This window comes from Vigna unguiculata, chromosome 9 (assembly GCF_004118075.2).
Source record: "Vigna unguiculata cultivar IT97K-499-35 chromosome 9, ASM411807v1, whole genome shotgun sequence".
NCBI classification, from domain to species: domain Eukaryota; kingdom Viridiplantae; phylum Streptophyta; class Magnoliopsida; order Fabales; family Fabaceae; genus Vigna; species Vigna unguiculata.
The window spans coordinates 8,370,530-8,422,304 of record NC_040287.1 but is presented as its reverse complement, the minus strand read 5'-3'; the positions used below and the strand labels follow the sequence as shown (position 1 = coordinate 8,422,304).

The 51,775-nt window shown below is 31.4% G+C and overlaps 5 protein-coding genes across 8 annotated transcripts; 2 read left to right on the top strand and 3 right to left on the bottom strand.

The window, feature by feature from the left end:
* Positions 1–2,279: 2,279 nt before the first annotated feature.
* On the bottom strand, positions 2,280–4,311 carry LOC114196335 (protein EMBRYO DEFECTIVE 514-like). The gene is made up of 2 exons (XM_028086946.1): positions 3,828–4,311; positions 2,280–2,930 (listed from the first exon to the last, which is right to left on the bottom strand). The coding sequence occupies exons 1-2, from the start codon at positions 4,209–4,211 to the stop codon at positions 2,571–2,573; spliced, it is 744 nt and encodes a 247-aa protein (XP_027942747.1). The 5' UTR covers positions 4,212–4,311; the 3' UTR covers positions 2,280–2,570.
* Positions 4,312–20,371: 16,060 nt separating this feature from the next.
* Positions 20,372–29,285, top strand: LOC114164165. 3 transcript variants are annotated; one of them, XM_028048714.1, is made up of 8 exons: positions 20,372–20,462; positions 20,572–20,843; positions 21,335–21,406; positions 22,256–22,323; positions 22,699–22,855; positions 28,253–28,330; positions 28,407–28,486; positions 28,900–29,285. In XM_028048714.1, the coding sequence occupies exons 2-8, from the start codon at positions 20,577–20,579 to the stop codon at positions 28,988–28,990; spliced, it is 813 nt and encodes a 270-aa protein (XP_027904515.1). In that variant the 5' UTR covers positions 20,372–20,462; positions 20,572–20,576; the 3' UTR covers positions 28,991–29,285. The 3 variants fall into 3 exon arrangements, with proteins under 3 accessions (XP_027904515.1, XP_027904516.1, XP_027904517.1); XM_028048715.1 differs by having other exon boundaries at positions 28,407–28,496; XM_028048716.1 differs by lacking the exon at positions 28,407–28,486.
* A 6,234-nt stretch (positions 29,286–35,519) lies between these two features.
* Positions 35,520–35,804, top strand: LOC114163407 (CLAVATA3/ESR (CLE)-related protein 45). Its single transcript, XM_028047725.1, has one exon. It carries the CDS (start codon positions 35,520–35,522, stop codon positions 35,802–35,804), a length of 285 nt encoding a protein of 94 aa, XP_027903526.1.
* A 512-nt stretch (positions 35,805–36,316) lies between these two features.
* LOC114163323 (probable arabinosyltransferase ARAD1) lies at positions 36,317–40,445 on the bottom strand. 2 transcript variants are annotated; one of them, XM_028047566.1, is made up of 3 exons: positions 40,240–40,445; positions 38,713–40,130; positions 36,317–37,122 (listed from the first exon to the last, which is right to left on the bottom strand). In XM_028047566.1, the coding sequence occupies exons 2-3, from the start codon at positions 39,679–39,681 to the stop codon at positions 36,601–36,603; spliced, it is 1,491 nt and encodes a 496-aa protein (XP_027903367.1). In that variant the 5' UTR covers positions 39,682–40,130; positions 40,240–40,445; the 3' UTR covers positions 36,317–36,600. The 2 variants fall into 2 exon arrangements, with proteins under 2 accessions (XP_027903367.1, XP_027903368.1); XM_028047567.1 differs by having other exon boundaries at positions 38,713–40,089; positions 40,240–40,443.
* An 8,285-nt stretch (positions 40,446–48,730) lies between these two features.
* Positions 48,731–50,035, bottom strand: LOC114162260 (gibberellin-regulated protein 6-like). Its single transcript, XM_028046087.1, has 4 exons — positions 49,839–50,035; positions 49,664–49,699; positions 49,432–49,483; positions 48,731–49,283 (listed from the first exon to the last, which is right to left on the bottom strand). The coding sequence occupies exons 1-4, from the start codon at positions 49,905–49,907 to the stop codon at positions 49,102–49,104; spliced, it is 339 nt and encodes a 112-aa protein (XP_027901888.1). The 5' UTR covers positions 49,908–50,035; the 3' UTR covers positions 48,731–49,101.
* Between the last annotated feature and the right edge of the window lie 1,740 nt (positions 50,036–51,775).

Here is a 51,775-nt window from a genome sequence, read left to right as displayed (position 1 = left end):
TGATCAGACTTAATTAAATTTAATTAACTTAATTACATTAAGTAGCATTTAATGTTATTAAAACAGTGAGTAAATTATCTTTAAATTTACTTTTCATATTTTTGATAAAATTGTTAAAATAACTATTGAAACTATCAAAGAGATAAGACAGTTATTTCGTTCTCATAAAATAAGGTAGCTATAAACTATATTATTAATCCTTCAGTTCTTATAATAGTTAAGTTTATGATATTTTTTTAAAATAATAAAAGTAACAAGAGAACAAATTACAAAGATATTCCTTAGAAATTTTACCAAATTACAGTTGTGTTTGAAATATTGTGTTATTTAGACAATGTGTTTTTATCTAATTATAATTTAGTTTTTACTAATAGTGACTACTTTACATATATAGTTTGCTATATGATGTTTTTGGTGAATTTAAGTAAATGTTGAAGTTTAAACAAAATTTTAATATTTATCATGCTAGACCAATATTGAATTCTACTTTTTTACTATCTAATATAGTTGGCTGTTATTTATTTGTAGTTGTAGGTTGATGTACACATAAACCATATCACTTAAAAAACATAGTTTTTATATTGGTTTTTTAGAACATTCGTGATGTAGTATGTCCTTTAATAAACATTTGATTGAGTTATAGGACAAATATTACATCGATTTTAGTTATAATCGATATAATATTACTTGATTTTACATTGCTAAACGGATGTTAAAGATATCTTACTACATTAATATCATCTACATTGATTCTAACAACAATATAAATAATTATAAATAATGTAAACTTTGTTTTTAGTAATAAGACTTTTTTTTTTCTGTTAATAATCGTTAAAAATATGACTGATGAAACTCCTTTATAAATCATTCTAAAAATTCTTTCATAGGTGATTTGTTTATATTCCTGATTCTTATCATATCGTATTTATATGAACTCTAGAGCAACCAAGGTAAACAAAGTGTTCATTTTTATAGCCCAAAACTCATAGCACTACAAGAAGAGAATAATTAACTTCTAAATTTTAGTTTGAATGGGATGTAATTAATGTCGGTTTAGTCAACTTTACAATGACATAAGAGATTAAAAATTATTTTTAATAACTTAAAAACCGTAAATGTATTATAATTAATTTTTATTATGTATAATATTTGTGTCGATTTGGTGGATGTTAAACATAAGAAAATATCATAAAATAAAAAATTTGTGATTCTTCAGCAAGAGGAAAATTTACAAGAATTTTGATTCTCCTTTGATTCCATACATGTTGCCATTTCAACTTTCAAATCAAGTATTAAAGAGGCAGCTAATTCCAATTTAGATTTAAGAAGCCTCGCAAAAATTTATCATTAAATCTTTGGAGCTCCTCTTGCAGTTGATTATGTTCCAGACCTAAATTTGTGAGTCTCTTCATCAACAACTTCTAATCTTTATTGTTTTTCTTCAGAGTTTTCATGAGAACTTTGGGACCTTGTTTGTTGCAATGAGCTTAGCAGTCAAATATTTCACTGCCTTTAAAATTTTCTTGGATGCTCCAACAATTTCTTATGCATTGTTGATTGTCATATCTCTTTCACTCGCCATAGGAACATACTCCTTACATAATCACTACATTTTTTTAACCAATTGTAACTCATGCGTACTCAGCATCAAAATCAAGTGAGATATAATTGTAAAAATGCAGGACCTGTTCTTATATTCATAAGCCATCAACATCATCAAGAATAATTTGATCATCGATTAGTATGTTTTTAATTTAGTAGTTTTCCGCTTGTTTCTTACACAAGGAATTTCATATAAACTCAAAACCATAAAGAAAATGTAAGGTATAACTACAATTCAAAGAGTATATATACCTCCCACACCACTTATCGAATACAATAATAACATGCCAAACTAGCAAACTGAACGATTAATATTCTAACCCCGTAAATTAATACTCCATTTTCAGCACCAAACCCCGTAAATGCTAAATAAGAAACAAAATCAAATCTCAAAATAATCTACTATCAAAAAGAGATCTTAGACAGCACAGGGTTTCGTTAGTTAGTTAATTCAGAACAAAAAGACATTTTAAGTAAAAACTAAAGATATTCCTAACATTTATTTGAGACGATTAAACAAAATAAGAATGAATTTTTTAAATTTATGGAAATTTTGTTATCATTGAACATGACTAAATATAAAACTTCTTAAAAATGATCTGAACCAGATTATTTAACAATTTCTTATAAAACATCCTTATTAAAAATGGTACCTACTGATTCAACACACGTTCAAGTTAAAACCCGTCTCCATATGAAAAATATACTTTTTTTCTTGTAAGTCAAACCAAACTAAACATTCAGTTCTATTTTGGTTCTGTACATAACCAAGATAAGTCCTGCCTGATATGGCTCAATAACATCAAAATCTGAATAACAAGAAACACGAAATTACGCGGACCAAGCATACAAAAAAAAACCACATTTTGGTTAAAAACCATCATATTCAATATCTCCACTCTCCTCCTCACCCATGACCACCAGGCCCACCTCTTCCGCCAGGCCCACGTTTTCCGCCATCTCCACCTTTACCGCCGCCCACCTCTTCCGCCAAACCCACCCTTTCCACCACGCCCACCTCTGCCCCCTTTTCCACCACGCCCACCTCTGCCACCCTTTCCTCCTCCACCACCATAACCACGATCACCACCAAATTCCTTATTCGCGCCAGATTTTAAATACTTCTCATCTGGTAAGGGAAGAATGTGATCGACACACTTCCTGAAGCTAAAATCATCAGCAGAGTCATCTTCCCTGATGAGGAAAAAGCACCTACTTTTGTAGGTAGGATGCTTGCGAACTTGGAAAGAGCGAACCCCTCCACCGATCTTTTTGTCAGGCTCTGCATGGCCGTTCTTAAGCAACTCCAACAACATTACATGTTCATACTGCGATACAACACAAATCAATACGGATTCAGAGTAAGAAAATTCTGATTGCACTTATTGCAACACCAAGACAGAAACAGGCTACAGAAAAATGAAAAGATACTAAGGTAGAACTGTGTCAAATCTCATTTAAACATTTGAAGGCATTTTGCAATTAACAGTGAGTTTTATTACACGATTCAATACTTCAATCGGAGCAAGCCAATATGCAGCAAAAGAGTGTCATAAAATACTTTGGTGGCACTGAAAAGTGATTAAGAACCACATTAAAACAGCTAATCTTAATGCAGTTTTGAAAGCCTTTGCAACAAAACTATATATTATTGATAGCAATGTGTATTGCACTTAAGATGGCCTGCACATGTTCTGCACCCAACAAGAAGGCACCACCAAAGTTATAAACTTAAATGAATTCACGATCATAGAAAAGAAAACGTCAATCAATACACATTAGATAAGGGATTATTGAAATCATAACAAAAATCAAATATCAATAATCTCCAGACAGGGGATTCATGAAACCATAATCATAAAAACCCAAATATCAATATTTTCCGTGCAAAACAAGGGGTTTATGAAATCATAATCAAACCAAAGTATCAATAATTCCCAAATGAGATGACAGGTTTGTGAAATTATAATCACAAAAAATGAAATGTCAATCATTCGCACACACAATGAGATCAAGGGGTTATGAAATCACAATCATAGAAAATCAAAAATCAACAATCGACATAAGTTAGTATAAACTAGGTAGGTTACAAAAGGGGAATCAGAAATTCAATTAGTTGCATTCTTAGCACTCAAGGGACACAAAAAGTACCTAATAGACATAGAAAAATTTCAAAAAAAAGAGAAGAAAAGAAAAAAAGGAGAGGCATTGGTTATTAAAAATACCTTATTAACATTGACATATTGAGGCCAGGTATGAAGTATGTTGTAGAAGTAATGGAACATCTCCGAGGAAGAACCGAAGCTCTTATATCCCAACTTCACGGAAACACTTGCTGCATTCTCTTCTTTTCCTTCTGCTTCGGCCATTTTATCTTCCTCTGTTTCCTTCCCTTTTCCTTCTTGATCGCTGCTATTCTCCAGTCGTTGTTCCTCTACGGACTTCTCCTCATCCACCTTCTGCTTCTTCGAATCTTCACCCGCCAGGGGCTCCTCGTCCTCCCTGGTACGCTTCTGGTTAGTCTCACCGCCGTTGTCACCTGCGTTCTCGACATCCATGTCTACGGCGGCGTTGGGATCGGCCACTTCGGGTGCAGCCCCTTCTGCCATGAGAGAGGTTTTTGGGTGAATTCTAAAACCCTAGAAGATGGTTACTGAGAATAGAGTATGACTCTGTATTTATAGGGGATTGAGTTTGGAGGTTAACAAGGTGTGTGTGAGTGGAAAGGGTACATGACCCGATAGTGCTAGTAGTGCTTCTTTCTAATCCTCCCACTTTAGACTAATTTTCAAAACTAATTTAAAAAAAGTTATGTTTCTTGTATTTAGACTGAATTTGAATTTGATTTTTAATTGAATAAACAATCGTTTTAATCTCAAAAATAAGAAGTATTATTATAATAATCTATAATTTCAATAAACATGATATTTGGAGAGTAATATAGAATAGGAATTTGTACGAAAGAGAAAAAAACAAACTTAATTATAACGTGGAGCAATGTTGAAAACTTAATTATAATGTGGAGCAATGTTGTGTAGTTTATCTCCCCAATCTTTTCTATTTATTGTTGGATACAATATAATAAATATTGAAATTTGAAAATATAATTACTGGAAATATAAAATGTACAAGGAATTATAGATTATCTTTTATTTTAACAAGTGAGACACTTATCACAGTTTTACGGGTAAAATTATAAAATAAATGTATATACCAATTAATTGCAATAATTATAAGAAAATGTGAAAAAAAAAACAGTTAAAAATATCATTTTTATTAATTACTATGGATTTTTAAAATTATAATGAACTGCCACTTTGTCGGCAATTATTTAAAATCTAATCTATTTTATAATTACGTATATAGAAGAGATACTTTGTCTTTCATAATTCTTTTAAAGAAATTAAAATTAATAATAGTAACTACATAAAAGTTATTAAGTAATTTGTAGAACATAGATCTCATACAGAGTAATTTGTAGTATATTGAGTAGGACCGGGCAGAATTAATTGAACCGCTCCGTACTACTTTAAACTAAATTTACTGAACTATTTGAAAAAAAAAAACTAAACTAAACTATTGAATAATTCAATTTTAAGAAGCTAAACCACTAATAGTGCAGTTTAGTTCACTTCTCGAAACTGCTTTGAATGAATATTATTTTGAGTGTGCTCCAAAACTCTTCAAAGACCGGTTCCTCTACAAATTGATTGCCTCTCACAAACTCATTGGTCTAGAACTCTCTTTTTCTCATCTTCTCTTGCAGGTGCTTCATTTCCCTATATATTATATATTTTTTCATCACAAAATAACTTATATATAATAAAAATCAACATAATTTTATATTCAATTTCAAGTTTTAATTTAATCTTTTTAGTTATACAATTTTTTATTTCATTCTTGCGCTTAAACTTCGTTCATTTTAAATATATTAACTATTCCTCTGTATTGGTGTATTGGAATCCAAAGTTCAGCGGAAAATTTCTAATTAAATGAAATATTATATTATAATCTTTTCTAAATCCAGGTTGATGATTGAAGGAAAAGACAAGGACACTTTAATAGTGAAAATCAATTTTATGTATAATTAGGATACAATTTTTCTACGTAGATCCATCATGTATAGCAATGGATTTAGAAACTGAAAATTTAAATGTGAATTTTTACCAAAAGATGACAAACCCACTCAACATATGGTATATAGGGCTGGACATAGTTAATTAAATTGTACTGAACTTTAGATTATTTGTACTAAGTGAAACTAAAATAATTGAACCATATGTAATAAAATCTGAACTGAACTATTATATTGTTCAGTTTTAAAAAATTGAACCCCTAAAAATTAAGTTCAGTTAACTGTTTAGAAACTGCTATCTAATAATAGAAACTCTGCCCAATTCACAATTGACCATTGTCTCGCTATTCACCACGTTCTCTGTTCTCCGTTGCTGCTCTTTGTTCCATTGACGACGTAAGATTCAATTTCACTTTGCTATCTAATAATTAAATTTTGAATTTTTCTCAAACAACAGCTCATTCAGGGGAGCTCATAGCTAAACATGTTGAGGCTTGTTTGAATAACTGGGAGTTGAAGCGCGTCCTTAGTGTCACTATGGATAATGCTACAACAAATGATGATATTTTTATAGTTGATATTTTTAAATTGATTTTAAGTTTTCAAAAATGATGAAATATTTTTTTTGTAGATATAACTTGTCAAGAAGAAGTGGGCCCTTCAAGTGCAATTAATTTAGATGATTGAAGATGTATTAAGATATATGAATATTTTGATGTTGTTTAGGGGAGAACCTATGTTTTAAGATGTATTAATATTTTGATTTTGGTGTATTGAAGTATGATGCATATTTCAAGTATTATTTCCTAAACAGTTTCAAATTATAAACTTTAGATTATTATTGCATAGTACAATCATATGTAATTAGTGCAATTCGATCAAAATAGTATAATTCAGTTCAAAAATAGTGCAATTCAGTTCAAAATCAATGCAATCCGGTTTAAAAATAGTACAATTTAGTTCAAAAATATTGAAGTTTATTCAAAATCAGTGCAATTCGGTTCAAAAACGGTTCAAAAATAGTGTAGTTAAGTTAAAAATTAGTGCAGTCCAGTTCAAAAATAGTGTAGTTCAGTTCTGACGTAGTGTAGTTCATAAAATAGTTCAGTTCATATTATAGTGCAGTGCAGTTCAATGCAGTGCAGTTTAGTCCAATTTATTTTTAAGAAAAACAATTTAGTTCAGTTCGTCTGAACTGTTTTACAGTTCAGTGCAGTTCATGCGAACTATTTTTTAGTTCAGTGTAGTTTTTGGTAGTGCAGTGCAATTTGGTTTATTTTCCCAGCCCTAATATTGAGTTCTTTTAGTACTTGAATATTTCATTTTCATTCTTTCTTGTGAGAACCCCTTTTGTTTTCCCTTTCTATGTACTTTCTCTCTTTGCTAGCACTCACACAGAAGCAACACTCCACTCACCTTGCACCTCTCTTCCTCACCATTTTCTCCTCCTTCTCTCTAACAAACAAAGGGCTTTGGGCTCCAATTCAGTTTCTGAATTCTGCTTTCTTCCTTCTGTAACAAAAATCTAACCTGAGGCTAGCATAGAATCTCCTCCCCAAGCTGTTCAATCCATCCCTACGCGTAAGTTGATTCCAATTTCTCAGTTTACCTTCAAATTTTCTGAATTTTGGGTCCTTCAATCTTTTGGGTTGAATTAGGAATCATACTCACGTATAGAAATTTCCTTTCCAGCTCCTTAAGTGCTGAAATCAAACCATCTTCCAGTTGAGAGTTGAATTTGCTTGTGATTATTGAGAAGGTAAGGGAAGCTAACCCCTTTTACTCAAATTGCATAGAAAATCCGTTGATGGGTCTGAATTGTATGTTTAATTGTTGAATTGATGTTTGAATTGTATGAATTGGTGAGTGATTGAATTGTGTATGAGGAAAATTGGGCTACTGCATGTGGGAACAGGTTCGTGACCTGGTATTTTCGCCTAGGCGAGTGACTCTCACCTGAGCGAAAACACTAGGAAACACATCTCTGTTCCTGCGTGAAGTCTCGCCTAGGCGAGCTAGGGTCGCTTGAGCGAGAGACGATCTCGTCTAAGCGAACTAGTCTAGCATGAGTGAGAGTTCGCCTAGGTTTCTTATTTTGCCACTGTTAGGGTCTCGCCTAGGCGAGACTGGCTCGCCTGAGCGAGATGGCCTCTCGCTTGGGCTAGATTTTCTAGCTTGAGCAAGAGCCACTGTAGTAGGGGTGCTTTAGTTTCTGTTTTCATTAGTGAGAATGCATGTTTTAATGTAGCTTTGTGCAAATCAGACCTTGTATGGTTGAAATGTCATTATCGATGTACTGCATGACGAAATTGGATGAATATAAATTATGAGGAGTTGTGGTTGAAATAGAATTTCAAGGGAAATTCAAGTGAATTTGTAGTGTGTGTAAGGACATGAGGAATCCATATTGGTTGGTATCCTGAAACTCCAATAATCATTCACGCTCAGATAGAGTAGAATGGATTATGTCGTGAGGAGTAGCAGGAGGTCCTAGTCATTGGACTTGATCCAGTCCTAGACGTGAAGGGGACTTACCTTGGGAACGGTCGGGTGAATACTCCATGTGTCCAGACTCTGCAGAGTCTGGGAACCGTTACAGGCGCAAGCCACCAAGAGCTCCAATGTCGCTTACACAATCCGTATATCGAGTCTAGAAATTTATAATTGAATTATGTGCTATGAATGATATTTCTAATTATGAAGTGTATCAGTGTCTCTCATTTCAATTAGCTTACCCTTCTTGTTTGTGTTTGCTTGCTCTTGTATATTATCCTTTGCAATGATCACCTATGGTTGGTGTGAGCAGAGCAAAAACCAGATGAAGATACCCCCCTTTTGAGCAGGAGTTGACGCTTTACTGAGAGTTTCCGCTGTAGTTTTTAGGTTTGATGCTGTAAAGTTTTGGAGTTGTGCAGTTTAGCATTTTCTTGTACCTACTCTTATCATGAGTGTTTTCATGTGGCTTTTGGATGACTGTACTAACTTTATATTCATACATATAAATTATATGTCAGTTATATCCTACTACCTACCTGTTTTGCTTGATCATAATATAATGTTTGATTTAGTAGTGTGAAAACTATTAAATGGGATGTTATACTTTCTAATGTTAAAATATAATTAAGGAAAAAAATATAAATATAAATTATGTAAATAAATGAAAAAAATATTTTTTAAATATATAAAAATAAGATAAATAATTTATTTAGTTTGATAATAAGAAAAAAATTATAATCTTAAATTTTGTTTGAATTTTATTATAGATTGAGACAGTGAGCACGTATTCAATCTTTTATTAAAAAAATCAAAATTTAAATTAACATGAAATTCATCTTGAAAGATTTTAAATTTAAAAAATAAGAAACAAATATTAAAAAATTTCACTAAATGATTCTAAATTTACAGTATAAGGAGCAAAGAATTACAGAGCTCCCTCAGAATTTTCCATTTAAAAAAAAATAAAGAGTAAAAGCTTCTCCTAAATATTTTCAATTTATAAAAAAATGTAAAAAATAAAAATTATCATTTTTCTTTTTATAAATACATGTGATAATTATTACAAATTAAATATATCATGATTTTATTTTATTTACCTAAAACTAGTTTTGGTATTTTCTTCTTTTTTATCTCCAATCCCATATAACCATCAAAAATTATTGTAACATCCTTACAATCTCATTAAACAAAGGTAGATATGTTTAACATGTTATATAACTTCTGAAATACATATAATTCGTGTCTCTCATTTAAGATCATTACAACTAAATGCACTAGCAGTCTAGTGTTTGTAAGAAGATGGAGTTTTACTTAGATACATTCATCTATAAAAGTCTAGAAACACTCCTAATTAAACTAATACGGATTAATCTTCAAGACCCAAACCCAACTCTAGAGCTACTAGTCTTATATGTTCATTTCACTATTCATATATTAATATATTAATATATTATCATTGTAGAAAAAGAACAAAAGCAACATACCAACAAAAAACACAAAGGTGAGCTAATGCATTTTAAAAGAAAAATAGAGAAAGAAATAAATCATAGTGTGAAAGGTCCGAGAAGGATTTGTTAGATATGTATAATCCATGAGAAGTAAATATGCGTACAAAAACGTGTACAAATACGCACAAAAGGTGTTTGGTAAAAAACACCTCAAAGAGAATTTGTCTTCTGATTCATTAGAAACATGTCCAATATATAGAGTATAAAATCTCATGATATAAGGGGAGAAGGAAAACCTAATATATATCATCGTAAAACAGGATATTTAATAATAATAAAAGAGAATAAAAATATATGATATCTCTATTAATAAAATAAAAACTATAAGATATATGATATTTTTATCACCTCTTTCAAAGTGGGCATGAACATTGTAAAGGTCCAACTTGGAAGTAATAACCCAAAAAGTATAAGGATGCAATAACTTAGTAAACATATCAGCAAGTTGACTTGTAGAAGAAACATGGAGAAGGTGGATAAGGTCATCAACAAGCTTTTGTCGGATAATGTGACAATCAAGTTCTATATGTTTAGTTCTCTCATGAAGAGTGGAATTCTCGGCAATGTGAATAGCATAATTATTGTCACAAAAGGCAATGTATGGAATGGGAACAGAAAAATGCAAATCTTTAAGAAGATATTGAATCAATTATAGTTCACATGTCAGGGATGCCAAGGTACGACACTCGACCTCAAAAGAAGATAGTGAAATAGTTGTTTGTTTATTAGACTTTCAAACAATCAAGGAGGTGCCTAAGAAAACATAATATCCAAACACAAAGAGAGCTTATGGTAGTGACATGTTACTGAATCAAAATCAAAAAATGCATAACTTATACAAAAGGCCATATCTAGAAGCATGATCCGTAAAGCCTACTACATATGTGGTTCACGCAAAGAAGAAACAAACTGGCAGTGTTGTTGGATAACAAAACTAATATTAGGGCCTGGTATTAGTCAAGTAAAGTTATCATTCAATCATATGCCGAAAGAAAGAAGGATCTGGTAGAAAAGCTTCTTCATCTACAAGAAGTTTGATAGAAGGATCAGATGGCGTTGGTGCAGGTTTACATCCAAGCATCTCTACCTCTGAAATGAGATCCAAATAGTATTTCCTTTGGTTCAAAACTAATCCATCAAGAAAATGAGTAACTTCAAGGCCTTATTTGAGAGGGTCAAGATCTTTAATATGAAATATAGAATGAGGATGAGCTTTTAAAACATTGATTTCAATAATGCTATTACCAGTGAGAACCACATCATTGACATAAACCAATAAAACAATAATAACATAAACAAATTTCTTCACAAAGAGAGAGTGGTCAACAAAGTTGTGTGTGTAACCAAGAAGAAGTAACTTTGAAGTTATTTTTTTCCAATTATGACTAGCTTGTTTTAAATCGATAAAGACTTGTTAAGCTTACAAACAAGATTTGGTTAGGGAAGAGAAAAACCAAGTGGAGGCATCATATAGATATATTCATGTAAGTCTCCATAGAGGAAAGCATTGTCAACATCCAACTAATGAATAAAACAGTATCTAGCAGTGGCCAAGGTTAAAAGGATGCGTACACTAGTAAGTTTTGTTAACTCAACCCATAAAATCAACTTGTAAGGTGAAGTTTGCACCCACTTATATACTATAAAATTGTTTTATCTCTAGTCGATGTGAGACTTCCAACACCCCTCCCGTACATGGGGGACTAGACATTAATGGATGGTCCAATAGCGGGTCAATAGCAGGTGGAACTATATGCCCAAGAAACAAATCTTGCTACGATATGCTTTAACTATGGCTCTGATACCATGTTAGAAGTGGACTTTAAGCCTAACTCAACCCCACAAAATCGGCTTGTAAGGTGAGGTTTGCACCCACTTATATACTATGAAATTGCCTTATCTATAGTCGGTGTGAGACTTATAACAAGTTTGACAACAAGGGAGAAGGTTTCAAAATAATTAAGCCCCTCGATTTGAGTAAAACCCTTAGCCATAACCATGCTTTAAACCTATCAACTATGCCATCTGGTTTATGTTTGAGTTTGTAAACCCGACGGTAACCAATTGGCTTAATGCCAAAAGGAAGAGGAACTAAAGTCCAAGTCTGGTTTCTGTCAAGAGCATGTAATTCAACATCCATAGCATGTTTCCAACAGTCATGTTGAGCAACTTCTTTGAGGGAGAAAGGTTCAACTTGGGCAGAAATATTATGACAAAAGGCAGTATGGTCAAAAGAACAATTATCATAAGAAACAAATAAATGCATTGGATAAGGGTGAAAAAAGTAAAGCATGAAGTGGAAGCGGCACCATAATAATATTATTTTAAGTACCGAGGCTTGTTTTTCACTCTATGAGAAGTTATAAGATTAGGATCAGTAACTTCAACATTATTGGAAACAAGACTAGTAGCATGTTCGTAGTAAGGTTAGTGACATGTGAAATAGGTACAACTGAAAAATCATACATACTAATATCATAGTAATGAGAATCATCAATTGAAGCAAGAAAGTTATCAGATGGCAAAGAGGGTGAGTAAGGAAAAATATTTTCATTAAAGTTAACAATCCTAGTCACAAAAATAGACTTAGAGTGAAGATCATACAAAACACATCCTTTTGTTCCTGATTTATAACCAAGGAAAACATATTTTAAGCTTTAGGAATCCAATTTAGTTCTTCCAGTAGTGTCAGAACTGGCGTAAGGCTTAAGGCTTAGGAAAGAGGAACTACAACAAGAATCCGTTCTCAATTATAAAATTTGCAAAAGAGGCTTAGGGCTTAGGGCTTAGGGTTTAGGAAAGAGGAACTACTATAAAAATCTCTTCTCAATCATGGATCGTTTTGGGCTAGAAAACAAAGAAATATATGAAGAAGGGGATTATGTAGTATTGATTGTGTATAAAATGTTACAAGAGGTGTGTTATATATACACACAAAGCTACCCTTAGAAGTCACACGTAAATGGGCCTAAAACATGGGCCTATGCTAACAATATGTATATCACGTAAAACACAAGTATTTCGTGTAACAAAATATATCAATTTTGGGAGTCTCTTTTTCATTTGTTAAGTAATGTTTTGCTCTATGTTGAGGGGGTATTCATTTCTTTCATTTGTTAAGATTATTCGTAAAAAGCATATATGTCAACAACAAATATCTTTTATGAAAGGAGTTAAAACTCTTATGCTTCAGCAACTCCCTAATGCTTATTTTTTCAACTTTGGGAAAAGACATATGACCTGTATGGTTTAGTGCTTTACAAAATTTCAAGCACAGACACTAACCAAGGACAAATAAGTACTACTAGTTATTAAGATGTTGCTTAAAGAGGAGAAAAACACTAATGTATTGAATGCATTAATACATCCTTTATGTTCAAGTTAATCACAAACAAAGGAAGATATCTCATATGAGTTAAATATGCTCAATGTGCAACAACTCTTTAACAAGAAATACACAACAATCGAGCTACGATTTGCAAAGTGTTGAAACACTACTTTTTTTTGTGTCATAGAAAGCTTTGTAACAACATTGTTCTTTTCATTTATCAAACTAGTACACTCTTTAAACCTTGTATACATCATAAGATGCTACCTTTTATAGTGAACAAACCCTGTGATATTTTATATCACATTTTTAGACAAATCATTGCCTTAGCTGGGACTGCTTTCGTTATAAAAAAAACTCATTGTGTTAGCTATTAGTGATTACTTTCTAAATAATATTAAACAAGTTAGCCATAAATGACTAAGTGTTTAAAGAATACTTAACGGGTTAACCATGAGTGACTATGTTTTGAAATAATACTACACATGTTAATTAAGAGTGGTTATGTTCAAAAAATAATAGTTAATGGGTGAGCCAAAAGAATGCTCATTTGTAACTTGAGGCAATAGAATGCATAGTGAAACAATACTACACATGTTAGCTGATAAGTGTTAAGAATAAGCAAGTTTTTTATTTGAAATTTACACTTATTATGTATCAAATGGTGTTATTTGTGTATAAAATAAACCTCTTTAACTTAAGATATAGAATGAGATATTGAGAAATAGAGTTTTATGAATTATAATGATATTTTGTTGTTTTGTAGTAAAAATAAAAGAAAATATCAAGTATGTAGTTGAGCCATAGTACTGGAGTTGAGCCATGGAAGTAGAAAAGACATGACAACATATTTGGACTTTCTGGTTGAGCACAAGAAATGGAGTTGAGCCTCGTGAGGAAACCCTCTTTGCAAGGAAACCTAGAGCCCAAATCCATGAGGCTGAGCAGCCAAGAAGAGCCTTCCAAGAAGGAAAGGTCATGTGTTAAGAACCAGGATAAAGGGTCAAGCTGAGTAGGGTAGAATAGGGTCTGTGAGGCACGGGAGAGGTGCTTTTAGTGTAGATCTTAAGTGTAAATGTTGTTGGAATTGCATTGTAATATTCTATGAGTAGCTGAACTCCCTCGTGTCTAGGTTTGATGTAATCAATTTTGACTTTATTTGCTTATACTTTTTGGGTATTTATCTTTGCTTTCATTCAATTGTTTGTGGTTTGATTTATGCTTAATGATTACTTGATCACTCGTCTATTTAACTGGTTTGGATTTTGAATTGAGAAACTAGTCTCAAAATATGGTCCAATCAAACCATCATACATGTATTGGATGCTTCATGGCATACCAGAGTGGATGTTGGAGGAGAGAGTATTGCACATTAAAGCAAGGACTCATTCCACTAGGAGTTGAGAGATCACACTAGGGTTTGGAGTCCTTAGGTTCTAGTGTATCAAAGATGAACCTATATCTACATAGAAAGAGTACTCCCAGGACATTAAATGATTTGCAAAGTAAGTAAACAAGATGGTTGTGGTGTAGTAGAAAAAGATGAGATGAAATCAGTTCATAGCCCCTACTCCACTCAATCTATCAAATCAGTACTAATTTTATTTACTTGCACTCTCTATCAATCAAAAACAAAAAAAATAAAACTACCAATATACTTGCTAAATCCCTATGGATACGACACTTGTTGATACTACTACGTACCAGTACATCTTGCTGGAAAATGGTTGTTGTAAAACAGTCATCATTAGCCAAGAGTAGTTATATTATAAAATAATAATTGACGAGTTAACCAAAAGCGACTACGTTAAGAATACTTGATTTGAAACTTGTAAATAACTTGCATAATGAAACTCAAACAATTGATTTGCGACAATTGTCTGCATAATAAAACTTAATCAATTGATTGAGTATTAGACTTATTATGCGTTATTAGATGAAAATATTAGAGTAAATTCTTCTTGTGAGAACCTAAAAAATTTTGTTTTAGGAGTTACTATGTTTTAAATAATGAGACTCGATTATTTTAATAAAAAAAAGCTTGTGTATAAATAGAAATTTCATAAAAGGATCTCGTTACTTAGAAAACACTTAATCTCTCTAAAAACACCTTTCTAAGAATTCTCTCTCTTCCCTCTAAGCTATCTCATCGCCCGTTTGTCCTTTTGAAGCATAGGATTTCTCCTTGTGAGAAGATGATCAAGATCAACCAATCAATTTCTGTATTTTAGGTAAGTTAGTATTTTTTTTTGCCTCTTCTGATGTCTTATGTGTTATGGTCTGCATGTGACTCTTATAGGATTGCATGTGAGGTTCTAGTCTTCTTCTTGAGTCTCTAAGGATCAATGATAATGATGATATGATTTGATCATGTTTGTGATGTTTCTATGTTTAGATAGAACATCCTATGAGTTGAAGGGAGTCTGTTGTTCTAAGATCTTGGTAAGGGAAGCTAGTGGTTTTAGCGTGAATGGGTTTAATTTTGCATGGTGTGGCTGATTTTGGTTTTTTGATGAGTAAGTTGTGTTGTTGTGATAAATTTGTTGGTATGCATGTTGATTGTATGTGAAATTTGGTTTGATTATTTGAATCATGTTTACTTGTTTGGCTTTTGGTAATTGAGAACAAATAGAATTTGAGTCATTAATCAAATTGATATCATCTACTACTATTTTAAATCTGTTTTGGACCATTATCTGAAGTAGAAGTACAAATTTACCAATTTGAATTATGAATCGGGTCTAGATTGCTCCAAAAACCAAAAAATCAAAGTGTTGATATCTGGTGTGACGTTGAGTGGTATACTTCACCGTTGAGCATCACAAAATACGAATTGATAGGCGTTGAGCGCTACCAGTGGTGCTGAACATTTGGGACCGTTGCATGTCTAGGAGTATTTTAGCTTCAAACGTTGAGCGATGTCATATGGCGTTGAACGTCGATTTTTATAAGGCAAGATGGCGTGAGCGTCAAATGTCCTATTTTCCTATTTTGCTATTTTGGTTACTTTTGAGGTTCTGTGTATGCTTGAACTAAATTATTTAGTTCTTATTGATATAAATTGAATTAAATATATGATTGTGAGTATGTATGAGGATGTTGGTGAAAGAATTTCAAGGAGAAATTCTTACTGGTGGTATTTTAGTGTATACACTATCATAAGGATTCAATATGGAGATATCATTTCTCTAATAACTACTCATACTCAAATGGAGCAAAGTAGGTTATGTGGTGAGGAGAAGAAAGAGGTCCTAGCCACTAGACCTATTTGGTCCTAAGCGTGTAGGGGACTTATCTTGTAAGTGGTTGAGTGATAACCCCTTTAGGTCAAACTCTGTAGAGTTTGGAAACCACCATAAGTGCACACCACCAGTGAGTCTGATGTCAAGTGCATGTATATGAATAATTAAGTTTAGTGTCAATTGTTTATGTAATTATAAATATACACATATGTGTGAGTTTGTTGCATGATTTTGATTTTATATGGTAAATTCTTTTTCACATTAGCTTGCTATGTTGTGTTTTTGTTTGGTTTATGCTTGGTTGTCTCTTTTGTAATGATCACTTAATTGTGTAAGAATGAGAGGATGCAAGTAAGGATACCCCTCCGGTGGATAGCAGCGAGGTTGCAGAGTATAGTGTGTTATTGTTTTCTCTGCTTAGTTTTGAAAAACTCTTATACCCCATGTTTGTTTTGTATGTATTTATAGGAAAATTATACTTTGACTCTCATTTTTTGACTCCCATCCTTTACTCCCTAACGTGACTTAGTGTGGGTCATTGATTCTTTCAAAGGAAAAGATAGTGATACATTAATCAATGATCCACACCAAGCCACGTTAGGGAGTAAAGGATGAGAGTAAAAAAAAGAAGGAGTCATAGTATCATTATCTATATTTATATTATTATAGTTATTATTGTGGATAACTGTATTAATATTTTATATATGTCTTCCATTATTTGTTTTGTGTTATAAATATTTAATATTTTGTTTAGTAGTTTTAAACTATTAAATGGGATAATACACTTATTTTCTTCATCTTGTTAATATTGCATGTTTCAAAATTGTACTAACTCAAGAACACGGGCGAAACTTAGAGTATCTATAGGGGGCCATGACCCACTCTCCGCACCCCCATTTTTTTTCCTATATAGGTAAAATGAATATATATATATATATATATATATATATATATATATATATATATATATATAAATTTATTTGATATCTCCAAAAAATTTATACATTTTTTTTGTGTTAAATATATTTTTAGTTTCCAAGCTTTAACGTGAAATTGAAATTTGTCCTTTGAACTTTAATATATTTTGGTTCCTAAATTTTTGAGATGAATTAATATAATTCTTTTAATCCAATTACGTAAAATTTCTTTTAAAATGTAGATGTGTTTCATGCTGACATTAAGTTGTTTATACTATTTGACGCGTTCTCGTTTCAATATCTACTAGAAAATGTAGTTGACTCATAAAATATGTAACGTACTTGGATTAAGATGACTATATTCATTCATTTTTAAAGTTTGAAAACTAAAATATATTAAAGTTTCGGACAATAAAAAATTTCAGTTTTATGTCAAAGTTAAAAGATCTCTAAAATTTTGTCCGGAGATCTCTCACTACTCATGAAGAAAAATTTTCAAACTAAATCTATGAAGTTGTTTGACAAATTGCTTGTCAAGTTAAAAATTATTGTTTGAGTATAGATTATCCACACCGACAACCGTGATCATGAACAAAAATTTTAAACACACAATTTACTTATTTTTTTTTATATATTTAACCTATTATCACAATATTCACATACTTTCTAGAAAATGTATTTAAATATTTAATAATTTTATTATTTATAATTTTAAAGTTACCATTTTACATTATATTTTTATTTCTATTAATTCTATTAATTTATTTTAAATTGTTTTCATTTCATTATTTAAATTTATTTGAATTTAATTCATTATTTAAAATCCAATAAATAAATAAATATAAATCAATTATTTTTTAATTATTATTATTTAACCTACTTTCACAATATTCATATACTTTTTTTTTTCAAATTAATCTAAATAATGTATTAAGATATTTAATAATTTTATTATTTATTATTTTAAAATTATCATTTTAACATAATATTTTAATTTCTATTAGTTATCCTAATTTATTTTAAATTGTTTTTATTTTATTATTTAAATTTATTTGAATTTAATTCATTATTTAATAATTTTATTATTTATTATTTTAAAATTTACCATTTTAACATAATATTTTTATTTCTATTAGGTCTATTAATTTATTTTAAATTGTTTTTATTTTATTATTTAAATTTATTTGAATTTAATTCATTATTTAAAACCCTAAAAATAGATAGATATAATTTTTTTAGTTATTATTATTATTTATTTAAAATGAAAATTTTAGGTTATAATTCAATTTGAAAAAACTGAATTCCTAAAAAGAAAATTTGAAGGTTAAAATTTCCCTCTCCAAAACTGAGTATTACACATGTACAATGAATAAGTATATTTAGGATTAAAAAAAAAAGGTTTTACAAGAAATTTTTTCAAAGAGACTACGGTCAAATTATATTAATCTAGGGGTAAAAGAAATTTGAACACTACAATCTAATAAGACATTTGTATAGAAAAATCCAAATATTCACGTGTAAATGTTCATAATATAACATAAATTAGATAAAGTGTTGTCAGACTCTTTTAATTGAAATACATGTCATTACATTTTGCCGAATCTAAGGATACATTTCATTTAGTTTATAGGAGTTCAAATAAGAATTCTTAAAAATTAAAAAACATAAATCTCTATCTACAAACTACACTCATATTTACCAGAGAAGAATAAATTTGGCACATCATCTAAAATTAACTATTTGATAAATAATCTAAAATTAACTATTTGATAAAATTAACATGTGCCATAAATAATATTATTTATTCATTTTAAAAAAATTGCAATCAACATTGAAAATAGTATACTAAACTTAAATTAAAAAAAATCTAATAATACTGCTAAAAACAACTTTCGTAAAAAAAAAAAGAATTAGTAGGTGTGAGAGAAAATGAAGTGTCAAAATACTCAGAAGTCACCGTCCATGCGGGTTATGCTATTATGCGCCTTGCTTCTCCACACAACAAATCACCAATTTGGTCCCTTTCAATGCACATCTCACTGGTTATTACATTCTTCGAAATTTGATAAACATATCTTATCAAATTCGAAATATCTTATTTTTAATTTTTTAAACTTTATTTCTTTAACTGATATTTGTAATTTAAATTCAATTTTTAGTTTTAAAAATTATATAAAAGTAAATAAAATTTATTTGTAATTAAATTGTAAAAGTTATTTATATTTATTTTTATAATTGTAATTTTACTATTTTTTTTATCAAAATACACGTTTTACGTATGTCTTTACTAATATATTATAATTAAAGTTCAAGCGTTATTGATATATGTTTTTAATTGTTTTTATTATAATAAATTTTTTATTTAATTGTAAATTTTTTTAATTATTAAATTAAAAATTCTTAATAAATAATAAAATATTTTTTACAAACATATAATTATAAAGTAAATATTTTTAATTTTATAAGTAATTTTTTAATTATATAAATGAGTTTTTTCTTTAATTAAAAATAATTATTTGAATTTAAAAAAAGTTTTATGACGTGAAAACAGATAATCTCTTGTTATTTTTCTCCAAATTTATATGTTACGTAAAAAATATTACTATAATTATAAATAATTAAAATTAAAGTTGAATAAAATTAAGATTATTATAACTAAGATATTAAAATTAAAATTATATATATAGTTAACAATAAAATTAAGGATATTAAAATTAATTGATTAGAGTCACGGAAAAAAAGGACTAAAATTAAAACTATGACAAATAAATAAAGTTGTTTAAAAAGTATGTAAGATTCTTTACAAAATTTAAGTTTAATATATCAAAATAATTTATATTCATATTTTTTATATTTTTATTTCAGAAATGATTATAAAAAAATTATCAAAATATTGTCATAATTCTCAAATTAAATTCATTATATTTTTGTCTTATGATTTTGTTCTATCATGTTCTAATGTGTTAATTGCATTCATCAAACATTAAAAGTGCAATTTTTTAGTGTTTTTTTCAATTCTAATTTTCAACTAAAATATCAATACATTAATATTTTGAAAACCGAAATTAACACTAAGTTAAGTTAGGCATGACTTGAAAAACTCAGCTGAAAATAAATACTACTAAAATAGCACATTTAAAATGTCACAAGCTAAAAAGGTAGTATAATTCAGTCAACATAAATAATTAATAAATAAATACATTTCTTCACAGTCACCTTGATTCACTCCCTCTCCCTCTACACTCATTCTAAGACTATCTCCACTACACTTTTCTCACTTGTATCCATTTTCAGGTAATTTATCATTTTTTTAAACCAAGAAAATTCCCAATTTTTTCATATAACTGGATCTGAATTTCCAATTGTATAATAAAAAGTGTATCTGATGATTCTTTTGTTTCAGGATCAATGCGGGAGGAGCACGTGGTTTTATCTGTTGTTGATCCTCTTCTTGCAGCACCTTCAACTTTGCAACCTGAGCTCGGTGGTGATGACCGAGATTCACTCGTTGAGGGTGCTACTCATGTTAATGATGTTGGGGAATGTGATACTCTGGAAGAGCAGGAACAAGAACACGAAAAAGACCTTACCCTAATGGTGGAGTGTCGCATTTGTCAGGAAGATGACACTCTTCAAAATTTGGATATACCCTGTGGATGCAATGGAACCTTGAAGGTATTTTTATACTAACTTTCCCATGTGCGAACGAGGATAGTAAACAACAAAATTGAGGCATTTTTGGATTGTTGCTTCTTGTATATTTTTAGTAAGCAATGGGTACAGTAGATTGTTGCTTTCTATGGGAGGATGAACTATGCTAGTTAGCAGTGAACTCTTTGGGAAAAAAAAAATACAAACATGGTGCTTGTAATAAATGGCTTCCTCTTTTTTGAATCAATGCATCGGATTTCAAAGGATTGGCTGTTTTCAGCAGTTATTGTGTGTGCAAGTAATTTGGACTGCATGTTGATGTGAAGTCGAATGAGATAGTGGATAGTGTGAATTGCAATAGTTATATTCTTTTCTCATAACTAATAACACTTATTGATGTAGTATAGTAGTCGATCAATTGGCCATTGCTTTGCCTCCCGTTCCATCTCTTTGCACACTCTGAAAATTGACAATTGCATCAACATATCCTTTTTTTTTTTGTTTTTTTGTACAAGTTTGCTCATAGGAGATGTGTTCAGCTATGGTGCTACGAGAAGGGTGATACAATTTGTGAAATCTGCCATCAGGTGACTTGTTGAACACTTAGCATTATCTTGGTATATTAGCGCTAAGAAGCATTTTTATTGTAATTGACATGTATCTTAGCTTTAGTTGTCTTTTGGTCATTATTTTAAGGATTTTTATGCTGATTTTCTTGTGGCTGTGTATGAAGTAGGGGCTTGCTGGATAAACCCAGCATATTGATAATTTTCTTGTGGATTATATAGCTGTTAGCTTTGCTAGTGATCTCTGATTTGAGAGACTGTGGGAAACCCTCATGAACATGACAATAATGATTGGAGTATGTATTGACAATTTTTAATTCTGCCCTGTTCATAATTGTTTTGGGAATCATGTCTAACATTGAGGCATTTATAAAGTTATCAGTGTATTTTCTGTTCTTCTTAGATGTTTAGTATGCAGGTTCCAACATGATGTGTATACAACAAATAAGTCTTAGGACCTAACTCAACCCATGACTCGACTGAAAAGGTAAGGTCTACTTAGGTTATATGACTAAGGGATGTGCCTCCCACACCCAACACAATGAGGGTGCTGCAGGCTGCAATGAAGGCAGACCAAAGCGTTAAGGTGGGCTGGGGTGGTCACAATTAAGACTAGTTTCTAACAAAATTAATTTTATGGAGAATCTCAATATAGGAAAACAAACATGCCCTGAAAGGTTAGAGAGAAAAAAGCAAAGTCAGAAACAATAGATGGCTGTTAGCAATAGGATAAAAGAGAGATGAATGAATTTTAAGTACCAAATTGATTAGATGGAACAACTACGAAATCATAGGGCCAGAATATTGCATTTATTTACTTTCTCAGATTAAGTTCTAGTTTTTTCACAGAAAAGTTTTCTTGACATTCAGCCATTCAAACCTGGCTATTCTGCGACAAAAACTGTCTACCATCCTGGAGATACTTCAATTGATATCAGGTAATTCCACCTTTTTGACTGTTGATTTGATGTTATTCTTTTCAATATACACAAGAATATTTATATTTATATATGTAGATATGGTGGCAATCTCGCCTTGCTTATTTGTTTACCTTCTAGACTTCATTATATTGAGTGAGACTAAGTGTAAGAGATCTCTGATGGAAAAGAGTGGAGGAATTTGTTGGGGGCTAGGTGGGTTTAAGATTATTTATTAGCCTTCTTCCCTTTTATGCTAGTCTATATCCATTTTTTTATGTAGTTTATATTCTTGCTATATTTTGAATACCTCTTGTTCAGGCTAAACTATCATTATCTGCTCTATGTCCTGCATCTGGTTTTATGTCTTAACATAAGCTTCTGCATATTGGACAGTGATGACTGGGAAAGCTCTAGTATTCCTTTAGATTTGCACAATTCTCGACTTTTGGCAATCGCAGCTGTAGAGCACCAAGTTCCAGAGATTCGTGAAGGTTATGCCTATGCTGCTGGCACTAGTGGAATTACATTATGGCACTCTGTTGGTCTAATTGTAAGCGTTTTTAATTTGTTCATGAAGTTCAATAGTATGTTTTTCAAATCTTTTATATTAGCCATGAAAATTGACATTCTTAAATTTTTTCTTTCCTAACACTTTAAGAAATTGTAATTTAAGCTTAACCCAACTTCATTAAACTAGTCTGATGAAGTGAGGCTTGTTCCCATTTATATATTATAATTTGATCATATCTCAATTTATACACCAAGGATTGAACATCTCGAGTATGGGACTAAGAGGAACTAGGTAACAAATAACGTGATAGACTCAACAAATTTGACTAAGATAAATTCTGAATGACTCTAATACTATGTTAAACTATAAGGAAGGGGGAAACATTGAGCTGAAACCATATGTTTTTGAGACTACAAGAATGCTTTATTTATATTGAGAAAAAGATATAAATACAATAAATCGATAACATTTGATATTCCCTAATAACAAAGATATGATACAGGAGTAAATAAAAATGTTTCTATAATAGATATATAATCTGGATATTCCTGATTATATAGGTTCAACTCTTTATTTCTATAATTATAACACTCTACCTCAATATGTGCCTAGTTGTTACACATAATCAATCCTCGGTCTTCTTAGAGATTTGGTGAATATGTCAGCTAATTGGTCATTAGAGTTGACAAATATAGTAGTATCTTCATACTCTAGTTCTTATCTTAATAAAATGATAATCCACTTCAATATGTTTAGTCCTCATGGAAGATAGGATTAGTGGCAATGTGTAATATTGTCTGGTTGTCACTATTAGAATAGGTCATCTTAAATAGACTTTATTGAAAAGCTGCAATATGCTTTCTGATGTACCTAAGTTTCTAGATGTGATCTTTCTTATTGTTTTCTCTTTTTTCCCATTCATTGTATGTGAACTTCCAATGTCATTATAAATATGAGAACTTAAGAGAGCGGAATCAAGCTCTCAAATTTATTATCTATTCTTTTATATTTTTTCTCAATTGTCAGATACAAGATGCATTGGAGAACTTTCTTCAAATTTAAGCTCTTTGGTGAGTTGTTTTATCATGGTCCTATATTGTGCTTTTGTAGTTGACCTTGTCACCACATCTTGTTTCGTCCTTTTCTCTGATATTAAATTACCCCCAACAAGAACACAATTCCTTGGAGTGGAGCGTCTCTAGCTTGGTGACCCTGCCTAGTCTACATCAAAAGGCCCAACAATTCCAGTCTTGCTTTTATTTTAAATGAGGTCTTTTTAATATATTTTAGGATCCGTACAACTACATTTCAATAATCTTGACAACTGAGAGTTTAAAATTGACCTATTACGCTCATTGCAAAGACGATACCGAGACGGGTCATAGTGAGGTAATTTAGCTCACCAACTAACCTTTTGTATCTCCTAGGATAAAAATTACAATCCTCTTTAGTCAGGTACAAGTTTGACATTTGGATCCATTGGTTTGTCTACACGCTTAGCATCTATAATTATTGTGTCTTCTAGAATATTAAGAGCATATTTTCTTTAAGATATGACCAAATCATCCATGGATTGCGCCACTCCTATACCAAGGAGATATTTTGTTATCATTTCTTGCGAGAACAATGTTATCCACGTACACAATGAGATAAATATATCCTTGGGGAGAATGATGATAGAACAAAGAATGATCAACATCAATTTGTTTCATTCCAAATTGTTGGATGACTATCCAAAAATGTTCAAACTATTGGGGTGATTGCTTGAGACCATACAACGAGTTGTGTAGGCAACATACTGTATTAGATGACTCCTCAGTTTTTGATATTATTCATAGAGGAGCAATTGCTTTTAAATAGAATATAAAGACATAATAACTAAAAGTCCTAATTTATAATGGATATAATCTATTCCTATAGTTCAAGAGCAATGATCTTGTACAATAAATATAAAATGTACTATCAACCTATTAATCCTCCTAATTATCCTCTAAATCATGGAATGCATTTAATTTCTAATTATGTAATTAAACATTTACAGCGAAATATTAACTGCAACATAAATCATGTGATTTTGACACTCCCCTCAAGTTGGTGAGTGGACGTCATCCATTCCAACTTGTCAACAATAGATTGAAATGTAGCACCACTTAGCCCTTTTGTCAATATATCTGCAAGTTGATTTCCAAAGGATATAGATGGTGTACATAATGTCCCATTATCCAATTTCTCCTATGAAGTGTCTGTCTACTTCAACATGCTTAATTCTATCAGACAAACCAAGCGAGCTTCAAATATGTTAGGAAATACTATAGGTTCCCCACACATTACTATGTATTAATGCAAAAGGGAACAACCATTCTTTTATTACTAGAGGGAAAGTTAACATGTTTGTGCTTTGCAAATTCACTAGTATCACAATGAAACATTTTTACATCAACTTCTTAAAATAAATTTGGAAACATAATATCTAAGGTGCTTTTTGATGGATCGCTTAAACAAAGGTGGTATAACCAGGTTTTTTCTTTATTGGAAAAAGTGGTTTCTGACAACAAAGACAAATGATTTTGACTCTTAGAGCTACATATCTTGTTAGTATCCTCTAAAAGGTACAACCAATTATCTTCCTTAGCAAGTCCAATCATCTTCCGTATTCACTTGTAGGATTAAATGTAAATCTATTTTAAGCTTGTGAGAGAAATCTAATAAGCCGATAATTTGGGCACATTGTTAAACATCCTTTTGAATGGGATTCTAATTTATCATACTATCTCCTTTTTCAACAACAGTAATGAAAGTTTCATCTGCAAGTGTAAATTTTTTGTTTCTTGGACAAGGTCTATAAGATATTAACTCAATAGATGATTGAGTCATGTGGTTTGTGGCTCTAGAATTAACTACCTAGACACCTTCTTTAGAGGAATTTGACATTGAGTGCATAAGAGTAAGGAATATTACCTACAAATGCCAAGGAGCAATTACCTGAATTTGCAGGTTTTGTTAATGTGACTAGCAACCCCTTTAATTTCATAATGTGTGTTGAACTCTGTAGTGGGTCGTAAAGAATTGCTTTCTGTTGGGTGTAGTTGTGCCATATGGACTTAAGTATGTCCTCCACCTGGAATTCCTTTAGGTGTCCAATTCCGGTTTGGATTTGGAAGCTTACTATGAAATCTCCAACACTTGTCTCAAGTGTGTCGCAACTTCTTACAATAGGTACACAAGAGGGAGTCTTTATTATCTCCTTTAGGTATATTAATTCTTCCTATTTCCAGATGAAGTGAGCGGGCCTTGTCCAACTTTCTTCCCCTTGTTTTGTACAAGCAAGGCTGAACTTTCAGTTGATGGGGTTTCCAACATTACTCCTCTACGGGTTTCTTCAGCCTATGACACAATCATTGTCTCATTGAGTGGGGAGAGTCCTTCCTAGCACTTGAATTCTAACACAGTCAAAAATTGGTAGATGCTATCATTCTCCTTTTAGCGTTTGAGTAGATCAACATCTTCATTACATTCATAATAGTCTTAACTCCTGCCACAAATTTTGTAGTATATGGGCTCCCTCACTGGCTGAGTAGTTCCCTTGTTTTGTATTAGTGTTAGAGACTCTCATCTTAATCTCATAGATTTGGGCAGCATCACCAACTAATACTGCAAGTTACAAACCGAGTATTACTTGGAACACGACCATTTTTGGCTAATAACCAAGTATTATTTGAACGCTCAATCACTTCTGGCTTAAAATCTTAGTATATTTTAGAACACATCCACTCCTGGCCAAACAACCCCAATATTTTTTAGAACACAACCACTCTTGACTAACCCACTTAGTATTGTTTGGAACGTAACCACTCTTGACTAATAAAACGTATTGTTTGGATATCAAACACCTCTGACTAAGACACTGAGTATGTTTTGGAACACAACTACTCATGGGTAAACAAACTAGGTTTGTATAAAGATGCGATCAAATAGATCACATGGATTTGCTCACTAGAGAGTGCTAGCATCTTATGATGTACACAATTATATGAACTTTCTATGCAAAGCTTTCAAGAGAGCAGAAATATTTTTACAGTGTTTTGGCATTTAGCAATCATTCATTGCTCTGTCTTCTTCAAAGGAAATATTTATTTAGTTTGGAAGAATGAGCGGTTGCAAATCCCTTTATGGTTGTTGGGAGATTTTAAACTTACATGGTTTCATCTTCTAGCATCTGACGAGCATGGACAGAGAGATGCATTAAATGTCAATCTCCTTTTCAAGCAACATCCTGATAGATGACAATATTTATCAACACTAGGTTAGAGAGCTTTTTACTCAAAACGAAGTAAAAGAAAAGAATATACAAGGCAAATAGCTTGACTATAGTTGACAAAAGCTGTGTCAAGATGGTTGTTGAGACAAAAATAGCTTTAACTCGTATCCCAAGTAATCTTAACCTAAATTTATGCTTTGTGAATTATCTGGGGAACATGTTCAAGAATATTTTTGTTAGGTACAATGTAAGCTTAAAGACATCTATTAAAGTTTTCACTTATCGAATGAAGCAAAGACTGCAAGGTGCTGTATCATCTAGTAGACGAAGTACTTGTATCTTGCAAGATCTGCATTTTTGTTTTATAATTCATCATCTTCAAACGAAGCATCTTCATGTTTTATACTTTGTTGTGACAAACATTAATCAAAACTATGAGGCTGATGGACTTTGCTCTAACACATCTATGATAATGTTTTTAAATGTTACTAGAGATGGATCAATCGAGAATATAGGAGCAACTGATGATTCAGTAGTAGAAGTGGAATACTCTTCTCAAAGCTAACAATATGGTTAGAAAAGATAGGAGAATCTATTCTGGAGGTTGATATGGGGTTGGAAGACATTTTCTTTTTCTGAAAAGCTAGAGGGAAATAAAAACTTAGTAGAGGGTATCAAAATAGTGAAAGCGAATCTGGGAGAAAAGTTTGCTGAAACAAATTCTTCAAGAGAAAGTGGGTTTACAAGACGATTTGAAAAAGATTCTAGATGTCATTTTCAGAAAGTAAAATTTAAGTCTAAATTAAGCTCACAAAACTGGCTTGATAAGGTAAGTTTGTACCCACTTATATATAATTTGACCATATCTCTAATTGATGAGGGATTTTCAACACTAACATCATCCATTGGACCACTGCACCTTTTCTGATCATTGTCCTTCAAATATATTTATGTATGCGTATGTGGTACCTACCCATGTATTTCTGTTGGGTGTAGGGTTACAATATTGTATTTCTCGTGTTTACTTTTTTGGGTGTAGTGTCTGATGGGTGCTTTTTGTTATGTTGTTAATTCTTATATGGAAAGAGATCCCTGTATTTTTAAAACCTTATATATTAAATGGTTTTCCTGGTGCAATTCCTTAATTTCTGTGCCTGGTTCGTTTGCAAAATTTGCAGTTAATGGCTCTTTTACTTCTGAGGCATGTTGCTCCCCTCTTCAATGCTGATGTGGAGAAAGTTTTAGCGTATTTTTATGTAAGTTATAATCTAAATGATTAACCGTGGTGCTATATAGCTGATTGGTTGATTTCATATACTTAATGTTTTCCAGTTTTTCTTTCTTCGTGCGGCTGCTGTTGTCCTTCCTTGGTATCTTATGGCCTGGATAATTCGCGTAATACAGCATCAAAGGCAAAGACAAGTTACTACCCTGTGCTTATTCTAATATTGAAATATGTGTTATTTTCCCTTCCTTTTTCCGTTTTTCATATTTTGATTAATCATATGATGCCAATTGGTAGACCATTTAAGATTATAATATTTAAGTGAGGGTATCAATTTGAATTGCAACAATCTATGGTGCACATGGCATGATTCTCTTATCACTGGTGAAAAACAATGTGAAACTAAGCTTCTTGCCTGTCTATAGTCTCTACCAGAGACCTGGAAAGTTGATAGTGATTGCAGGCTAAGTTTTGATGATGGGAAATGTTTTTGTCTGGGTTCTCTTCTCAACATGTACTTATTATTCTAGTACATCTTTACTTTGTGCTTTTTATTTTTCTTTGACGAACTAACAGAATCATGTATTTATTTTGGATCAGCAAGCACCTGAAGAACTTGCATTTATGCTACAAGCAGACGAACAAGGTTAGCAGTTTGCAATATCACCAGGATCTATTTTTCACTGATTAATTCCCGAATGCCATCCCTAATACAAGGACCTTAAAAATTGTGGTTGGATCAGTAGCGCAACAGAATAAGATCTGACGGCTCTGTATCTGGTTCTCCATTTGTATCTTTCTCGGGTTATAATACCCCACCTCCCTCCCTCTCTCACTCTTTCTTCTGTAAATAGGTATATTATACATCGTCTCATCAGCCCAAATACAGCTTATACAGCTGCTAATCGGGAAATTAATGTTAACAGGAAATGTTCTTCAACTATGAAAATATCTGTATACAAATTTGTAGTTTATTGATGTCTTGATATATTTTGAAAATAGAATAAATTCACCAAACATGTTTGAAACCTTATTTTGGCCTCTTACTATTAATTTTTAGTAATAGTGAAGAAGTGTAGTTTATGTTAACCTGCCTAATTTAAAATAAGCTCTCTGGGGGTAGCAGAACTGAAAAGGGAAATTGGTCATTGATTTCTATCTTCGGACAAATTATTTGAATGTGCTGCTGAAGCATTCTCCCAATAGCCAAGAGTGACCTGGTTAATAGTTTTAAATTACGGTTGCAGTTTCATGCAGTTCTTGAAATTTTGTGAAATTTCTGTAGATGGGGCTGTAATTGTAGTTGCGATGCAGTTGTGGCGATTAAAAAACCGGGTTGTGTCCGTAATTGTGGTGTCGGACCTGCACTTAAAACCATAAACCATGTAGCATGGTAGGTGAGGTACTTTCAGAGTTCCAAGTTTATCGTCAAGGCAATTGTCAGTTTTGTTCAATGCAAGATTGATATAGCATTTTGTTGTAGGTAGAGGTGTTAAAATGAGTATAAATGCATGAATCAAAAAATTTTGGCTTAAAATCTTAGTATATTTTAGAACACATCCACTCCTGGCCAAACAACCCCAATATTTTTTAAAACACAACCACTCTTGACTAACCCACTTAGTATTGTTTGGAACGTAGCCACTCTTAATAAAATGTATTGTTTGGATATCAAACACCTCTGACTAAGATGCTGAGTATGTTTTGGAACACAACTACTCATGGGTAAACAAACTAGGTTTGTATAAAGATGCGATCAAATAGATCACATGGATTTGCTCACTAGAGAGTGCTAGCATCTTATGATGTACACAATTATATGAACTTTCTATGCAAAGCTTTCAAGAGAGCAGAAGTATTACTTTTGAAGTATTTCAATTAGTTAAATTAGAAGGAATTCAAATATCCTCAAAAAAGATAGAATTTGAAATTCTTCTCACTCAACCTCACACTAGACTCAACCCCAAACGGACCTGGCAAATCCGACAACCATGACAGGCTAGGTTGGTTAGACACTCCAGACGGATCAAACTGACCTGACAATACAAACGGGTCGAGCAAACTCGACGACTTAGAATGGGCCCGATGACCCAGATAGATCGGGGTGACCTGATGACACATACGGGTCAGGCGAGCTTGACAACTCAAACAGGTCAGCGGGTCCGATGGCCAAGCAGGGTGGGTACAAAGGTTGGCATGAGATTTATATGCATGATAAGTATTACTTGGTTGGTGGAATATGAATCGTATGTGGTTACGACGTAATTCCATGAGCCTCTAGGTGAGACTTCATGGTGGTGCCTCAGTTGGTCGGGACGTAATTCCATGGCCCCTGTTAGTGGGAGTTCATGGTGGTGCCCATCTAAAATGCATGTATTTTTTTTGAAGTATTTCAATTAGTTAAATTAGAAGGAATTCAAATATCCTCAAAAAAGGTAGAATTTGAAATTCTTCTCACTCAACCTCACACTGGACTCAACCCCAAACGGACCTGGCAAATCCGACAACCATGACAGGCTGGGTTGGCTAGACACTCCAGACGGATCAAATTGACCTGACAACACAAACGGGTCGAGCAAACTCGACGACTTAGAATGGACCCGATGACCCAGATAGATCGGGGTGACCTTATGACACATACGGGTCAGGCGAGCTTGACAGCTCAAACAGGTTAGCGGGTCCAATGGCCCAAGCAGGGCGGGTGAGCCCGATAACCTACACTGGTTTAGCGAGCCAAATGACTTAGAAGTGTCGAGCGAGATGTGTCGGGCAGCCCAACGACCCAACCTACCTGTTGACTAGACAAGCCTGACTGACTCGATGACCTAGTCGGGCTTGACCAACCCGACAACCTAGATGGGTCCGACAACTCGGGCGATACCGACCAGCCCGACGACCTTGCTAGGTCGGGTCGCCCCAACGACACAGACTTGCTGGGTGTGCTCAATGACACAAACATGCCCGACAACCCAGATCGGTCGGCGACCCAACGATCTAGTGGGTCCAAGTCAGGCCAACAACCTAGATGGGTTGGGTCTGGCTGGGTCGACGAACTTGACGGGCATGACCGGCCCATATGGGCCAGGAGGCTGATCAGGCTTGTCTCGATCGTCGAGCCGACCTAACCTAGCCCATTTGGGTTTCCTGGTCCGACTGAGTCGTTGGGGCGACCTGACCCATCTAGCTCGTCGAGCCCGTTTCCAAATTTATCATGAACTCAAAACATAATTAAGCCTAAAATAAATATTTTTAAAAGGAAATTTTATCTCACAAGAAATTCAATTATTTTATCCAAACAAGAAATTGAAATGTAAGGTATTTTAATTTCTTTATCCAAATAAGTTATTTAGAAAATGAAGGAAATTTAATTGCAAGCAATTCAAATACAATACATTTCAATTTCTCAGCATTATTGAAATGCTTCATCCAAACAAAGGTAAAGGAACTTCGAATTTACCAACAATAGTTATTTTCAATCTTTTCATAGTTTTTTTATTATAATTATTTATTACTTAGAATATTGTTCAATAATATTTTAATAATTTGAATGTTTATTTTTTTTTCAATTATATAAATTTAAAAGTTTCCTTTTTAATTATCATTTTTATAATAATGTTTGGTGAATATTTTGATTGTCGTGTTGTAAAATATAGGATTAAATATGTTTTTGATCCCTCAAGTTAGTAAAATTTGGAATTAGTTCTTCTTGAAAACCTTTGACTAATTTAGTTCTTCATCTTTAAAAAATACGTGAATTTAATCATTTTAACCAAATTTTGTTAAGTTTATCTGACATTTCAAGCACATTTCATGATAGTATTTGAATTATTTACACCGTTTGACACATTTTCGCTTTAGTGTTAACTCAAATATTATCATAAAATGTGTTTAAAATGTCAAATAAATTTAACAAAATTTTGTAAGAAGGACTAAATCCATGCATTTCTAAATATGAAAGACTAAATTGATATAAAGTTTTGAAGAGGAACTAATTCCAAAATTCACTGAAACTTGAAAGACCAAAAACATATTTAACCCTAAAATATATTTTGTATTATAATAAATATAAATATATAAAATAAATTGAAACCACAAAAATATCATTATATTTGAAATTGAAATTTAATTCATAAAATTTTAAAATTTTATATAGTATTTACAATTTAGATTCCATACATGACTAGGACATAATAAAATCGCTAGAATTTTTGAAAAAAAAATTATAAAATCATGTAAATTACCTTTTTTCTATGCACCCTTCACCTTCTTGGTTGAATAAATTTTAATTAAAATAAAGTAAGGTATAATGCACGCGCTATATATATATATATATATATATATATATATATATATATATATATATATATATATATATACACTTTTGTAGAAAACAAAATCTACTATATATCTCATACAATTTCACGACTCTCAATTTTAAACTATTTTTCAAAAGATCAGGAGTCAACTCACTTAATTTATCAATTACGTGTATCGAATTGAATTACAGAATTTCAAACTTGCCAACATAAAATAAATTGAGTTAAATTCAGTAATTTCTAACAGAATCTATAGTGAATTAAGTGATATGAGCTGAGGTGACTCTCTTTCACAACTTCCCCTGCTTTTATGCCAATTTTATGGACTCCATTGGCTGGCCACTTCAAAAAACTTTCGGACATGGCTAAGCCAATGCTAGAAGAAACTTTTTCAGAAAAATAAAAAATTTCACTTTTTATTTAATTTATCCACCTCAATATTTTAGAAAATTTAATTTAACAGTACAAAAAAACTGAGGGGCACATAAGATTCCTTTGAAAAATTAATAAAAACTGGGTCAAAGTTTTGGAGATCTTTTTTTCTGTTTTTTGGGTTTTCAGGACCAATCATCCTAACAATTGAAAACAATAAAAACTTTTCTAACAGTATTACTTCTGGTTCCTATGTAAAGAGATTATAGCATTGCTGTATTAAGCTAGGAATTCCTATGTGATAAGGTAGAATCATTTGATTCAAACCACTTATGGTTCAGAAACTATATTACCATTGATGAATCTTAAAAGCTGTATTGGTTAGAGAAGGTTTGTTTCTGAAAGCAACACTTCACTTATTTCTTTTACTTTTCTCCTTCACAAAACGGTCCGATATTTCTTTTACTTTAATACAGCTCTAAAGTGGTCACAAAGAATATCTTACTCCTTCGTTATCTTCTTCAATTCACTTCCCTATATTTCTTTCCTCTTTCACCGTTATTACTTCATTAAACATATGAAAGTGAAACCACATAAATTTATAGAATACAAAAAGAAAAACATTTGTGTGTTTGAGAGATGAGTTGAGTTGGTAGAAGTGTTTTGAATGTAGGCAATACATAGAGATGGAAGAAAAGCATAAAGGAAATCCATTGAGCACTAAAAACCAAGACTAGCATTTTTATTGCATGGAATGAAGAGCTTGGAATTCTAAAGACTCTAGGCTTAAAGAAAGTGCTTCAACATGAAAGCCTGTTATTGGTTGCTTCATTTTTCATGGAGTGACTGCCATTCCCTACCTTCTTCCAAAATTCTCTACTTTTAATGCCTTTCTTCTGTCTGTTGCATTAACATTCTAAACATACTTACACAAATTTCTTAATAAACATTTTTATATGAAAAGAATTAACAAAAGAAATCAAAGAAACCTCTTTATAAATTATCTTATGCCTAAAAGAAGTTATATATATGCATATGAGTTTCTACTGATATATTATTTTATTTTCTTGTATTTTTCCATTCTTATAAAACAATGTATCCAAAGATATATTTAAACATGTTACTATCATCTATCTTTAGTCTTGCCATGTCACCATTAATTTGGACCACATCCTACTCAAGAAAAGTTGATGCTATGAATGCTAATTGCTCTTTGTTCTGGTTTTCTTATTAAGGAATCTTTTAGTGAAGTTCATTTTGCAAAGTTAATTCTGATTAGAATTAAGTTTGAAGGGAAAAATATTTATGCTTGAGTATTTTTTTTTTTTATTCTGAGAGTATGCTAGTAGTAAAAATCGTATAAAATATTTGGTTAGTTACTTTGAATAATTTTAACCAAAAAGTAAATTCTTTGACATGAGATTATATGTGAAAATTGATGTATACTCATGTTAATTGATATTTTAACCTAAATTTATGTAAGTCGAGTTGATTATGGAAGTAACAGTTTTTAAGATATGAGACAGTTATAAGATCCATTGATAATTGCACTGTTGAAGAGAAAACTTGTTCAAATTCTAAAAGCTCAAGTAGTATTATAGGACTTACTAAAAACAAGTTAAAAATACTCTTTGTGATTGCACCATTGGAGACGCACTTGCCAGTGAAAGAAAAACGGTTTCTTTGCGAGGAGGTTTGTTTTGGATCAAAATCACTTTTATGTTTCCATTAGATCTTCATTCAAGATAGATTGGAGATCCTACATAGATCACAGAAGATAGAAATAATTTACCATATATAAGTGAATATATAAGTGAACATAAATGAATATCTAAATCAACGTAAATCTTATTCAAAACATTTAAAATTTATTAGATTTGTTATTTGTCAGACCTATTATACCACTTATTAATAATGTGTTGAAAATCTTACATCGACCAAAGATAAGAAGAATTGATTAAGTCTATAGGTTGGTTTTTCATGGATTATGAGAGAATGCGGCTACTTCAATAAGCAAGATGCAGAAAATGATTCCTATTATTGGCATAGATGTCTTGAGGATATGGTACAATGACATGTCAGCAAGGGAAGATGACGTGGCAGCATAATAAAGTGTTTGAAGAGAGAGCTTCTTGGGTCTTTGTTTGGTGAAAAAGAGGAAGACAAATGATGGGGATCTAGGGAAACTGAATGGAAAGATACTTGGCTTCCCAAGGATATTGTTCCACTTAACTTTTATTCAAACCTGTCAGTGTCAATCATCTAAATCAGCCTTATATATTGCTTATATAGCATTTGCTTATGATTGGGGTGAATCTTAAACTTCCCTACATGTTCTAGGCTTCTTATGCTTTTGCTTTTAAACTTCCAAATCCCACAGAAGATAAACTGCAGGATTATCATTCCTTTGCCGCTATGATATAGCAGCAAGAAACAGAAGATATAAACACTCAGTTTCAAACCCACCACCTTCTCTTCTTTGCTTCAAGCTGAGAAGGCCTTTGTTCCTCCAAATTTTCCACAGCAAAAGAGATGAGTTTCTTGTCTTTAAGAGGGTTCTTTGTTTTAATCTGTGTTGGGATTTTAGCTTCTCAACCAGGCATGGTTTCTGGCCTCAGAAGCAAAGATCTTGCTCTGAGATGGGATCAGAGGCAATCACCACTTGCTCAAATAGCTCGTGCTCTAAAGGCTGTTGCAATGGAGGACTTGCAATCACAGTTGGATTTGGCACCTGCACCTTCACTAACATTTGATCCTAATCAATCAAACAAAAGGACAGTTCGAAAAGGGTCTGATCCAATTCACAATCGATGTTAACAACTCAACATGCTGTGGTTTTGTCCCTTTTTTACTTTTCTGAGAATGACAAGTGAGTTCCCCAATGCCAAGATGGTTCTTTGCTTCGTTTAACAGTTTAATGAGGTTGGTCGGATTTCGAAGCTCTTCTCCTTCCCCATTGGTTTTTAGTTTTGTTGAGTCTATCTGTCAGGTGAAGAATTGCTGATGAAAAACATTTTGTAAAGAAATCAGGCATTGAAGAATAGCTAGATAGTTTCATGATATTGTTAGCTATCAAATACAGAATATAGTGGATTTCTCCCTCTCTCTCTGTCTCTCTCTCTCTCTCACACACACACACTTGCTCTGTCTATCTTCTACTACACTAATATAGGTTCTAGAGGGAAACCAAAGTATGGAAAATTTGTGAATGCAATTAACTTTTTTAGTATGCAATCATTATAAAAACATTTATTCAACTAACAAAAAATCACCTTATAAATGGCTCATAAAATAGTTATTCCAAAAATTAACAATTCTCAGTCATGGCATTTTATGATTAGATAATAATATAAGATACATACACTTTTATACTCCAATTAAATTCATTTTAAGCACTCTTTCTAAGATTCATGCACCAAGAGGAAAAATGCTTGGACATTAAAATAAAAAATCGTTTTTTTTCCATCAACAAGATGAGTAATTCAGCAAAAAGAAGGAAAAATAAGTGAAAAAGAAACCAATGAAGAGAATGGGAGCTTGTCTCTTCCACTGGCATGTTGAACTTGACAGAGACCAAGGTTAACAGATCCTAACGACACATAATCTGGGAATTTCAGTTTGTCTTAACACGAAGCTGAGATCTCTGGTATCTGTTCTTTCTATGCAAATTGAACCTTATTGAAGATATCTTTCTTGCAACTTGCTGCCAAATCATATTCACTGCATCCCCAGGTTGTGATGGATACTTATACTCAAAGTGGGGTGTAATTTCCTTCAATCTTTCCCACATCTTGTTCCACTCTTCCCGTTTGATTGAGCGAAGGAGATTCAGCAGGTAGCCTTTCTTCACGGCATCAGAGGCACGCACAAATACAGAAAACTCTGAGTAGTCCAAAACATCTTCAAAGGGTAGCTCAATTTCATCACTGATGATCACAGGCACACAGTGGCTTACTATTGCGTCAAAGAGTCGATTCGAGGATGGGGTATCACCGGCAATGTTGAGGCAGAATTTTGATAAGGCCATGCCATGGCTTGCCTGATTGATCCCATTTCCTCCTATGCTCCCAAAACTGAAATGCACATCTTTCTCTTCTTTCAGGAGGTAGTACAGTTCTTGGCGAATGGCTCCTCCCTACAGGTTCAATATCATAAATTAACTAATTAAAATGAAGAAAGACTATCTTCCACATCTAGAATTAGTACAGTAAAATTGATGAGGGAAGTAGTATTGATGGAAAGAGGAAATTATATCATTTGTAACTATTCTCACAATACAGTCATAGTAGGATTTGTTTAAGTTTTAGTTTTTCAATGAATTGATGTGCCCAATATTTGTTCAGAGATGTTGACAGAAAAAACATTCAATAAAATTTAGAAATCAACCATCATGAGTCCTTTCCTATATTTGGAATCATGAAAATGTAATATTTGTACCACCTCTGAAATAAACGCTTGTATACACGCTACAGTGAACCTACATGTGCTGATTAAACTTGTAGAAGATGTATTTTCAACTAATGCATTATAGTTCATTAAGGAGAGATTATATATACGTGACTTCAGTCCAATTCACATAAGAGACGACACTACTTTTAACTCAAAATCTTAAGACATTGGATTAATGAATCTTTTTTTTTATATAACGTTTAATTTTGTCATTTCTACCCATATCTCCCTTTATAGGGTGACCTTTACTTAAACCAGTGTTGTTGTGGTTAAGGTGTTGTTGTTATCACAATAGTTTAAGCCGGTCACAAAGACAAAATCTTAAAACATTGGATTAATGAATCTTTTTTTTTTATATAACGTTTAATTTTGTCATTTCTACCCATATCTCCCTTTATAGGATGACCTTTACTTAAACCAGTGTTGTTGTGGTTATGGTGTTGTTGTTATCACAACGGTTTAAGCCCGTCACTAAGACAAACCATCGACTCGGATGACTCTGATACCACTAATGGTATAGAGCACATGAATAAAATAAAAAACAAAAGAAAGAAAAAAAAATTCTCTATACACTATATCACTTATATCTCTCATACCTCATTTTCCAAACCCCCTAAAAATTCTCACCCAGCAATAGTCAGTTCAGTGAACCTGATATTTATATCTTGATTTACCTTCTGAAATTCAATAACAATAGATTTATATTGATATCTTGAGGTGCCAAAAAACATGGAGTTGAAGTTTTTTCTTAATTTATAATGCAGTACGAAGGATGAGAAGGACATGGAGATTGTTGCTAAAGGTGACGGTAGAATATTTGTCATGTCTCAGTTCTCTATGTTCATATCACTTCCGTTAAAAAGGTGGCAGGGTAAAGTCAAGTACCTAGGATCAAATCTTACCTTCAAAAAGCACCAGAGGTGTAGTGTGTTCTTTAGCTGAGATGGTGACTTATATACAAGGTGAAATCGGTAAAGGTTCCTGAAAGATCTATTATCTAATCCATAAACCAAGAAGTGGTTCTTAATTCTTATATTCACCAAATTAACAAGTTAAGAAGCTAATGCACTTTGACATCTAGCCAATACACAATAAAATGCAACACAGGCCTCTTGCAAACCTTAAATGAGTATAATCAATAGCCAATTTATTTCATAAATGAAATTACCAAAAAAAAAACTGGGAATTGAATTGTAAAACTAGTCAATATGAGATTTTTTTTCACAATAAGGCACTTATGCATTAAACAGATAACATGAGTGCAGCAAAAACTCACGTCTTTCCTGTATATTGCTCCCTGGAAATACACCAGTGTGGTACGTTCTTCATATGAAACTGATTTAGCTCTTGGTATGGTGCCTACTAGGTGCCTGTAGGGGGCTATTACATCTTTCTTGATATTTGCTAATTGAGGAGGATACCTTCCGAAATCTGCAAGCACAAGCATAGCAGAACCCAATTTTTTTCTTGCATCCAACAAGCTGTTAGGATGGTGGGCTATAATCAGATGATCCTTCCCTCCTGAACGTTTCCATTCCTTCTGGTCCATCAAGAACTGCACTAATTTGTGTTGCAACATTTTGTTAACACTAACTTTTTCCTCTCCATGAAGCTTGGAATGCCTATTGTAACTCAGAGATGAGAAAAATGGCACAAAAATTACATCTGCTTGACTTGAATCCTGCACTCTGATTGCAGAGCAAGAATGACCAACATTAACAGTGTTTGATGACAGAAGATCAAGGGTGAGCCAGTACTCTATGCTGTGCTGCAAGTTCAGTCCACCTGGATAGCGTGGAATACCTTCAGGGTTATCCACCTCAGGCCATGTTTGATTCAAACTTCCCTTCCAACCCAATAACCCAAAGTGAAATTCTGGGGGCAAGTCATACATGAATACTCTCAATAAAGGATGAACTGGGTGAGATGCCACATTCATCTTCTGTACTGCAGAACTTGTTTTCTTGCTTGAATCAGAAGCTTGACAGTTGGATTCTCTGGACTTTTGTGATTGAAAATTTAAATCCCCAGAAGGGTATGGGGTGAGTACGTTCTGATCTCTCTTCAATTTTGGCATGAAGTAAAGTGACGCGTTATTGACAAGAATAAGTTCTAACACTGATCTAGGTATCAAAGAATGACTGCTAAACTGGAGTAGGAAAAGGGATGACAGAACCAAAAGGAACATAGAAATGATCATCACGTAAAATATAAACCTTGAGTGAAACATGATCTTCTCTGACATTGTTGAGGATCAAACAAGGTCCAATCAAGCAACCTTGCAGCGAATACAGGAACAAGAAAAAAGACTGAGAAGCTCAAAGGGTAAGCTATTTCCACAAACACAGAGCAAAAACCTTGATGGGGGTTATGGTTTTAGCAAGAAGCCCTTCTCGATCAGAATCCAAAGCTCAAATCCCTCAAACACAAATGACCATACCCACCCACTAATGGCTTCTCAGCCTTCTGCAGCGTTGAAGAAGATCTCCAAACAGTTCTCCTCACATGCAATGACTTGCACATACAAAGCAAAGTCAAACCCTCCACTTCTTACAGAACACACTGATTCAAACAGTACAATCCATCAACCAAAAATGCCAGTGAAATCCAACCTTCGTTGAGCCCAATCAAAACTAGCAACAAACAAACACCCCTAAACAAAAAGTTCTCAGCTTCAGCATTCCATTAAACACCCTAAGGAGATGCAATCATTAGAAACCCAAGAAAATTAAACAGGAATTGGCATCTGGGTAGACAAGTTTTATTTTTTATTTTTCTTTTGGGGTTGTGAAAGAATGGGTACCTGACGATAAAGGTTGATCCAGCACTCACTTCATCACTGTGCTAAGTCTTCACATTCAGACAGAGGAGAAAAAGAATAGACTTTCTTAGCAAAGGTTTATGTTTCGTTAGCGGTGTACGCATAACGTGTGCGAATTACGAGTTTCATCACACTCGTTTATTTTTCAATCAAAGTCTCAACCTTTCTTGCGGAATTCAAATACCCATTTAATTCAATGTATGTACATATAACACTTTCCAGTTCTTAATTATTTTATTCTCTTTCTGGGTGTTCACGTTGAACAATTAAGGCAAACTCTGTCTGTTTCTTACCGATCAATAACATTTGAATTAATATATAATTTAAGAAACTTAGTTTAAACGGTCATTTATGAGTAGAGATAAATATAAACATCTTTCACATTCTATATTATTTATAGTGATTAGGTTTTACGCCACCAATCAGGGAAATTAATCAATTTGAAATGTGGAGGAGTACGGTGTTGCATTGCGTCAAGTAATTTTTCTTCGACAAATAGTCAAAATCTTGAGGACAGTGGAAAATAATCTTACTAGTGAATATGCAACAACTTGTACAGTGAAAGTGACTTTTTTTTCTTTCTTTTTTTACTTTGTATTTCACTAGGAAATTGCTAGGTGTTATTAGGAATATGAATATGAATGGAGTTTTCCACCAAGAAAATAGAAATAGAAACTAACAAGAAAAAGACTTTGAATAGATGATTTATAGCATTTGGTTGATGTAGTAAAAGAAGACACCTGTAAAGTAAGCGAATAAGAAGGGAAAGAACCTTATTCTTTAAACTTTGTACACCAACTTGTTTATATTGTTAGAACGAATGATAAAGTATAGTGTTGCTTTATGGGTACATTATTTTTATATTTTGTCAATATTTTAGTAGGTCAGAAAATAGAAAATTAATTATGAAGGTAATACAATGAAATTAAGGAATAGCCAGAGCTCCTAATGCAGTGTCATTTTGTTTCACACAAATTTCAATCAAGTCAAAAAATATTAAATTGTTGAAAATAATTTAAGTCAGTTTAAGTTTTATGTCCAATAAAAATAATAAAATTAGTGTATGATCCCTTACAAATAAATGAAAAGACCATCAAAATTGATTAAATTATGATATTTAAGTATGCATAACCTAAGAAAACATTTTATTATTAGGGCAATTTTTTTGATTGAAACACATGATGATAAGGTGTCACTTGTCAGCCGACACAAAATGTTAAGAAACTTTTCTTTGTGGAAATTTGTTATGTAATTTTTTCTGGGCCTGAACAATTGAAATGACAACCTAATGAAAGTGTCTAGTTTACTTATTGTGCAGAAGAAGGTCATAATAACAAAGTCTACATTCGCTTAGTTAGGAAGAAATAAATCTCAATTACGTTGTGTTTATTCACTCCTTTTATAAGGTTTCTTATAATATGCTTACTCTCTTTTTCCTTCCAAAAAGGTTCACTATCTTTTGTTTTTATCGTTTTCTTTTTTGGTAAGGCTCACTTCGGTTTGTTCCAGGAAAAATATTGGGCCTAGAAAGTGATAGCTTGAGGTAAGAAGTGGTTGTTGATAGGATGTTTCTTCCTGCACTCCCATCATTCTTAACTGCATCCCCATAATTTCTGAAATGACCGTTTTACCCTATGAAAATGTGACTTGTGGAAATATTTGTTTGGGAAGAAACTTTGCAGAATTTTTGAAACATGTTCTAAGACATGGTTTTTGAAATAAGATTTTCAGAATATATAACATATGAATGTATTTTTGAAACTGTTTTTTAATATATCAAAATTTCATATACGACATTGAAATTAAAATTATTTTGAATTGTATTATTTAGATTAAACGATTTAAATTTATTGAAATTTGAACTTTTTTATGACACATCTCGGTTACCGCTTAAAAAAAAAATTCAAATATCATAGAATTTTTAATATTTTCAAAATATTAACATTTATGATTGTTTAACCGATTTTGGTTAATGTTACTTTTTGGCTAATGTTTGCTAAGAATTTTTTTAATTGATATTCAGAAAACATTTTTTGCATTATAACATTAACTAAAATTGTTTTTAATTGACATTGGACAACTAAGGCTATTTTAAAAACTTTAATTGTCAGATTTTTATTTTTTGCTTTTTTATCTATATTAGCTCAAAAATTTCCGAGTTGATATCGATAAAATTTGATTTCAAATAAAATTAAATTTATCTAAAACGTACAATATAGAATATAATTTCATTTTTTTTAAGTAATATGTTTTTTTCTTGTATGTGATTTTTCTACCCTCTAGGCATATCTTTATTTGTTAGAGATCATAAAATCATGCTTTAATTGTTAATCAAACTCTTTTTTGTATAGATAGAGTTATTTTAGGCTTTGAAGTTGTGCAAGGAAAAAACAAGATTAGGAATCGACTCTAAGGTAAGGGAAGCTAATTATTTAGAAGGTATTAGTTTTCTTAAAATATTGAGTCTTGCTTTTAATATTTAATTTGGGGTATTCATAATTTTATCTTTTTGTAAATATGTGAGAGGTGACAAATTTATATTAGAAAAATTGTGATAAAGAGTAAAAGAATTTATTCTTTTTTCAAGAGGAAGGCTTGTGATGAAGATGAAAAAAATGCATCTACGTCATCTAAAATTGAGAAACTTCATGAGAATCCAAATATTGAAGAAAACGAAAAACAACTCTCTAAGGTTTCTAAAGTTACATATAATGAATTTAAAAATACTTTAGAACGTGATCCAGGGAAGCGTCTTCAAATTTGGCAATACCCACCAAATCAAATTGATGAGGTACGAAGGGCTTATCTAAAATGGGGTCCATATCAAATGAATCTAGAAAATTATTCGTTGTCAGGTAAAGATGATCATCCAAGAAGATTTCAGTACACATGGTTTAGCTTATTACCTTCATGGTTAGAGTATTCGTCATTAAAAGATGTTGCATATTGCTTATCGTGCTATCTTTTTAGTAAAAAACCAAGCGAACGACCTGGCTCGTATATTTTCATTGTTAAAGGTAATTGAGTTTATTTTCATTGATTTCTAATTGGCAATAAGTTGATTGTCGTCAACATGTTTTAACTTTTTGAATTTTTTTATAGGTTTTAAAAGTTGGAGGAAAGTTAATAATGGAAAAAATTGTGCTTTCCTTATACACATTGGGAAGGATCCTTGTTCACCACACAATATTGCAGTGTCTACTTGTCAAGACTTGTTCAATCAAAATTGTCACATTAGGAATGTTTTAGAAGTGCAAAGCTCAGATCAAATTATGCAGAATCGGTTACATCTCAAGACTTCAATTGACACGGTTCATTTTTTATCACTTCAAGCTTGTGCTTTTAGAGGTCATGATGAAAGTACTGAATCGAGGAACCAAGGTAATTTTCTTGAGATGATAAAACTCATAGCATCATACAATGACGAAGTTGCAAAAGTTGTGTTGGAAAATGCTCCATTCAATTCCAAATATACTTCACCTAAAATTCAAAAGGAGTTATTGAATATTCTTTCTAGTAAAGTGAAAAATCATATTCGTGAGGAAATTGGGGATTCCAAGTTTTGTATAGTTGTCGATGAAGCTCGTGATGAATCAAAAAAAGAGCAAATGGCTCTTGTTTTGAGATTCGTTGAAAAAAATGGTTTTATTCAAGAGCGCTTTTTTGATATTGTGCATGTTAAAGACACTGCAGCAATAACTTTGAAGAATGAATTGTGTGTCGTACTATCTCGACATAATCTTAATGTTTATAATATTTGTGGTCAAGGGTATGATGGTGCTAGCAATATGAGAGGAGAATGGAATGAATTACAAACATTATTTTTGACTGATTGTCCTTATGCATATGTTCATTGTTTTGCTCATCGGTTACAACTTGCCTTGGTTGTTGCATCAAGAGAAGTTATTCCAATTCACCAATTCTTTTCAAAATTAACTTTTATTGTCAATATTGTTTGCTCTTCTAGTAAAAGTCTAGGCTGCCAAGTTAGATGAAATTGCATATTTGTTAGAAATTGATGAGCTTGAAAAGGGTAAAGGGGCAAATCAAATTGGTACTTTAAAATGAGTTGGGGATACCCGTTGGAGCTCCCATTTCTCTTCTATTTGAAGCTTGATCAATATGTATGATGCAACTTGTTTAGTTCTATAAAAAATTACTGTTGATGGATCTACTTATTCACAATGTGGTGATGTTGATAATGCTTACAAAAGCTTGACCTCATTTGAGTTTATACTGATCTTGTATTTGATGAGAGAAATTATGGGGATAACATATGTTCTTTGTCAAGCACTACAAAAACAATCTCAGGATATAGTTAATGTTATGCGTCTAGTTTGTTCTACAAAAGGACTTATTCAAAACTTGAGAGAAAATGGTTGTGATAAGTTATCAAAAAAATGTGACTTCTTTTTGTGAAAAACATGACATTGAGGTGCCTAATTTTGGGGCTTTTTATGTAGCAAGGCAAGGACGACCTCGTTACAAAAAGATCATATTACAGTGGAGCATTATTTCAGAGTTGAAATATTCTTTGTTACCATTGATAAGCAATTACAAGAGTTAAATTGTAGATTTAATGACCAAGCAATGGAGTTATTAATTCTAAGCTCTACTTTGGATCTTAAGGAGCTTATAAAGCTTTTAATATTGATAAAATTTGCACTCTTGTGGACAAATATTATCCCATGGATTTCAATGAGCAAGAGAAGATTAATTTGAATTTTCAACTTCAACATTTCATTATTGATGCTCGTCAAAATTCAAATTTGAAGAATTTATCAACAATGCAAGAGTTATGTACATGTTTGGCAACAACAAAAAAGTCTGAAGTTTACTACTTGATTTATAGATTACTTCGTTTTATCATGACTCTTCCAGTTTCTACAGCTACAACTGAAAGATCTTTTTCTGCAATGAAAATAATCAAGAACAAGTTGAGAAATAAGATGGAGGTTAAATTTTTAGCAAACACTATGATAATCTATATTGAAAGGGATATTGCAACTAGCTTCAATTTTGATTCAATTATTGAAGATTTTAAGTCATTGAAAGAACGTAGATGAGCACTCTGACTAAAGGTAACTTTTTTTTATATATTATTGTTGATGATAAACTTTATGTTACTATTTCATATATATTATTGTTATATTGTTTGGATTCTATTGCCATGAGAGCTTATTTTGAATAAAAAAAATGATGCAAAGAAATTAATTTTTTTTAATTAAAAATAATAATTTATATATAACAAATATAATTTGGTCCCTCTAAAATTTTTGGTCAAGTTTTGCCACTGCGTACTTCATGCCTATTAATAAAACTTACCAAAATCTTCCACAACATATACTCACATTGCACCATAACATTCTGCACTTACCGATTCATGATACACAAAAAACATATTTAATTTTCAATTACATCCTCACAATGCACCAACAAAAATTGCACTTATAAATTAGACACATAATTTACTACCGGCAACTCCACATCATATTTACAACATCAAAATTCAATCTTAAACACCAAACTATACTACTTCTATTATATACCAAGAATCCATATCACACTCATCTTTGCACATAAACATGAACCAAAATCGATTAACTTACCTCTCATAAACAATTTCTGCCACCAATAATTCCTTAATACAATTCTCTATTGTCCAAAATAAAACTTCAAAGCTACAAAATATATATATATATATATATATATATATATATATATATATATATATATATATATATTTCATAACACCAACTAACATTTTCCTTTACCTCAAAACCATGAACAAAATTATATCAACATAGAATTTTTGCAAATGTTGCTCAATCACAAGAACATAATATCACTACCGTAACAAGATGATCATATAAAATTTTACGTTCCTAGTTCATCCATATTCACAAACAATATTACAATAAATTTTATTTTTTCTTTTAGATACAAGAGCTTAAAAGTTTGGTTAAAATATTTTATAAATTGTACTTGGGTGATATATTTTACAAATTATAAATTAGATATTTTCATACTAAAGTGTTTTTTAATACGCTTAAGTGAGGATGAAGTGAGAAAGAAGAAGGAAGTAGAATATTAAATTAAAATTGTTTCTTTAATTTGTGGTTGTTTAATGAGTTGTTATGAATCTTGAAAAAATTTCAAGATCAACAATTTTTATGTTACACTTGGATTTTAAACTCAAGAAAAATGTACGTTACATTCTAATAAAATTGTTTGGTTATTTTATCTTTTGATTATTTCTCTTTTAAATTTGAATTAATTTAGTCTTTTCAAAATAATATTATTTTATTTTAAAACATGATTGGAATATTTTTGAATGATTAAAACATTTGTTTCTGAATCAATAATTATTTGATTTGTTTCCAAAATTTTTGCATCAGTTAACCAATTAATTCCATCTATTGTTTTGAATTTTTTAACTATAAATGAATTGGTTTTTATTCCATTAATTTTGAAATATTTTAAATTTCTATATTTACAATTAATAATTATATGATTACTTTTTAAATTTTTTTTATCGATTAATTGATTTCATTAATTATTTTAAATCTCTTTAATTATGAATGAATCTTTTGAGTTTGTACATTTTTATTTTTATTCTTCTATTTGTTCGTACATGTATTCTTATATTAATTTTATTATTATTATTATTATTATTATTATTATTATTATTATTATTATTTTAATAAATATGTATATATTGTATTCAAATGTTTTCCTTAATCATTGATGCCATGCATGCTATTGGTGGTCCTGCAAGTATGTGTTTTTATTATTCTCTGGATTTCATTTTGTTTTTAGCACTTTGATTATCTGGACATTGATTTAAATCTTTTGAGATTTTTAAAATCTTTCAAGTTCATGCATTTCCATCTAATTAATATATTTAGGACATAAACTAATGAATTTGTATATATTATTGTAACTATTTTCTTAATTAAATTTTAGAATAAATTTCAATAATTTTATTCAATATGTATATTTAATAATTTTTTCAATTAATAGTATTACTTTATTTGTCTTTGTATACATAATATTTAACAAAAACTTAAAATATCATATTTCCAAACATTACGTTTGCAATAAATAGATTTCGAAACTCTTTTCTTAATTAAATATAATTATGAATACTATTATAATTACAATGCTAAAATTTTAATCAACATTTATAATTATTTAAACATTTTTCTCTGATTATTAATTTTATCAAATAATTAATTAAAATTAATAATATCATTAAGTATTATTATTAATACTATGAATTAATAATATTACTTATTATTAATATCATTACTTATTATTAATAATCAGCAATAAATATTGCTATTATTAATAATTTTATTATCTGTTTGTAATAATTAACAAAAAAATGTGTAGACAACATTTGAACAATGATAATAATTATACTTTTAAATTCAAGTTGTCAAAATCTTTCTAATGTTTTTTTTATTATATCTATGTTACATATATTTCGATGTCATGATTTTTTACTATTCTTTATATTTGTTGGTCTATATTTTGTAGATTTAGATAATTTACTATTTATATTTTTTTTTCTTCGTAACATTTGTATTTTTAAACAATTTACTATTTATATTTATATGCATATGGTCTGTGTAATTTTATATTGTCTATTCTTGATATCTTTTTTATATAGTCTAACCTTTATATTTCTATTGAAAAAATTTATATCGTTCATCATCTTTATTTTTATGGAATCTATTATTTATATTTTTCTATATTATCTGATTAATATTTTATTTAAAAATGAATTTGATTTCTTAATTTTAATTAACTCAATCTTAATATATTTTATGATAATTATATATATATAATTATATATATATATATATAATTATATATATATATATATATATATAATTATATATATATATATATAATTATATATATATATATATATATATATATATAAATTAAATGCATTTTCATCATAAAATTAATTAAAATATTATTATTTAATTTTATAAAATAAAATACTTATTAAATTTAATTATATTTTTTCTCAATTTTAAATTAATTTAATAAATATACTATAATTCCTTGCAACGCACTGGTAGAAGTACTAGTTAATAAAGGGTTGAGAATACTACATTTTTGAATATGCTTAGTGAATTATTTATGATTGTATTTCTTTAAAACTATTTTGTCAATATAATATATCTTATCGATATTAGTAACGCCATGATAAATTTTATCCTTAGTTATTGAAAAACTGAGTCTGCAAAATATCCAACTTTTAGGAGGACATCTAAGAGGTATCTAGACATCTTCACAGTGCATCAAATATTATTTTATTTGGTGTTCTATGTTTTTTCTTTATAACAATTTCGTACGTCCAATAACATTTGTAACTCTCACTACTTTATGCACTAGTGGCCCTGCTTCTGCTTCTGATGCAGCAGATGCCAGATTCTACACGCAGGAGAATAGGAAATTGTAGAGAATCACAAGGTACAACTATTAAAATAAGCTTGGATCTTCAGATCCTTTAGCCTACATGCCATATCTGTCGTAAACATTACATGACTCGCATCATAAAATAACTTCATTATATATGAAACCAAAAAATAGAACAATGACAAAGATAATTGATTAACCAGAAGAACACCCTCTTGTTCAGGATTCTTCATGAAATTAACGAGTGGTTTAATTTCACGGTAGAGAACAAGATGGTTAATTTAGTAGTAGTCTTAGTGAAGACCCAATTGTACTAGGTGCTACCCGAAACGCATGTAGCAACGGCCATAGTTGGTGGTTCCACTTTGAGTAATATAAAATTGTTGGTCAAATGATGCTTATATAACTTCAAGGGCATTTGGGTCCTCCACGCTTGGTCTTCCAGTTGTTGTAGCAGGGGCACACAGACTTGTTCCCATAGTAGCCAGGAGGAACACATAGGCAAGTTTTGCAGCACTTTTGACAGAAGAACATGCATGGCTTGTGGTACTGTGTCTGGCTACATCTTCTTGTGCATTCAGAGGGGCACTCTGATCATACAAACACCACTCATTAGATCACACATAATTCAGATATAGTTGAAAGCAAATTGAGTTCAAAACCTTCAGAAACTTTTGGTTCATGAACCCTGATGAATATTTTGGTTTGTAAAACATCATTGAGAGTATGATTACTCACGTGAGCTCTTTAGACTCCCAGGTCCATAATTCCTCCCGGCTCCATTATTACTCTGAAAATTAATGGAAAGAAATAGTCAAAATATAATTTCTTTTTTTTTTCAATTCTGAAATTTGCCGACCAATTAAAACCAGTCATTATATGTTGATCTGATATAATTTTCACATGACAAACACATTAGTGAAAATCACACCATACAATAGTTTTCAGTGATTAAAAAAGAGATACTCACTCGTTCCAAGTGATAAGCAGCATCTTTTGCCATAACCTGAAACCATAGGAAAAATAAATTCGAACAAGGTTTAGACTTAGAGCAAATATATTATCAAACAGCTTGCATACATAGCTTACATACATAACTGTAACATGTAAATGCAATAATGGGTTGTTTTAGAAGGGACTATAACCTGAGTTGTGATCATGGAAATGGCAAGGAGAGCCAGAAGCAGAACGCAGAGAAACTTAGCCATGGCCATTGCACTGCAGAAAATGGTCGAAATGGTGTTTGTAGAGAAAGAGAGAGAAAAAGAAAAAACAGAGTAAAGAGTGTGGGGAAGGGGTTTAAGAGGCCTAAATGGTTTGGTGCCTTTGGTTTGATTCAGATGCAGCGGTTTGTAAGCGCTATAAATAGACGCTGTTTGGTTTTTAACTCTGAAAAGGATGCATATTGGATAATACTGTATTATTTAATTATTAACCGTATAGTATAATACTGTATTTATTGTATTTATTATGTGTAGCAGTACCTGTTTTTGTATTCATGAGAAAGAACGTGAGCTTGTACCTTTCATTGCTATGCTATGCTACCGTCTTATCCCAAACTTTTGCACCATTCAATAATCTTATTTTATTTACTATATTCATCCTTGAAAAATACAACACATGATGACTCTCTACAAAATAAATATGTATGATCATCATGCATCAGAATGATTTCAGCACAAAATATTTTTATATATTCAATAGCAAAATATAATCCATTACAACTTGCCAAATTAAAATAGCATATTGTATTGTAGAATAATTTTGGTTTGAATTATTTGTGTTCATTAACCTTTTAAAATATTACATATATATATATATATATATATATATATATATATATATAAGGTAACCAAATTCACTCTTTCAATTCATTAAACAAATGAATGAAAAACATACATTTGTTGCTTGTTTTCTACCATAGTAAGTTGAAATTAAGCTATGTTTTAAAAATCGAATTGTCATTGATATAATAGAAAGACGTGTTTAAAGGTCTTTGGTTAGATTGGTTGTGGAACCGATACTAACTAAAATAATACAAATGATTGAATAATGTGAGAAATAACATTAAAGAAATACAATGTCAGAACCTAATATTATTAAAAAAACAGTAAAAAAATAGAGTAAAAGAAGGTAAATTAGGATAGAGAGAATGATGTAAATGGTTAGATGAATTGAAAAAGATTTAAAAGTGGGATGAGAAAGGAAAGAAGAATATGGAGGTTGCAACGAAAGGCATTTATTGTTAGTTAGTAGCAGCATGGTTTTGTTTGTAGTGAAAGAGGAAAGAATAATAAGAAAAAATGTGATGATGATTAGTGAGAGAGAGAGAGAGAGAAGGAGAAAATAGTAATTTTGGTTGATGAGGGAAATCACATGGGTTAAGTTAAGAGTGGGGTCGAGTGAGGGATACATAATTGAAAGAGAAAGAAGGGAAAGCCATGTGCAAGAGTGCATCAGCACATGACTCAAACATCGCCCAAAAAAAGGACAGCAGTGCGCACGATACGCTGTCTGTCACCCCCCATGCGATGCTCTTTTTGGGCCTTTGCTATTCACACTCTTCTAACTTTTCTTTTCTTTTTATAAATAAATTAATACTAATTTCACACACTTGCTTTCATACAAATTGCTTCTCTAAAAACTACAAATTCATTTCATGACCTTTACATCTTTAGATATTTGTTGAACAACCACCGCAAAGAAACGATTATGTTATTTCCAGGATTAACTTCTACTACATAGTTTGAAAAAAAAAATGTATAAAATTAAGAAACGTAAATTATGTTTAAGTTTATATAAAAGTAATATTAAAAAGTTAAAGAACTAGTTTCATCATATTGGTGACACGAAAAAAAAAAAAGAGAATGAAAGAAAGAGTTGTGATAGAAGTAGTAATAGAGGTGCCAAATGTAATATTTGTCTTTCTCCCTACTTGCCTATATATGTGCATGTGTGTGATGGAGATCTTAGAATCTCCAACACTTTGTTTTCTATTACTTTCATCTTCAATTATTTTATTTGTGGTCCTTTTTTTTTTACTATAAAGTACAAGGTAGTGATAATAAGGGAAAACACGTTG

Bases quoted from the DNA above. Each gene is read 5' to 3' on its own strand.
- LOC114196335 (XM_028086946.1), bottom strand. From the start codon at position 4,211: ATGGCAGAAGGGGCTGCACCCGAAGTGGCCGATCCCAACGCCGCCGTA. The intron at 2,931-3,827 runs GTATTTTTAATA...GTTGTATCGCAG, and splicing joins AATATGTCAATGTTAATAAG to TATGAACATGTAATGTTGTT.
- LOC114164165 (XM_028048714.1), top strand. From the start codon at position 20,577: ATGCGGGAGGAGCACGTGGTTTTATCTGTTGTTGATCCTCTTCTTGCA. The intron at 28,331-28,406 runs GTAAGTTATAAT...AATGTTTTCCAG, and splicing joins AAGTTTTAGCGTATTTTTAT to TTTTTCTTTCTTCGTGCGGC. The intron at 28,487-28,899 runs GCAAAGACAAGT...ATTTTGGATCAG, and splicing joins CGCGTAATACAGCATCAAAG to CAAGCACCTGAAGAACTTGC.
- LOC114163407 (XM_028047725.1), top strand. From the start codon at position 35,520: ATGAGTTTCTTGTCTTTAAGAGGGTTCTTTGTTTTAATCTGTGTTGGG.
- LOC114163323 (XM_028047566.1), bottom strand. From the start codon at position 39,681: ATGTCAGAGAAGATCATGTTTCACTCAAGGTTTATATTTTACGTGATG. The intron at 37,123-38,712 runs GTGAGTTTTTGC...TTGAACCTGTAG, and splicing joins GAGCAATATACAGGAAAGAC to GGAGGAGCCATTCGCCAAGA.
- LOC114162260 (XM_028046087.1), bottom strand. From the start codon at position 49,907: ATGGCCATGGCTAAGTTTCTCTGCGTTCTGCTTCTGGCTCTCCTTGCC. The intron at 49,700-49,838 runs GTTATAGTCCCT...CTATGGTTTCAG, and splicing joins TTTCCATGATCACAACTCAG to GTTATGGCAAAAGATGCTGC. The intron at 49,284-49,431 runs GTGAGTAATCAT...TTGTATGATCAG, and splicing joins TGGGAGTCTAAAGAGCTCAC to AGTGCCCCTCTGAATGCACA.